The sequence below is a fragment of the Melanostigma gelatinosum genome (assembly GCF_949748355.1).
Source record: "Melanostigma gelatinosum genome assembly, chromosome: 16".
Taxonomy (NCBI): domain Eukaryota; kingdom Metazoa; phylum Chordata; class Actinopteri; order Perciformes; family Zoarcidae; genus Melanostigma; species Melanostigma gelatinosum.
The window spans coordinates 22,550,767-22,622,855 of NC_136649.1; the positions used below are offsets into that span (position 1 = coordinate 22,550,767).

General features: G+C 41.8%; 4 protein-coding genes across 15 annotated transcripts; all 4 read right to left on the reverse strand.

Annotated features, from left to right (window-relative positions):
* Window positions 1–246: 246 nt before the first annotated feature.
* Window positions 247–33,095, reverse strand: ppp2r5eb (protein phosphatase 2, regulatory subunit B', epsilon isoform b). Of its 9 annotated transcripts, none has more exons than XM_079286870.1 (14): window positions 32,901–33,095; window positions 25,673–25,833; window positions 8,433–8,629; window positions 6,562–6,663; window positions 5,436–5,528; window positions 5,137–5,267; window positions 4,501–4,560; window positions 3,407–3,515; window positions 3,061–3,114; window positions 2,765–2,815; window positions 2,544–2,663; window positions 2,280–2,407; window positions 1,775–1,876; window positions 247–733 (listed from the first exon to the last, which is right to left on the reverse strand). In XM_079286870.1, exons 2-14 carry the CDS (start codon window positions 25,827–25,829, stop codon window positions 634–636), a joined length of 1,404 nt encoding a protein of 467 aa, XP_079142996.1. In that variant the 5' UTR covers window positions 25,830–25,833; window positions 32,901–33,095; the 3' UTR covers window positions 247–633. The 9 variants fall into 9 exon arrangements, with proteins under 9 accessions (XP_079142996.1, XP_079142995.1, XP_079142993.1 ...); XM_079286869.1 differs by having other exon boundaries at window positions 25,673–25,836; XM_079286867.1 differs by having other exon boundaries at window positions 32,737–33,095.
* A 1,716-nt stretch (window positions 33,096–34,811) lies between these two features.
* On the reverse strand, window positions 34,812–37,291 carry wdr89 (WD repeat domain 89). 3 transcript variants are annotated; one of them, XM_079286874.1, is made up of 2 exons: window positions 37,194–37,291; window positions 34,812–36,828 (listed from the first exon to the last, which is right to left on the reverse strand). In XM_079286874.1, the coding sequence occupies exon 2, from the start codon at window positions 36,803–36,805 to the stop codon at window positions 35,651–35,653; it is 1,155 nt and encodes a 384-aa protein (XP_079143000.1). In that variant the 5' UTR covers window positions 36,806–36,828; window positions 37,194–37,291; the 3' UTR covers window positions 34,812–35,650. The 3 variants fall into 3 exon arrangements, with proteins under 3 accessions (XP_079143000.1, XP_079142999.1, XP_079143001.1); XM_079286873.1 differs by having other exon boundaries at window positions 34,812–36,831; window positions 37,194–37,275; XM_079286875.1 differs by having other exon boundaries at window positions 34,812–36,831; window positions 37,198–37,261.
* Window positions 37,292–39,033: 1,742 nt separating this feature from the next.
* Window positions 39,034–57,149, reverse strand: sgpp1b (sphingosine-1-phosphate phosphatase 1b). 2 transcript variants are annotated; one of them, XM_079286673.1, is made up of 4 exons: window positions 56,433–57,149; window positions 55,589–55,971; window positions 48,097–48,186; window positions 39,034–43,365 (listed from the first exon to the last, which is right to left on the reverse strand). In XM_079286673.1, exons 1-4 carry the CDS (start codon window positions 56,911–56,913, stop codon window positions 42,823–42,825), a joined length of 1,497 nt encoding a protein of 498 aa, XP_079142799.1. In that variant the 5' UTR covers window positions 56,914–57,149; the 3' UTR covers window positions 39,034–42,822. The 2 variants fall into 2 exon arrangements, with proteins under 2 accessions (XP_079142799.1, XP_079142800.1); XM_079286674.1 differs by having other exon boundaries at window positions 56,946–57,033.
* An 8,567-nt stretch (window positions 57,150–65,716) lies between these two features.
* Window positions 65,717–68,264, reverse strand: LOC306790510 (uncharacterized protein; the record flags this gene model as incomplete). Its single annotated transcript, XM_079286833.1, has 2 exons — window positions 65,717–67,091; window positions 68,261–68,264. 2 exons carry the CDS (start codon window positions 68,262–68,264, stop codon window positions 65,911–65,913), a joined length of 1,185 nt encoding a protein of 394 aa, XP_079142959.1. The 3' UTR covers window positions 65,717–65,910.
* Window positions 68,265–72,089: the final 3,825 nt, after the last annotated feature.

The following is a 72,089-nucleotide window of genomic DNA, read 5'->3' on the forward strand; positions in this document are numbered from 1 at the left end:
CACGGGGGGGGGGGGGCAGAAATGACAGATGCACCATTAGAGAGGAGGGAGGGGACAGAAAGATGGCGGCAACGAGGAGAACCAGGAAAATAAAAATGACACACATGACTGAAGAAGAGTGGGATGAAGAGTTAAAATCAATCTATATTCTCTCTTTTTTTTCTTTTCCAAGAGTTCGTCTCACGTCCTAGAGTCCAGAAGTGTTTTTTTTTTGTTTTTGTTTAATTCACCCTCCCACACAAGTCATTTTCTCATTTTCTATTTTTTTCTTCCTTTTTTTATTATTATTGTTTTTTGTTTATCAGTTTGCAATAATATCAGTTTAAAGGGAAAAAAACAAAAGAAAATAAAGAATTAATTATTTACAGTGCTGTTGAAATAATGAAAACAGACGTGATGAATCTACTGTAAAGTAAGTCGCACAAACAGGAGGAAAAAAAATAAACAGAAGAAAAAAAACAATTAAGAAACCAGCGGGCGCTCCGGGTCGATCCGAAGACGGTGGTCTGTATCGGGGATTTCTCGGAGCTCTGGGCAGACATGACATGGCTGATGTGGAGGGGGAGGTGGGGGGAGGGGTAAGGATGGAGGAGGAGGCGGGGGAGGGGCAGAGGGAGCGCGGCGCTGTCTTCGTTAAGTTGGGATGATGCCGTCGCTCCTAAGGCCCCGCTTCAGCTCCAAGTCCTCCAGCTTCTTCCACAGATCCTCCCGCTCCTTCTCCTTCTTCTTCTCACTGGAGTTAACAAAGAAAAACATGGAGGACGGGTTTCATTGTGTGATTGAGACGCTGCAGCCTGCCTTCAAACCTCTCTTTGTTTAAAGGTGCTCTATAAATAAAGTTATTATAACAGCAGCTATATGTTACATTCTCTTTTAGGTCCACACTAAACTGAACACTTTAATTCATTCAACACTTCAATAACAGACTTAAGTAAGCATAATTTATCATACTTCATTTTAAATCTTCTGATGTCTTTTATACTATTTCCTGTGTTTATTATCATGCACCAATCACCAAGTCAAGTCTCCTTGTATGTGCAAACATGTTTGGACATAAAGTGTTTCAAACATTTAATCGAGTTAGAAACCCAAACAGTGTCCATGTTTACGTCTTACAGGGTTCGTATGAAGGCAATGAAGTGGTCCATGAATATGAGCTACGAGTTACTCGTCGTCTCTTTGATTCGTCACAGTTCACTTCGTCTGCGCGCCCTCTGAGCAGCGTGCCGAGGAGGCCGCTTGAACACGCTCGGAGCTGCATAAACAAAGCTCGACATGGCGTGACGCTACGGTGACGTTAGCTTGTGTCAGAGGATCACCAAAGGCTGGAGGATTCTTCTTCTGAGCTCCATGAACATCTGTACATAAGTTCATCCTGCAGATGTGGAGATATTTCAGTCTCATCGTAACATCTCTCTGAACTCCGGCTGCTCTGTGACAATATTCCAGATTTATAGATTTCAAACTGGTGCCTTCTATCAGGGATAGGAGTTTTGGTATCAGAATGAATAAAGTGGGAATAATGCATCTCTACTAATAAACACTTTGAGTGAACTTTGAATCCCGATTGGCCAATAAACACCCAACCTTACTGTGACGGTCTCCCCATTAAACCAGTGAGAGCTTCACGAATAGACTAAGATATTAAAGCCGTTACTCTTATACCCTCAGCTCACGTTGATCCTGATATTTGTGGCGTGTGATGACAGTAACGCGGTCGTTATTCACATTATTGACGACTGTGATGAAGATGTGAACGTGAGCGGCTCCTCACCGCTGGCGGTCCGACTTGTAAGTGGCTGTGAGTTCGTCAAATAAGGTACTGTTCATCTCCATGAAGGCCTTCAGTACGTTGTACACCAGCGCCACGATGGCCCTGAGGAGGGAGGACAGAGGGGGGGGGGGGTCAAAGCTCACAAGTGATGACGTGAACAAAAAGTTTACAGCACCTATGAACTCTAAATCACTACTGAGAAGTTTAAAGAGCCATTTCAACTCATTTTCACTTGGATTTTATCTTGTTTACTGCAGCAAAGAGACGCTGCTCTCTGCTGTTTTCAGTAAACAAGAGTCCTCATGTGGCAAAGACAGCTTATTGAGAACTTCAGGTCAAAACACACACATGAGAAGAAGGAAAAAAACACGAGGAGAGCTGCTGACGAAGCTGCCGGTCAGCAAAAAAGCGATGACTGAGCGTGGGAACATGAACATCAGGGCGAAAAGCATCTTAAACAACAAGAAACCGGAATGTTTCTTGCTGAATATCTGCAGAGACTCACGGGTTCCAGTGCTCTTTGGAGATCCTGTAGAGGCTGGCGAACATGATGGGCAGGATGACGCTGGAGTTCTCCTCGATCAGACTCATGATGTACTCGTTGTTCCAGTAGTACAGAGTTCGCTCTGCAACCTGGGCCCGAGGACACAAACCCGTGAACCAGTGTTCCCTTTAAACCAAACGGCACCACAAAGAACCCGAATACATTCTGCGCATGCTTGTTCTCAACACCACGGGTAAACTCATGCTGGATCAGTCCTCCACCGACCTGGAAATGTGGGCTGGAGACGCATCTGGAGATCTGTTTGAAGAGCGGCTCCTGGATCTTGACGAACTGCGTGGGCTCGATGACGTCCAGGATCTCCTCCAGCTCCCCTAGAAACATCACCTGCCACCGCAGCACAGGAGGGAAACGTTTAAAACACACACACGCGCACACACGCACACACACACACGCACGCACACGCACACACACACGAACACACACACCTCTTTTTGACTGCAGGTTTTTGGCCAGAACTTCAGTAAGCCTCTGATGACCTGAGGGGGAGGAAGAGACTGTTTTATTGGTTTTCACTTGTATTTAACACTTCGTGAGTTGTTGTTTCTGATCCGACTGCACCCAAAGCATCCGCTGTAGCAGCAATATGATTGGCTGGTTGTACAGCAGCCTCTGTCAGCCAAAGTATCCATTGATTGTTTAACTCTAGCGGACAAAGAAACAGTCTGGAGTTGTTCCGTGTTGAGACTGGAGTCTCGTGCTGCTGGTTTGAGTGGATACTTACTGGTTCTGTTAATGTTGGGTCTTTCTCTAGGAACTGTACAATGCAATACGCCAACTGCAGGGAGAGGAGAGCACATGTTAGAACACGCTTAGCAACAGCAACTCAGAGGAACCAAAACCCGGTCTACGTGAACGGGTCATGTGACTTCTGAAACGTCGCTAAAATGAATACGTAGTGTGGATGTAACTGTAGACGGAGACTCTGAGCAGCAATAGGAATGAATAACAATACAATATATTTAAACATATTTCTTGAGCCATACAAGAGCCATCAGACAGACAGACAACAGACAGACAGACAACAGACAGACAAACCTGCATTAAGAAATGAAAGCAGCAAGTCGTACCTGTGCGTGGAAGAGGGACAGACTCCTGACGGTGTGGAGGGGGATCAACACTTTGACCAGAAACTGTTTATGCTCCGCTTTCAGTGGCAGAGCGAAACCATTGATTATACTGAGAGAGAGGGGGGGGGGGGAGAGAGAGAGGGAGAGAGAGGGAGAGAGAGAGAGGGGGGGGAGGGAGAGAGAGAGGGAGAGAGGGAGAGAGAGCATGTAAAGATAATTTAAACATGAACACATGGAAGAGTTTCATGGTGACGCTCTAAAGAGCAAGTGGAAGATCAATGAGCTGCAGACATAAAGAGACTGTTTATACGGAGGACAAATACAGAGATGTGACATTCAGGCTCACTGGGAACTTTTAATCTCCACAAACGCCGTCACTGGTGGGTTTTTAAACTGAGGCACCGACTCATCTGATCCGACATTGAGGGGGAGTCTGAGCTAAAACAGCAGAAGTGAGATCCTCTTTGGTTTTAAGCCTGAACTGTGAAACTTCGAACAGGATCTGATTTTATAAACGGGTTAAAACGTCGGGCTTTAAAAATAATCAACAGAATCCTAAATTGAATTCTGTAGCGGATTGCTCATCTTTAATTATATCTATTATCAATATATCCGTTGCTGCTGGAATTAGAAAACTGACATGAACACAAACAAAAATTATTTATTTTTATCTGTGAACCAACAGATGATCAGAGACCAATTGTTGCGGCTTCATTCTGAACATTTTCAGGTGTTAAAACTTATTTTTTAATGGATTAAAAAGAAGTTGAGCTGAGAGGATTAATTCATTTCTTATCTACAAGTCGATCTCTGCTCTCGACTCTTCCCCGAACTTCACATCTCTACTCAGATTTTGGCTCGATGACAGCATATTAACACTCCGCTTCACCATTTCTTATCAATCTCCTGCGTTCTGGGGCATCTCTTTGAAAAAGATCCGTGTCTCCATTAAGAGTGCGCGACTAAATGAAAAGATAAAAACCTCCCCGTGTGGTCAGGACTAAATAAAAACAGGGCCGAGCTCTTGGCTCTGCATAAAGGCATCGGCTAACAGAGTGTGAATGTGCGTCTGAGGGTCGGAGGCCTCCACATACCTCCCCAGGATCTCCAGCAACTCAGCCACCCCGTTGAAGTGCTCCGTCTCATAAACAAAGCTAGAGGAGACCAAAGAGAGGAGGCAGGAGTTAGACAACTAACACCAAGAGGATTAGTAAACTAACATGATGAATGAAGAGCAGCATGATATGTGTAGTTGTATAAATATATACTTATTGCACTTTCACATATAAATAAACAGAGGATTGCTTTCACTTTCATGTTGTGCAACATTTCTGTCCAAATCTTTGCATCAAAATCATACTAATAACCAAACAAGGTATTCTTTGACTGAATTCGATGCATTTCTTGTTATTTGCTGTTTTGAAGCCTCGATTTCAGAGTTCCGGTCGTCGCCATCTTGTCTTTTTTGCAGCCAGTGAACAGAAGTGACCATATTAGGACTGAGGAGTGACGTGGAGACGCCGTGTACGTCTCTGGTAGAGACCTGTCAATCACCGTGTAGCCCCGCCCTAAAGCATCCCCTGCTTTATGGTCTGTGTGACTCTAAATGGACCATAATGTACTAAATGAACATCATGCTGTATTGAAGAAGACTTGAAACTAGAGATTGAGACATAAACTCATGTTTACTAGATTGATCGAGATAAACAAACCGTTTTTCGTCTACTCACCGTAGAAAAATATTATTGATCTGTTTTCGTATAAAAGCCCTCAGACCCAGGAATTTGCCGTAGATTCTATGCAAGACTGTCTTCAGGTAGTCTCTCTCCCGAGGATCCTCGCTGTCAAACAACTCCAAGAGCTGGAGGAAGAGGAGGAAGAGGAGGAACACGGACGGACGAAAGGACAATCAGAACCCGATGATGACGGACAAACATCGAGGCAAAGAAAGACACGGAGGAACGAAGCGGCGAGACAGATATGTAGAAGATACGTGAAGCTTCACCATCAGACAGACTCACACACTCACCTGTAGGACAAACTTCTGGTCTATGTACTTTTTGGCAATGCTGGGCTGGAATTCCTGACTCTCCAAGAACCGGATGAAGAACTCGTATACCAACTGGAGAGAGACGAAGAAGAAGAGAAGGATGGAGGAAGGAGGGAGAGAGAGAGTTGTTGTTAGAGCTAAAATGATCTTTTAATTCACTTGGTGAACCTCTGATTAACTTTGGACACGAACTAGAGTCAAACCTCCTGCTGTACAACAACAAGTTGATTAAACAATTTGAAAACAAAATACTTAATCCGACATGTTGCTCTGATGAGAGCCCACGACCCAGACTGGACTGGATCAAAGGTCTAAAGGGAGGGCTTATCGAGCGTTTGGATTTCTGAGCATGTGGGTAATTAAAAGGATTTTGATCGGGGAGGAAATAGGTTTATAACTTTGGACAAATTGTGCAAATGAGACAAAAAAATATTATTAATTAATTCACTTTTTACCAGGAAGCTTCTCCTTGAGATGTACATCTCATCTCTAAAGGAGTCCTGGGCAGCAGGCACCCAGAGGAGGAGGAGGGGAGGTGACTGGCTCTAAGACCTGGACCCAAAAACTAGACCCGAAACAAAACCCACCAGACCACCAGGAGCCAAACAAAACCACCAGGAGGAATTACAGCATTCAACAAACAACAACAAGTTGGAAAACAAATGGAAGAATGAAATATGTAGATATATATTGACACAATTAAGTATAATAATAATAATAATAATTATTGTATGTTGAACACAACCACCAGGTCAGTGGCTCTAATGGTTCTGAAGTCTCTGAAATAATTCAACATCTTGTGACAGAAAAATCTCCCGATCTCGTGGCTAGCTTAGCATAAAGACGGGAAACAAGAGAACAGTTCTGTCAAAATGTAAAACTCGTCGCACCACTCGATGTTTTCGGTCGCAGTGAGGTTGCCAGGTTTGGTACCATCGTGCCCGTTCACTGACTGAAAGTATCTGGCAACACTACAGAGAAATGCTGGGCGGATGGATGATAGAAGAAACACATGACTTCACCTAAAAGTTCTCTGTTTTGTGCACCAGCTAAACAAAACAAGATGTGTGTTAATTAGGTAACACACACACACACACACACACACCTGTAAGTGTGGCCAGGAGGCCTCGAGCGTGGGCTCGTCTTCATCGGGGTCAAACTCGTTGCTGTCACTGGGCGGAAGGGTCCGGAATATGTTGTGAGACACCTGGAACCAAACACAAGGAGGGAAATGTGAGTCAGCTAGAATCCAACATTCAAATCAACTTTGTCTGTGTGGTCCAGAGGATGGACTACATCGTGTTTTCAGTAGTAATTCACACATTGACCTTTTCACTGCTCCCGAGTTCTCTTCAGTGAAGCAGAAATCTAACACAGAGCTGTGAAAACCTACAATACGGCCTCAAGATGAACGGGATGTTGATATATTTACAATAGAACTGAGAAACTGACTGAAAAGCATTACTATGAAGCTGCTGTGTGCAGTTTTTCCTTTTGCGGGAGGTTTCTTCTAGGACACTCTAGTGTGTGTGTGTGTGTGTGTGTGTGTGTGTGTGTGTGTGTGTGTGTGTGCGGTTGGAATATGGGTCGAGTACACGTTTGAGTGTGGTGAGTTTAGGGATGTGGAGTAAGTGAGTAAAGGACTTCTATATTCCGTCACTGAGCCGCCACAAACGAGTAAAGAAACAGCTGGTAATGCAATGAAACTCATTTTCTATCGTATGTTTCCAATCCGTTTGTTCTGTACTTGGTCATTAATGTCCGTCAGCTTTGGATTCTAAATAGTCGAGTCAATGCCATCGATTTAAAAACAGGATTCGTTTGGTGTTCGTGTTGAAGCTCTTTGTGGGTTCAGAAATGTAAAGATCAAAGAAAGTGGAGCATTGATTCAGCGACTGTTGTCCCGACAGGTTGATTCATGGAGTCGGTGAGAAGGAGAGAACAAGGTTCACTTCCCAGATTTGAAATTGTTGTCTTCAATTTTCTCTTTTGAATTGTGAAATAAAACGGATCGCTTCACCTCTGAACCCCAAAACTACACCGTTGATCTCAGCCAGACACTGTACTGTCAAACAACATTATGGTCCGATTTTCATCTTTCCGACGGTCTTTGAATACATCATGTGAGACGAACGGAAAAATGAACCAAAACGAAGCCAAAACTCTCATCGAAAACATTTCATTCTACATCCCTCATTTACAATCTTCTCCCAAATAAACCGTTTGAATTAAACATCATTTGAAAAGCTTTGAATTCTGAGCTTCTCTGCACAACTATGAAGTCATGATTGATTCATCCGAGACAGACAGTCATGTGACACTTGGACTGAACTGCTGCTGAACACAGAGCAGAGAGGAGAGGCTGCACATAGAGGCTGTAAATGTGAATAGCTTAACACACATAAGATGTAGAGCCTCCATTTGTTTTCCCAACATTGGTAACACTCATAGATACTTGTTGAAAAATGTTCCATATGTATATTCCAGTGTTCTCAAATTTTATGAAATAAATCATCAAATCAATTTAAGTTGTGTTTTTTTCCTCTATGATTTATGGCATTATAACTGTTATTCTGTATAAAGTCCCCTTCTAGTCATGATCGTTCTGTTTGCACAGAGGTGAAGGACTTTTAGATATTGCAGTGAAAAACAAGGCCACAGACGTGAGAGAAGTGAAAAATAAAACACCCCAAAACTGCTTTAGGGTTCAGAGGTTAAGGTGTAAAAATATGTGAGAACTGACACGACATTAGAGGTCCAAACTTTGGGGGTTGCAAATGTGTTTTTTAAGGAGTCGGTCTAAAAAGTTTGGGAAACACTGGATTCAGGATTCATTTTGGTTTCTGTACAACAACTTGGGTCTTGAGCTCGCATCTGAAACAAAACCTGACCTCTTTGAGACATTCCTGGGGTCCCCATCTAAAGACCTGTGTGAGCTGCGTGTGCATGTTGAATGCATGTGTTCCTCCTCCTCACCATTTTGACGACCTCTGGGTAGGCCTGCTCTGTCAGGTAGCCCCGGCTGACGGTCACGTAGTCCACCAGCTCGTTGAGCGTGGAGCGCTTGTACTCCTTCATCTTGAGGTCCGACAGCGTGTCCATGAAGTCAAAGACAGTACAGCACTGCTGCAGCTTCTTCAGGAACAGCTCCGGCTGCTCCGGCGCCGGCACGTCTGGACCCACGAAACAAACGCACCCACAGCGAGAGAGAGAGAGCGAGGGAGAGAGAGGGGAAGAGAGAGAGCGAGAGAGAAAAGTCTGTTAGAGTGGTGCAGAAATAAACGTGAGGTTTCTGACTCTCATAAGTTTGACGAGTATTTATTAATGCCGACATGCATTTGTTTATGTTGTCCTTTTCTTTGTGTTGTTGTCTCATAACTTAAGGTCCACTTACTAACGTTCTGTGGGGCTTTGGACCACGTCAGTGAGTCATTTGTTCAGTTGTCACCTGACCCAAGTATTTATGTTGGTTAAATATTCACATAATATTGCATTTATTTTAATGTCAGACTGACAAAACAAGCTATTTGAAAACACAACGCTAAGCTTTACTTTATGGCAATTTCATAAACTAAAATAAAAATGATATTGATCAATAATAAAACAAATAATCCAGCAACAACAATATCAATATTTAGGGAAAAATTTCCTCCATGATTATATATATATAGTCCTTGAAAATAATCGCCATTTTAATAAATTTAGAATTATCATCCATTCATTTGTCTGTCTGGTATCAACAGAAGATGATCTGCGTGGTTAGCATTCGCAGCGATAGAATAATTAAAAAATGAATACATCCATAAGAAAGAAAACTTCCTAAAATGTGAGTGAAGCAGAAGTATGTTCGTGTGTTTCAATTAAAATGTTTGTCAGAAAAAACAAAGGACGCTCCAGCACGCCTTCAGGCCAACAAGAGAGTTTCCTGCTCAGCCTTTTTTACTTATTCATCTTCTCTGTGCGCGGGTAGGACGAGCGCGACAGCCTCATTATGCAGCGCCGAGCGGTTTTTCGGGGGGCTGAGCTGTCACAAACCGTCTGCATGTACAGGCGGAACGAGGCAGGTGTCTTCATTCTGATCCCTCAGAGGGTCGCCCAGAGTTCAGACCTGCAGGGAGACGCTCTTAACTGATCCCAGACCCGATGTTCCCGTCCCAGCAGCACCGGGACGTTATTATGTAAGAGACAAGCTGCTCTGTGTGTGTGTCTGAAGTGCGTCGCTCCCAAATTACACTTCAAAGTGCTCGTTTGTCATTTTGAATTCCGCTTCATGTCGAACTGCATACAGATGAGTGAGAAACTTTTCAAGCAACAAAGAAATAACTTTTTAACCTCTTCACGATTAGCTCATTCATTCATTTATAGACGTTACCTCGAGCGCTAGGAAACCATTTCATAATGTTCTACAGATCAAACGATGAATTGATCAGTGAAGATAGTTGGTAGATCAATGGATGAATCGTAATAAACAGCTGTTTATCAATACTTTGGTTTGGTGCTTTAGATCCATTAAGAGACTTTTGTATGTCTGTTGACTTCCTAGAGCTTTCATTGTGTCTGCAGATATCAAAAGCTACGTTTTGTACTTTTGATATCACTTTTCAGGGATAAATTAAAACAAATTTGCTGCTGTTGTCGTTCTTTTGCAGTTTAAATAAACAGACATTATGCTAATAGTATTGCTGAATCGTGCCAAGAAAATCCACTTGTTCTGACAAATCACATTGGACTGTTTGTATATTTTAGGACCCAATAAACTCAATAAATAAAACAGTATATTAACATGCATCTGAGATCAAACCATGTCCAGCTTTATGCTCATTGGCACTCTTTGACATTAATTAATGTAGCATGTGATGAGGTTGAGCCTTATCACAGATACATTCTGCTTGTCCTGTCATTTTACCAGGATTATTTTACTTCAAAATGAATGGCAACGCAAACCGGGTCATTTGTGGCTCCAAGACGTTTCTTGTGGTTTGAGAAAGAAATATTTAAAATCAAAACTTCATGAAAAGCTTAATTTTGGATCTTGTCAGTTCTACTACACATCACAGAGACTTAGTGATGCATGTGTTTGTTTTTCCCCGTTAACCCTCTGAACCCTGAAGACATGCGAGATGTAAAAAGCACATTTTCTTTAAACGAGAGACAAAACTACATCGTTCATCACAGCCAGAAGCAATAAATAAATCCTCAGATTTCATATATCCGATCGTCCTTGAACACGCAAGCAACCCAATTATGATATTTCATCAAAAATACTTTATATTACATGTCCCTTTTAAAATGTTTGTTTACTCTCACTACATACTGTAAAAAAACATTCAATTCTGAGCTCGTCAGCGCAACTAGGAAGCCATGATTGATTCTCCTGAGACCAACAGTCATGTGACAACAAATATGTGAAACCTGGACTGAACAGAAGCTGCTGAACACAGAGGAGAGGAGAGGCTGAAGTAGAGGTTGTAGCAATGTAAATAGTTCATTACATAAAGTAAGAGGAGCCTCAGAGAGCTAATGCATCAACTTACAAAGATTGCCCCAGCCAGAAGCCAGAGGGGGAAATGAATCAGCCTTTTTTGTTCTAGATCAAATTAAATTCAGCGGGTCAGAAGGAATGAATGGTTAAACCCTTGAAACCCTCCTGAAGCGCTGACCATTCAAACACAAAGTGCAGTTTCCTGTTCATGGTGAAACAACCCTCATCAGATCTCATCCAGCACATTTAAAGTGATTATTGTGAACATCTTCTTGGTCCAAATGCCACCAGTTACTCACGACCTGCTGCCTTCAGCCTCCAGCTCGGCCACAAACAAACCCAGACCCCCGATAGACCGGCAGGGGTCCTGAGCTCTGCAGGGTTTAATCCTCACTGCACTAACTTAGTTGGGCGGAAAACAACCTCCCACAATACCTCGTCATGTATCAGAGCAAAAGCATCGACTTTGAGCAACATTTTTCATTTCCAACTGAGATATTAAATCATAAAGCAACCTGGATGGAACATAATCTTCAATCTGTGGTGGATAGCACCTCACGGTTCACCTGCCAACAACATCAAAGAAGCTCCTCTCTGCCCTGCATGTGATCACTCAGTGCTCCAACTACCTAAAAGAAGAGCACGGACCAGAATATTAAGGTGGCTGCAGAGTCTACCCGTCCTTGTGGAAGATATTCTGCCGTTTTAAGGTTGCCCTGGTTCGTCAGAAAGTCTGTAAATTACCAGAAACCCAAAGTTTTCAAGCTGCTGTAATCCACACAGACCCAATGAGTGCATGTGAGATAAAGTGACACATCTAGCAGGTGAAACCCCACTGTGAGTCAGTGGCGACTGTATCAGTCGGGCTCTTTCTGTAGCTCTCAAACACACCTAAGACCAGCAGAACTTCACCCTCAAAATGACTGTTTGTACATCAATACTGAGAGAATACTTGATGAAATAAAGTCAATGAAGGCTGCGTTTAAGGACCACAGAACTATATCAAACTCTCACACAACTCAAGTCCAAGTCTCATTTATCCAGACATATGCTTATTGCTTCACAAACGCATGCATTTCTGCCAAAATCTTAATATTTATACAAACTTCTGCCACTACAGTCTCATGCATCTGACGGTAGTGTCCAAAGTGTTTGAAATACGTACGTACAATGTAAAGCAAACCATTCTGCACACACTCCAGTGCAAGTATCTGCAGGACTAAACCAGGCTGAGCATGAACAGAGGTCAGTGGACGCTGGAATAGTATCCGAATTATCATAATCCATATAGTGTTTTCTTTGCAGTGCATTGAATATGTGCATGCTACTTCAGTGTGTGTGAATGAGTAGAGTAGTAAACAGTCTCGCTGTGGTTCATCACAGTAATCACTCTGCTGCTATAGGAGCATGTGAACAGGCCTTAAAGGAAGCTATTCATAGACAGATAATCACACAGGACACAGTAATCCCTCAGCAGAGACACTGACACAGCACAACCAACGGGCTCCGAGCGGGGCGAGAGTACCGGCGTCAATGTGGGAGAGAGAGAGAGAAAAGAGTGTGTGTGTGTAGACTAGAATAACCCAGAAACTACCCTTCACACTCAGCAAGGAAGAACCCTGGAGTGGAAGTGCTACCACACACACACACACACACACACACACACAACGCTGCACAGGATCCTGCAGAAGATCATGTGCCCGTCCGGGAATCGAACCCTGGCCTGTGCAGTATGTGTTATGTGCCCTAACAATTAAGCTGCCGCGTTGCCTATTTTCATGTCTTTTCAATCTATGTTTTATCTATAAAATCGCAGGAAAAAAAGAACCAGAAGTGACAACTACACATGTCTTGTTCTGTCTGACCAACTGTTTAAAATCCAAACATGACAAATCCAGTGATGAAAATGAGGATCCCACCTCTAAAAATCACACCGAGGATAACCGGACACATCAAGAAGGGACCTTGAAATGACTCAATATTACCGCGTCCCGGTGTTTCAGTGGTCTATTGGGAAAATATGATAATACTCTGGAATCCAAATGAATGATTTCAAGTCAATTTGAATTAAACACGAAATGAGCCGCTGAACTTTTCTCTGTCACACGTAGAGTTTTGTCTCCTGCAATTTATAACTGCGTTACATCATTTTGATTATGTCACATCAACTGCTGTGTCGTGGTACATTTAAGTCGCTCTGGTTTGTGGGCTGATGTTTGAAGCCTCGAATTCGGCGATTTGGCCGTCGCCATCTTTGCTTTTTGTAGCCAGTGAACAGGACGTGACCATATTAGGACCGAGGAGGAGTGACGTAGAGATGCCCTATACGCCTCTGGTAGAGACCTGTCAATCACTGTGGTGCCCCGCCCTAAAGCATCCCCTGCTTTATGGTCTGTGTGACTCTAAATGGACCATAATGTACTAAATGAACATCATGCTGTATTGAAGAAGACTTGAAACTAGAGATTGAGACATAAACTCATGTTTACAATGTTTACTGAGGGAATAAATCAAGAGAGAAGTAGAGTCATTTTCTCATAGACTTCTATACAACCAGAGGAGTCGCCCCCGAAATCGTCAGAACTGGAGGTTGCTGCCTGCGTAAAAGGCTAAATCTTAAATCACTTAAGTGAGCATGAGACACAACATGTCCATTTCTATGGAAGAACTTGTGATGGTGCCTTGTGTTGTGTGAAAATGTGGCACTGTTGACACCTGGTCAGAGAGCTATAAAAGCATCCTATTTCTTACGAAGCTATCTGGTCTCATATCAACAGGACTATTCTGAGACGCTGTTTGAGTGCAGCGTAGAAACACTGAAGCCTCACCCGGCTTCTCTCCTTCCTTCCTGCCTGTTCTGTCTCTCAGCTTTTGAAGACACTCATTTTGACTCCCTCGGCAGAGGAAGAGAGAAGTCGCTGCTGCTTAATTAATGGTGGAAAAAAGAGATTAACGACTCAGAGAGAGCGAGAGAGGTCTGATGGCTCACCACAGGAGCTTCTTTAAGTTAATTACATCACAGCATTTTATTTTAGTGGCCAAACATGATTTGGGTAAGTTTATAGACTATAAGGAGCTCACATGGTCGGTCATTAAAAGTGACTTCAGACCTGCTTCAAAACAACACTGAAAATAAACAAAATAATTTTCTGTACGGATTATAAAGTAATTATACGGATGAAGAAAAGAGTAAAGAGTCTGTGGATGTGCTCATGTTGCCGCTTTAAAAATGTATACTAGGGCATCGCTTCTTAAAGGTAAATAAAAGAAAATGCATCTGGAAGACGTTACAGTAGAAATATTAAAATCTGATCATTTTACAGTGGTGATGCATTCATTTGGCTTTCGTCCAAAGTAACCTACAGTAAGTGCATTTAAACCACGCGGGAGAAAGAGCTCGATAACATCCGACAGTGGGAGTGCGAATCCCTTTTAAACAAATAAAGCACTTTCAGTTAGAGTGTTTTTCCTTTGTGCTGATTTGGCCTTTTAGGCGTTGATCAGAAACATCTTAGAAGAATCTATAAACATACACAAACTTTTCAGATTTTTCACAAAAGCTTTCACAAGCAGACATACATTTAGAGTACATTTAGTTTCCATGTGATGACATTATCAATGTCTATTTTACAAACATCATCAGTGTCAAATAATCGGGGGTTAGTGATAAAACTTTACCCCAAATTCAAGGTATTTGCTCCACAATCAAGCGGGGCAAAAAAAATGGTTTTGTTTTGTATGTAAATGCTAAAATATATTTAAATTGTTTTTTTAAGTCCACCCCCCCCCCCCGACATTTATCTACGTTTGGCTGAATCACAGCTACAATGACAGAAGTTACTTTGGTATTTATCAAGAGGAAAATACTCCACTGCCGTGCGTCACTATTCTTAGGTTCTCCTGCTCTCACTCACACACACACACACACACACACACACACACACACACACACACACACACACACACACACACACACACACACACACACACACACACACACACACACACACACACACACACACACACACACACACACACACACACACTCTAGTCGAGGAAGGTGTAAGATGACCAGGAACACACTCTAAGAACAGTCCACACACACTCAGTGTAAAGGGGAAAACCCCTCGTCTATAAAAGCAGTGAGCGGGCGAGCAAGCTTGAGTTACAGCAGAGAGAGAGAGAGAGAGAAAGAGAGACAGATAGAGACAGAGAGAGACATTACAGTGTCATGTATGTACACACACACACACACACACACAACATAGAGAGGTATAAACAGTGGAGGTGGAGATTAGTGAAACAGGAAGACGTGTTATTGAGGAATGTCAAGGCTCTGTGGGTGAGACCTTTGCTCTAATATCTCCTGCTGGTGGCTTCTAATTAACCTTATTTCCCCGGAAACAACAGAGCAGTCTTTTTATCGTTGGTCACTGGAGTTGTCGGGGATTAAAAGCTCTGAGTCAATAGTTGTGTCTCTTTAAGTTTTGCCATTTTAACTTTAGATATAATTTGTCTGAGTCCCTCTAAACAGGACCAGCTGCTAAAGATATAAAGGTAAAGCCTAGATTAAAACATGATATTCTTTCATGGATACTCCCAACATATGTATGGATATACATGTATATATACATACATATATTGATTACATGTTGGTGTCTCAGACATTTTTTACGACTGCAAAAAGCTCCGGAGTTATTGGAAACAATCCTACGCAGAACATAATTATACAAATAGTATAGCACTAATAACATTAGCGTGGCCTGATCTTTATCTGCAACTGTGCAGCATTCAAATGTTGATTGAGAGAATTCTAAAGTCAATATTGTGAATGAAGCCCTATAAGAAAATAGTACAGAAGAGTCGCTAAGTCAGCAAACTGACTCAGTAAAAGCAGTTTCACACAAACATCAAGCTAATATTATTCACCATGAGCTAAAGGTCAGAGCTGCAACATCCCACCGTATATGATGCTCTTTATTGCTTTTCATAAAAGAACAACTCCCAGCCTCCAATAAAATCCCTGACATCATGTGATGTCAGGGATTTTATTGGAGGTATGTTTCGCAACACATCGGTGATATTTCCTCGTTAGAAACTGTACTGCGGTCGACTACAGACACCAGACGTGTTATTGAATTAAAGTGAGATTCTGATATTGTGAAAACACTGAAGGGAACATTCTTACAACTCAGCTCTGACAGCTGCACACTCGCATTCAGCCAAGAACGGCTGCGGCACAAACGGTACACATGAAAGTACTGTACACACGTGTGCAGGGTTTGTGTAACAGAAGGCCTGCAACATATAAATATATGTTGATGACCGAGATACCATCCGTGTTCTCAGGTCTCATATACGCGGCCCTGCGAGGCGCCAGGCTGCTGTCAATCATTAACACATGCAGGCATTCTGGGTAAACTTTTCTCCCGGAGACTCCAGCCAACAACGCGGCAGATGGCGGAGCTACGGAGCTCCAGAGTCACTTTCACTCCCGTGTTCAGGTAACAAGGTGTCGCAGGTACTAAACGTCTGAATATGTCTCTCACTGAGACTCCTGCAAGCTCCCAATGAGAGCAAACAGCCGAAAGCTCCATCAGAGCTTCATCAGTGATCAACCTTGGTCAACTAACTTTTTCATTTCTGCCTTAAAAGGGTACATTTCACAATGTTTAAACCGGTCTGGAAACAACAGCTAAGAGCACATAACAACATTGAAAGTGTGTTTTCTTTCTGTAGTTGTTCCTCATGTTCATACTGGCCTTTCCTACAATCCACAGTTCTTGTTCTGTGCAAAAAAAATGTATTCAAAAGTTTATCTGAAGTTAATTAAATGAATTAGGAAGGAGTCTCTTCATGACAATATAAACAGCATAACTGTGAAGCCATCCTTTAAGTGTGCCCTGGAGCACATTTAACACCAGTAACCGTAAAGAACACCTTCAAAGAAATGTCCTCCAGCACTTAAACCCAACCCCTTCCTCTTCTTCTTCGTCTGAATTTGCCCTTTTTGTTGCTGGAGTCTGGTGTTAACACTCAGCGGGGTCAGAGGTTACGTTCCCTGAACCGTTCCATGAGCGAATAACTTGAAGGTTTCTACTCAGACTTCAGCTGTAAATGCCAGTGATGCTTGTTGTGTTGGTGGATAGACGGCTCCATGACAAGACACATCATAAAATACTTAATAATTATGCATGCGTCTGATTAAAAAACAATGTATATTTACAGGATTTTTATTTATTTTACACTACCTCTGCCCAAAGCAGAGAACAGAGGCTAAAGTGCTACTTTAAATGCTATTTGATAATAAAAACGATATTTATAGTAGAGTTAACAAAGTGCTTTGACAGACAAAGCAGCAAAAACAAGGCAATAAAACAGCAGCAAACTAAGTTAAAACCTGGTAAAACAGTACGATGAAGAATAAAACCAATCGATACAATCACAACAAACTAATAAATAAAATAAATTATGATTTATATATTATAAATAAATAAGAAATTTGTAAAATAAAACATGAATAAAATAACAAAATAAAGCACGAAAGCGACGTCATCATATAAAAGCCAGCCTGCAAAAAAGGGTTTTATAAAGTGATTTAAAAGAGATTCTCCTCAGGCAGGTCGTACCAAAACCACCTGAGATATCTTTTCTGAGCTCGATGACAATCACCTGAGCCGAGGTTATTCTATGGAAAAAGACCAGCGCGCCCTCGGCCTGAGACTCACGTCTGAAACTCAAAAGCTGCAGCAGCAGCAGGACCGATCACCTGGGACGGTTTCACACAAAGACCGCGTTCACGAGTCCAGGTGAGGGAGGAACCGGGTCGCTCTCAAGGACTCGCATAGCAGGAAGTCCACCAGACAAACTCAACAAGAACAACACAGGAGGTACCCGTCCTTCACCTGGGCTCAAACACTGCCTGTCTTAACACAAAGAAGACATGTGGACACGTTAGTGTCTCCATCGGTACACGCTGATCCACAACGCTGGGTTGGATTCGAGCTGGTTTTGTTTGGATTTTACGATTATGGCATTTCTAGGAAAGATTTGTTCTCTCTTTACTTATTCTAGGATTCGTTCCTCAGTAGTTACTCATTTAAAACCAGAATTTTGCCAATTTTAGATTGTTCATAAGAAAGTTTCTTTTGTTTAATGAAAAGAAGGATTTTTTAGAAAAAAAAGGTATTGAATGTGTAGTTTTAAGTGTTAAATCTTACGTATCTTTTAAACAAAATGTTCTATCTCAACGGATACATATTTCATTATCCTATAATCAGTTTCCGTTCTCCTTTTTCCATGATTTTCCATCGATTCCATTCCCTGTTTAATCCTGATAAAGTCTCGTTATGTCATTTGACAAAGCAAAGAAACCAAAATATTAACTGTAATGAAGTTATGAGCATTAGTTGATGAATTGATTAGTTTATTGACGTAAACAGCTTTGATGAAAGGACTCTTCGTTTCAGTAAATTATCAAGCAGAACTGTCAAACGTTGTCTGGTTGCAGCTCCTCAGACGTGCGAGTCTGTTTTATATCAAAGTAAATTAAATGTCTTTGTGTTTCAGACTGTTGGAACAAAACAAGAAGTCCAACTCTGCACTGTGGCCAATATGATTTCCAGACGTGTTACAGACTTCAATTCATCAAAAAAAAAGCATAATTGAGAATGAAAATAATCAGTCGTTGCAACCCAGATGGAAGCTCAGCGGGCCCAAACCTATTCCTTAATGAACTCCTGGTTCCCATTCAGAACCGGTTAGGAAGCCATTCAAAGAACCAATCAAAACAAAAACACCTTCCTCCACATGGACCGCAAAACGTTCTCAGTCCACCTGTGAACTTTCTATTCTCCTCTCAGCCAGTAGAAAAACACTCGTCTTCTGTTACCATTCCCGGTCCATTTTAAGTCTACCTTTCCATCTGCCTCACACAAACACACACAGTCCTTGAGAGCGGAGGCTAACTTTAACATACAGCCCCCCCCCCCCCCGACACACACACACACACACACTCACTTAATCAGGTTTCCTCTCCCTGTTCGGCACCAACAACGGTAGAAAACCAGAGTCATGGACGTTGCGGTTTGACCCGATCTGAGCCAAACATGTGGACCACTGAAGCTCCTTCTTGCGGGCTTGTTTGTAGCGAGTGGGGCTGGGAAAATGTAAAGAGACACCTCGTGGATCAGGTTTCTCCTGAGGGGAGGGAGGACGAGGCTGCATGGTGGTGGGCTTCATCTCAGGTCTCTGGCTTTCCTTCTATTTTCTGCACTTCTCTTCTTCTTCTTTTTTTTGCCCAGAGGTCAGAGACAGATCAGTCCTCCTCCACGAGGTGGACGTGAGCCGGCGACGTGAGGAGAACCTAATTCGGGCTGGAAACGCCGACAACACGCTCCGACGCATTAGAGTTTTGTCCACGTTGCTGCTGAAATCAGATGTGTGCTCCTAAGGGCTGTTGGTCATGTTTTTTCCCTGTTTGTGCCACAGCGGGATGTCACAGCAGCTAACGTCAGTGTGGAGGGAGAGGAGAGAAACCTCCAGGAGAGCTGGGAGGAAAACACTCCAGTCACAGGAGGAGGAGGACAACAGGAAACCTGATTTCTACTCACAAATCTTTCTCCTCTACTCACTCGGACTACAAAGTCACCCTTTAAGTTTATCAGCATGACAGGCAACTTGAATTAAACAAGTAGAAAATGTTGGATAACCGAGTTAAATGCATTCTTTCAAGTCTTTCGTAGGAGTTCGGGTATAAGATAATCCTTTACGCTTTGGTTCGTTGGGTTTAGTTTTACGGATGCTTATAAAATCTATTCATCATTAGCATTGTACATAATGAATATAGCCATATAATACTGTTACGTTGGGGGGGTTGCAAGAAACATTTAGAAAATAGAAGCTGGGACCAATGTGATGCTAACTTCCTGTTGAACTACAGTAACACGTCATCCCTGCAGTGCGCTATGAGATGCTAGCAAGCTAATCTGCTACCACTATTGGCTGCTTCAATGTTATGTGAACAGACAAACCGGCTAACATGTCATTTAAAATTAAAGGAATCCATAAATTGTGTTTTTTCTGAATTTAATTAACTACAAGTTGTTTGCATTAATCTTTATGAAGGTAAAAGGGAGTTTGGCTGCGACTTTTTATTGACTTTGTTTCCATTGAAACCATCGATTTTACATTTCAAAATGTCAGCAATGATTGTTCAAAATCAAATCAATAGGGTAGTGTTTTATCAAAAAATAAATATCTATATATATCTATATCTATATCTATATCTATATATATATATATATATATATGGAGATGAGTGTCTGACAGGAACCTCTCTCTCTCTCTCTCTCTCGATAGAGACAGCGATACTGGACAAAGACCGATGAATCAAACAAATAAAACTTTTAAATAAACTGAATGAGTCCATTTTATCCTGACTGTGGTCCTAACTCCATTAAACTAAAATACTTACTGCTGCACTCCAACACCACCAACACACACTCCTGCCAACCCTCCGGGGGTTTCTTGTTAATTATACACTTGTTGGATGTTGTGAACAGGATATTTGTTTCAGACAACACCAAACCAGTGGTAACACCACTTAGCTTGTTCAACGTGACGTCAAGAGTCTATCGGATTGACTGGACTTTAAAGGTCACGGCTTTATCGATAGGCTTTCACACTAAACCTCTAGCGAGAGCTGAAGAAAAAAGCCTCATAGCCAAAGTAAAGCACACCTCTGCGGCTCAATCTGACCCGTTATACAGTCTCAACGTCCCAGAGCCTCAAGTCACTAAACACCTTGAAACCAGGCACAAAAGCTCTGGGATTTAGTCAATCTGAGACCTGGATTTTAGTACAGTTCGAGGTACATCCTGGTCCTGTAAATACTTCATTCACAGAGGTAAGAAAACTCTCTGCTGAACCAGGGGCGTTGATTTTTGGTATGAATTGAAAATCTACTGGGTCAATTGTGAAAATTCCTCCAGCGTGTGTCATCCTTTTGCCCGAGGATCTCCCCCCCGAGGAAGCTGTGCCCTCCTGGTCTTCCTCTAAAAACGTCTACGAATGAGCTGCACTGCTAACGACAGGATTTATGTAATCCACCGAGCTTCACAGAGACCCTGCTCGTCATTTTCTGGCTGAAGTCTGAACTGTGACGGTGACTAACCCCACAAGGAGGAGGAGGAAGAGGAGGGGGAAAAGATGTGATTTGTGCATCTTGATGATGTGCTTTCCCAGCACAGCTGTCCAGATGTACGCCCACCTCTCCTGCTGATGTGTACATGCGTACCTCAAGGCGGGAGGCGAACACAGAGAGATTATGGAAATGAACAGGGAGAGACACAGCGAAGCAGCTTCCTCCATGAGAACGATAATAAATGAATTTGCATCCCAACAGGAAAATGTTAAGTGAAGAACAAGCAGGAGAGAAGGCTTGTTTTTGTTGAGTTGTGGCCGGAAAATACAGAAAAACAAGAATCACATCCCGCTGCCACACTGAGTGATAACATCCTCTACGCGTACTGAAAAATAAATAGAAAGCAAGAAAACAGGAAATCCTTTTTTGTAGAAACAGCGGACGTCGTGCTTTTTTGTTGTTTAAAGTGGCGCAGAAATAAAAGATGCATCTTCCTTATGAATCAAAACAGTCCTGAAAAATCCTGCAGCTCTGTATTCACAGCAGGAGAACGTCGACTTCAAAAGGAATAGCAGACGTGTCTGGAGAGTATTTACAGAAAAAAAACTACAAAAGAATCTTTGATGCGAAATAACGAATGTGCAGCACGGAGGTAACAAATAAAAATAGAGTTAATTGTAAAAAGAACAATCTTAAAAACAATAAAATCTTAAAAAATAGAAACACATTTGTCCCTGACCTCTTTCCCCAGACGCTGGTGTAATATAAAAAATAGTCACATGTCCCTCAGTCACACAACGCTGAGCGATTAGAGGCAGATGAGCTCTAGACGTAAGAGGGCCTGAAGGCCACACGTGTGTTATGGTCGTCTGAGGTTGGCCTCTCACAATGGTTCCTCTCATTTACCAATGTATTTACTGGTTGGCGTTTCAACAGAGACTCTACTGTTTATCTGTGACTTCAAAAGTTCACAACAGACGAGTGGAAGAGGAGAACTCAATCCTCGCTCTTCCACTTGGTTTACACAAACGTATATATGGGGTCAGAGGTCAGCGTGGTGGTCTTGTGACCAGGCGGAAGGTATCCTGAGACGGTGCTGCTGTACGTAGACCCTAAGGTAACGAATCTTATTCAGGTAATAAAAAGCTGCTCTTCTCATGCAGCGTGTCTACGTTGCTCATAGCTCTGAATAGCATTCATGGCTAACTGGCTTGGCCAGTTGCTGCTAGCACAACAGCTATTCAGAGCTATGAGCAACAACAGTTATTGCCTCATTGCTTTTCATTTGGTAGCCGTGAGAGACCTTAGTCTGTAATGCAAGTATGTCTGCATGAAAAGATGTACAAATATTATATATTCGCTAATCGCGGTTAGCATTTCCCCATTGGCCGTAATGTTAAAATTAGCTTAGAAGCTAGCGACATGTTATGATGTTCAGAGAAGAAGACAACTTTAGTACTGTTAAAAGCATCTTGCTGTTCAACGGGGACACCTGCGGCTTATAGACCAGTGCGGCTTATTCATGTACGAGTTCTTTTTTTTCTTTTAAGAATCAGCTGGTGCGGCCTATATACCGGTGCGCTCTATAGTCCGGAAAGTACGGTATCTCCTGTTGGTGGTTGAGGTTTTTAAATCACGTACGTATTCCACATAACTGTCAGTTGCACCTAAACCGAGAGAGATGATCGCTTGTTGAGCGGACAGCCACTCCACCAGACTCCACCACTCTCAGCTCATTGTGCAGATTAATATGAGCTACAGGAATAAAGGACATAAACTTTCATATCAGACTCCACATCCAGCAGCAGCCACACAGCCTCAAACAGAGCAACATATCACTGACTTTAAGAACGTGATTATGAGCACTGTGTTCATAAGGTACAGTACGTCTGCAGGAACAGAGTACAGTACAGCAGCAGCAGACGGGGAATAACTGAAATCTGTTGTCGGTGACGCGTCCCGACCGCGTTTCTAATTCAGGACTCTGTTGTAAGGAAGCGGCCTCCTGCGGTGTACTGCGGTGTAGAAGCTGCAGACTGGGACTTTAAGAGGAGGTGAGAGATGAATGTGAAGTGAACGTGTGAAACTGAAAAAGAAAAACGGACCGTGTGCCGGATCAGTCACTGAGCCACGGATAAATACAGTGAGACTGTAAAATAAACTATGACAAGAGCTGAAAGTACCTTCTGTCTGTTTCAAACGAGTGGCACTTGTTGATACACACGGAGCGGCACAAATACACCGACGCTAACTGCCGATCATTGATGATCCATATTATCAGATAGTGATCCGTACAGTTGGTCTACAAGACTCCAGACTTTATTTAACGCTCTGAAGTCAGTAAACCTTTATAACTTTTTATAGGAATTTATGGTCACTTTTTTCTATAAAACAGTTATTTGCAAATACATTTTGTTGCTTTAAAGTTGCAACCACAGCATTTACCAAAACCAGTTTCTGTAATGAAGCAGTCGTAGCTGTGATATTCCTGCTGTGATGTTTAGAAAAGGGAAATGAGACGTTGATGCTCTCGAGGAACCGTGGATCTTTCCAACAATTTATGACAGAGCTGATTTTATTTGGGTATTTGATTCTTCATCAAACAGTGTGTACTACTACTCTACTGATATTAACAGTACCTGTGTGTCTATGAGGGTGGAGGTCAGGTGTGCTCCTACAAATGTAGATGTTTGCAGAAGGACAGCGAGTGTAGGTGGAGCATGAAGACTCTCTCTCTCACTCTCACTCTCTCACACACACACACACACACACACACACACACACACACACACACACACACACACACACACACACACACACACACACACACACACACACACACACACACACACACACACACACACACACACACACACACACACACACACACACACACACACACACACACACACACACACACGGTTATAAGCCCCGCCCTGAGAAAGGAACCAGGAAGTGGTTTTCGATTCAAACTCTTTACAAAGATGACGGATCCGTCTGGTTTCAGTGTGGCAGCATTCCTGCTGTCAACGCCAGTGTGAAGCATGAAGGTATCTCTTTGTGTATTACTACGCCCAAGTGCATACCAAGCATCGCCCAATTATGTACAACACACTGCTGCTTAATACACCGGCATTCCTTAACTAACAAGTCAGAGACAATAGAGTATCATGCCATTGCTTGAATAAAGATAGCACCACTCATAGACTAGTCAATGGCACGGCTTGCTAACCCGCTAGCACCACTCATAGACTAGTCAATGGCACGGCTTGCTAACCCGCTAGCATCGCTCACACTGTTTGGATGTTTAGGAAAGAGGACGTTGACGGTGAAACAGACGTGCCGAGGGAAACAGAAAATAAAGGCGTATCTTAAAGATGATGAAACGTATCAATGTTTGATCAGTGAATCTATACAACGAGCTTCCAAGGCTACATGTAGTGTGTCTGATATGAACATATAAAGATGAATTAACATCTTTTCTCTACATCAGTGGCACAGACAGCAGCACTGCCCTGTGTGATCCTGATGATGATCTACTGTCTAGGCACGTAGCTGACAGGCATGGAAACAACAACAGCAGCACTCAGACAGCGCTAGATTCTAAAAAAACCAGCAAGGCTGGAAAATAACTGGCTCAGGTTCAGCAGCTCTGGTCACCGCTGCACCAGTTTCACAAGAACCTCTGGGTTCAAAACTTTACGATGGCGTCTCTGTGCAGAGCTCCACAGACACAACACACTCTCTGAACGTGGTTCACGTGTTAAAAGACAAGCTGTGGGTAAAGGTGATAATTCACTGCAGAATAAAAACATATGTATTGGCCCTCACAGACGTACAACGTCACGTCGAGCAGCTTGTTTGAACCCAAAGAATGAGTCATGATCCTCAAGTCTCGAAAGAAATATTTCCCTGAATTTCAGGGAAATGTGTGTGAAATTATGCAAAAGATACGCAGAATATTTGACATGCAACAAAAGGTGATTTGAGGGGATTTCATATTTGGGATTCTTGGGACTTTATTCTTCATGTGGTTGTCCAAGGACGAAGCTCACCTCAGTTCACACCTGCTTACAGGTGTGAACTGAAAAAGGCTTGTCGACTAACAACAGTGATTCAACACTGAGCTGTCAGTCATCCATCATTTGAATTCCTCTGCTCAGCTTTCTCACAACGTACTGGAGCAACCCGGTCAGTCAACAGGCGGGTCGGTCACCTTTTATATCTGAACTGCTCTCTGATCCGTTGTACTGCCTTGTTGACCTAAATCGGTGAAACTGGGTTGTTGATGCTCTACATCTACTCACTGAAGAATAAACGCAGAGTCCTGTGTGCTGAAAAAAAAATGCGTGCGCTTTACGGTGACTTTGTGAGGCAGTGAAGGCACCACGGATGAACAGAACCATCGATATCTGTTCTACGAGGTAGTTTAAGATCAACTTTAATTTGTATGTGTGCCATAATCAACAGAATGTGATTACTTTTACAGCTACTCAATGTTAGTGTTTGGATGCGTTGTTTCCTCTTCCGCCTCTCTCTCTCTCTCTCTCTCACACACACACACACACACTCTCTCTCTCTCTCTCTCACCCTTGAGCAGTGGTAAGGGCGTGAGCTCGATGGCTTTGCCCTGAGAGCGGAACTGGGACGAGCTCTGCGACCGCTTCTGCTTGGCCTTCCTGACAGACTTCCGTGAAAATCCGTCCACTTTGTCCACAGATGGAGACGTGGTGGCTGCCGAGGACATAGCCCTGCTGGGAGAAACACACAATGACATTAGACGTGTTGAGAGAGCGCTCGGTTCACTGAGGGCAGAGAGGTTAACCACAGAGTACTGACAACTGGACTTCAACCCATTTTATGAAGTCAGATACATATAAAACAGGTATTCATGTAAAGAAACAGATGAAAGCTTGCATGCAACACTTGAGCTTGAAAGAAAAGGAACTCAATTTTCAAAGAGCCCCAAAGTGTTCGATATTCAGCAAATTATGACTAAAAAGAATCGATGAATTAACCAATAAAATGTGAAATTATTGAATTCATTATTAAAAAAGGTATTTCAGCATTTTTATTTTCATAACAAGAGGGTTTTATTTGGAGTTCTTTCTTATTATAGACATTTTATTTCAATAATTTTAAGTATTATTCAATTCATACAAATGTTCAGTCAATCGCATAAGCTTGATTTTCTATAATTGGACATCATTTTACAACATTACTGTATTCATTAATATGATGATTCCACATTGTTTTATGGGTATGCAGATAAAAAAACATTGTTATTGTTGATCAAATCCCACATGTTGATCCATTATCATCCAGCTCCACAGCCACAAGCTTATTTTTGGTCGTGAGTTCATGGAAGCAAAAAGAAAACAAACATCCCACTGACTCCATCAGTCCACCAGCTCTTTATTAGTCTCACAACAAACCAGCGCAGCCACAGCAGACTGCCCCATCTCCCCAGCATGGGGCTCCGTTTAGTTACAGTACACAAAACACTCCACCTTCCTACCGTCGAACAGACCATCGCGCACGCACACGCGCGCACACACACACACACACACACTACGAACGTCAGTCTACCCACAACAACGGCGCGTCGGCTGCGAGGCGTCGACAGCGGGAGGAAGCCGAGGAAACGTCCGCTGGCTGAGTGTTTCGCTGCTGATTACGTCTAAAAAATAAATAAAACTTCGAACAAAACACAAAACTTTAGCAGACGTCACACTAATCAACACCAATCTACATTTTATGAACCGCACCCTGAAGGCTTATCTGTCAGAAGAACTATTCTCTCACTCTTTGTGTCTTTAACTTCCACATAACTGGAGACACTCAGCCGGATGAAACAAATGAGAAACTCCAGCAGGAATCGTTACGTAATAATAAGACGTGAATGGGACGCACCGCAGGCAGTACTCTGCATCTCTAAAGCTCTCTCTCAAAGTCACACAGGCAGCATTACAGTATGTCCAACAGAGTGGACACATACACACACACACAGGAAGTCTTTTACAAGCCGTCTGCACAGCTGATCCGTCATCATGTAGAAGACTCTGCAGTATTAGATGAATGTGATTAATGTTTGCAGAGTAGCATCGTGTCCATCTGCGTGGTTACAGACTGAACCAGGGTGTTGATGCTGTGAGAGGAGGATGATCACAATCAAAGCTGACAACTGTGACTCAGGAGAGTTAGGGTAGCTAGTGAATATTTACTTACGACAGCTTGCCTTAACCGACCAGTGACAAACGTGCTGCTGATTTAACTTCTTTGACTCAAACATCCTGACGCATCTCGTTGAATAAAGTGGTCACTACATGATGGTTTTAAACAATCGCCTCACTCAAACACACCACAGTTGCTGTGTGATGCAGTCTCAGAGCTTAACATGCCTGCTATTACACTTGTACTAAATGAGAAGCTCTATTTTAAGGCGATGCAGGGCGCCTCTACTAGAAAACAGGAAGTCTTATATTATAGCTGAGACTTATAATGCGCCTGTACTTTTTAATAATAAAATAAGATGGAGGCTCTGTAATCTCTGTAATTCACGACTACAACCTACAGACACATTCACAGATGACAAAACCAATTACATGTAGACGACAAGAGTCATCTGCCACACGCGCTCATTGTCTCGTCTCTCATGAACAAACAGCTGCTAACGATCTCTGTGAATGAATGCCTTCTGTTGAGCATCATCACGGTGGGAAAACACCTCCAGCTGAACACTGATCTGTCTCATCGTGGCTGCAAATTCACCATTCGTCTGTCAGTCCTGCTGCGTTGTAAAATTGAATTTGTTGTACATTTGCTTCCCCAGTTGACAGTTTTGCCTTTCAAACTTTGGCACAGGGATATTCAAACGCCATACAAAGCATCTCAAGCCTGAGTGAAAACACCAACAAACTGTGACTGAGACCTTCGAGAAGTGTTCTCACAAAGACCAGACGAAGCAGGACAAGATCCTCTGAGAACCGCCTTCAGTCTGAGATTATCTCCGGCAAACGGCTGAAAGTGAAACACCTCTGACGTACACACTGTTTGACACAAGCAGGTTTTTATTCATCTAAATAGTTAAATCCACTATTTCAGCAGCTGCAATCGAATATCCACAAAAAATAAAGTTCACAGGCTACATGGGAGATTTCCAATTCCAAACCGAGGGCGTAATAAAGAGATAGTGTGACACGGAGCTGGAACTACTAGTTGGTGAATTAATTAGTGGATGGCCAGAAAATTTAACAAATTAGTCTCGTTGCAGATTCTCCAATGTGGAGATTGGTTGCTTTTCTGTAATATATACTTATCTTAGGGTTTTGGACAGTTGGTCAGATATAAAAACACATTTAAACATTTTTCAGCATGTTATTTTAGACAAAGCAGTTTGTTGATTTGAAAGAAAATCGCTACAAGAACCAGTTGGCTTTATTCAGATCAAACGCTCTCCGTCTGCTTGGATGCATCGGTGAAGTTGTATGTTTCCATCAGCAAGAGACTACTCTCAGTACACTCGTCACCAACAATGGATACTCGAAGAGCTGTCAATGATTTGTAATGCTTCCGCCACCTGTAGAAAAACTACAATCATTCTCCCTCAGAAAAATCTTTAAAATCGGTAAAAACTGGAGCTGGGCTTACCTGTGCAAAGGGGCACTGGAATCCCCATTAATAACCATCAGTCCCTCTCTCTCTCTCTGACTAGACGCCAATGGCGAAAAACACTCCAGTGCAACCACAACACACGAGGGGGAGCAAGACGACAGCGGCCGGTCAGGCGTACGGCAGCCAGAGCCGTTCCTCTCTTACATAAGAGACCAGATGACATCCAAACAGGCTTTAGGGAGGGTGGGATTAAAGAACAAGGAGGAAGGAGAGAGGAGGGGGCAACAGAAAAGGGAGGAAGAGGAGGGGAGGGAGCTGCTGTTTCGAAAGGAAGTCAACAAATAGGCAGAGGTGAGGCAGAGCGAAAGGAGCTGGAGTGTGAGGAATAAATGTGTACCAGAACACACACACATCAAAGATAAAGAAATATATAAAAAGCTCAGGGATCTCTAGTCTGTGGGCCAAAGCTAACAGACAAACTGTAACTCTGAATACTTCATGTACGGTACACTAAACTCGTGTGAGTTCTAGGGACACAAATGGAAAGCGGAACAAGCAGGAAGAGGAATTTAATCTGATTTCACACCTTTCACTTCTACCTTTAACTCCATGGAGACAAGATTCAAGCTACAGCACGACATGTATGCTTCTATAGAGTCTAATATAAATTAGAATATTATCATCTACTGAGACACACTTTGATGACTTTCCTCCAACTAACAACCATCAGTTCCCAGTCTTTGGTGACGCTTTTAAACACGTAACATAACAGCATTTATAAGACTAGACACTGAAAGAAATGTTCTTAAAATATATGAAGTTTAAGACTTGTGCATAATAAGGATGACAGGTTTGATTTGACCACTGATATTATTCAGGACAAATAAAAGATTATTGTTATTATCAATTACTCTGCAGACTAATTTCTAGAGCTATAAAACTGTGCACACGTAACAGATTAATATTCAATGTTGGTAATTACAAAGGAGAAGCTACAAAGCAGCATCCCGCATGACAAACACAGGAAACGTCCCGAGAGGAATGTATTCAGTTAAAAACTAAATCTTTGCAGCCAGAACAAACTCCAGCAGCCAGCTTCAAGCCCATCATAGCAACACATTGTTTATGCACAACAAAGAGCTTATTTTACATATCAGTTTCCTAGAGTAGCCGATAAATGGATGAGTGGTCCCAGCACTAATTATATCAGTACGAATCGCCAATGTGTTATTTAAAGATTCTTCTTCTACTCACTTCTTCTTCAGAAAGTCTCCTGATGCCATTACGGACTGAATGCTGCAATCTGAAAGCAACTTCTAGATCGATATGATTCATTCATGGGATAATTACACTGTTCACACAGTCAAGAAGAAATGAACTCAGTAACTTCCTCACACACACACACACACGGCGCTGATAAGAGTGAGGGAGTAACTACACCAGCAAACACCATAAACACAGGAGACTTTGGATTCAAGAACCTTGTAGACGAACAACCAGCGTGACAGTACCAAACCTAGGAGTACACACACCCACACACACACACACACTGCAAATACCATCACATGTAATGCATCAAGCCACACCTGGACTCTGGCATGCTGACAGGGCAGACGACAGGTAGAAATAAAAATAAAAGTCAGTGTTGGAAAGTTACTCTACTCAAGTACTGCACTTAAGTATAATTCATGGTACTTGTATTTCACCTGAGTATTTACCTTTTTTTGCTCCGAAATACTTCAGAGGTAAATATTGTACTTTTTACTCCTCTACATGTATTGCGTTACTTTAATTACTTTGCAGATTCAACAAAATATAAGCAACAAATATGTGATATTAATTATGTGTTAAAATTAAATTAGGAGGGAAATCCACAAGGTAGTAAAGCATTATATATAAAAAAAAAAGTATATATTATCTCCACCGTTACCGGCTGCAACATTAAAGTGATGTAAACATGAACGCATGAATAATTATAATCCAATGACACATTGTTCTGTAAGACATTCTGCATGATGTGAACTTTTTGTATTTTGATGCTAATACTTTTGGACGAAAGTGACATTTTGAATGCAGAACTTTCACCTGTAACAGAGTATTTCTACACTGAGGTTTTTCTCGTGCTCACTGGATTAAGAGGGTCGTCTGGGAACCGGAACGTCAACGGTTCGATCCCCGACTGGGACGTGTCATGTGTCGAAGTGTACCTGAGCAATACACTGAACCCCCGGCTCCCCTGGCACCGATCAATGGCAGCCCACTGCTCCCTATATCCAGGGGATGGGTCAAATGCAGTCGTCAAATTTCGTGTATGTGTATATGTATATGATAATAAAAATGCTTTCTTCTTCTTCTTCCTTCTTCTACCTAAACTCTGAGTACTTCTTCCTCATCTTCATCTCTTCATATCTCTCACTCATCACCACGTTTCTACGTCTCATCATCATGTCACTAAAATATGCCTGTCTCTTCATCACCATGTTTCTAACTCTCATCATCATCATGTCACGTGTCATTAGTGGTGATGATCTCTTGCTCTCTCTCCCCGACTGGTTTTACATCCCAGTAGACAAGATGTTGACAATGCGTTGGTTTTCTAGTACAAACCACAAAACGTGACATATTTAGAGTTTGTCAAGACATCGTTATCTTGGTGCAAAGCCAGTCAAAGTTCATATCGGATTATCACCACACATTTGACCTTTGGCTTCACTTGACAGGAAAAAGGCGAAACCTGTCTCAGGACACATTCACATGAACCCAGGAGGATTATAAACATCCGCATTGTTTTTACTTTAAAGAAACAACAAAAAAACCTGAACAGCTCAACCCTGGGAAAAAAACAGACAAACTAACTCTGAATAACTCTGACTTCATGTACACTAAACTCGTGTGATTTCTAGGGACACAAATGTAAAGATGAACAAGCAGGTAGAGGAATTTAATCTGACTTCACACTGCAACCTATAACTCCATGGAGACAATATTCAAGCTACAGCACGACATGTATGCTTCTATAGAGTCTAATAAATGAAGAATATTATCATCTACTGAGACACACTCTGAGGACTTGTGAAAACATGTCCTGAAACTAACAATTATCAGTTCCAACATTCTTTTGTGACGCTTTTAAACTTCTTGTTTTGTCCAACCAACAGTCCATAACCAGAGATATTACTTAACATAACAGCATTCATGACTAAACACAAGAAACTGAAAGAAATGTTCTTCAAATAATATATGAAGTTCAAGACTTGTGCATAATAATTTGGACAGGTTTGATTTAAACATAATAAAGATTATATATCAATTCACAGAGTGATTTGATGTTAGTTATTTTAGCATAATAAAGATTATATACATTCAAAGAGTGATTTGATGTTACTTATTCACTGTTACCAGCTGTAGAAACGTCATGCCATCAGCGACATGTCAAAAATGAAGCCGTTTAGGATGAGCCATGTTGGGGCCTGGCAGCAGCAGAATATTCAAAACTTGACAGTTAGCTAGCTAGCTAGCAGGCTAACGTTAGCTGCTCGATTAACCGCTACAAAGAGTCTGAATTTAACGCTTAAATCGTTTAGCTAGTTGTCTCTTCACAGTACACAAAGCATTTTAATACAACTAACTTTACAACAATGCAGCTTTTGTTATGAAAGCTGTCCAGGTTTATATTTCAGAAAACGGCTTTTTTTAACATTAATGCTAACGGCTATCGCGGGTTAGCTCAAGTTGAACATGTAGCTAGCCTTTAGCTCGTTAGCTAGCCTTAGCTTGTTAGCTTTCAGTGCATTCTTGCCAACACAATATATTAAAAACATTGTTTACATTGTGTTGCTAATAAAGTAACATTACCTGGGCGGACTTGGGCGATCACCCATCATCTCCCAGATGTAAATACAGAGAAGAGTCGGTTCAGTGCTAATGCTAACTGACAGACAGACTTTTTGGGTTGTCCCGAGTCCCGACCCCCGTGAGCACCGACAAGCTGCAGCCGACCGAGAGAGTGGCTGTTGGCTTCTCCAATCGAAGTACTTTACCTTGATCCTTATGTGGTTTCGCAACGGTAGATAGACGGCTTGCAGAGGAGTTATCCTATGTTTTTCTACCTAATAAACCTCCAGCTCGGTGTGCAAAACAAGCCTTTTTTACCCCCAAAACAGCAGGAAAATCTGGCCCTGAAACAGCCAAAACCCACGAGTACCTTTTTTTCTCTCTCCTTCCAACGGAATAATCCTCAAACTCCCATTAATAACAAAACACGGATATATATATATAAAACGATTAAGTTAACGCAATTACATTCCTGTTCCTGATTCAATTACTTGTCTTCCCCCAAAACCTCAGGATTATTTTTGGTGTTTCTCCTTTAGCTCGTTTATGATTCGGGGCTGTTTCTTTTTCACCCTATTGTCAACACACATAACAGAAAACGTGCTAGACGCGTTAAAACTCGACGTACGACGGCGATTGGATGTAAGGAAGCGGCGTCGCAGCGCTGTGATTGGACGAGAGGAGGTGTCAATCAAAGAATCTTTTGAATCCCGTCGGTTAGGTTGAGGAGGAGAAGGGGACAAGGAAAAAGATATATCGGAGGCTCAAAAATAAGTGTGTCTCCTCCAGGAATGCAGGAATGAGGCTAAACCAGTCCGAGGCCCAGCCCTTCTGCACTTTTTTATTATTTACGGCGCATTTGACCCACCTTTTACTGCACATTTTTATTGTATTTTATTTACAGCCCGCTGCAGCCCGGAAGCAGCGTTAAGGAAGAGTGGATCTCTGTGCAAGCTTCCGAGATTAGAGAGAGAGAGCGATGTGTTAGCAGGAAGAAGAGTTGCATAACTATAATATATAGGTCTACTATGAATATTAGCCGAGCACGTCTATGGGCGTGCGTGTTGGGGTGGCTCAGTGTCTGCAAATTCATTAATTTTCCATATTTTCTGTTTGAAGAAAAGTTAAGAAAAAATTCTGCAGCCTTTCTAGAAAAGAAAAATAGAAATATAGCCTACTATAATCAACTATACTATACTCAACTGCTGTGAAAAACATGAAAATAATACTGCAAAACTGTAAAAATGCATTATTTTGTCTGCTAGTAAGGGTTTAATATAATATTGGATACTTGCTTTAAAAAATCATAACAATGCATCTTTTCCAGAAGAATCTCCTATAAAATGAGCTCTTCTGTTCATGTAATATCATTTAGTAATGTAATGACTCTCACCACCATGTAAATGTGTTTTGTTTCATAGTTTTTAAACTTTGATATATAAAAAAGAAATCCCTAAATCACCCTAAATAATCACAAAACATCTTTAATGTCTCTAGTGTGAGTAAAGATTTGTGCTTCGACCACTGACACAGAAACACAGACGCACACTCGCACTGCCAATCATGTTATTCCACTCTTTGGTATTTGAGAGCGAAAGCTGCTCCCTCAGCGGGATCCTGCTGACTTCCAGGATGTGATGCAGTGACGACAGCTTTAAAGTGGAAATATTACAACCAGGAAAATGTCACAATAATGGACATTCTGACAAATTAAATATGTTAATTAAAAAAATTAAAATGTGAGAGAAACCTGAGCTGTGTCCCAATTTCATAGTAAGATTCACAGTATATATATAAAAATATATACTTTCGTTTTAGAAGTCACAAGATGTGTAACAACGGTCGTCTCTCCACACTAAATCACACTTCACTCAAAAATCAGAGGAATTTAGAGTCATGTAACTTTTCCAGTGTGAACATAACTTCACAGACTTCAACAGCGATAATTAATAACAAACTAAGAAACAAACCAAGAGGATCAGAACTTGGAGAACATCTTTTTAAACTTTTATTGTTGTATATCTAAGGAAAGTTAAAGTCTTTAAAATGATTTGAAGTTCAAGAGTTAAGGCATCGCAACTGAAATTTAAATCAATGGAATATATTTTGTTGCTTGAGTGAACATACTTTATGTACTTAAAACTGGTATTCAGTGTGGAAAGAAGACACATGGCTGCTTCACTGAGTGGAAGACCTGATTTACTCCCTTTATTAATATACAATCTGTATCTGGATATACTTTTTGTATCAGGAAAATGGTTCTTTAATCCAAGGTGTCACATTGTGTTTCTGTTTAATACAATTTGAAAGGACATCATGTCTTGTTTCTGATGCAGATAATGAATAAATATTGATCAGCGAAATCACAGACTGTAAACTTAACATACAAAATATAGATTTAAAACACACTTATACAATAATGAGTGTTTCTATTGGCCGATTGGGAACATCCGTCTGGGAGTCTACAGGCCACACCGAAACAGGAAACACACTCATGAATTCGTCCGCCGGAGTCAGGCGGCAACCTCCGGTTCTGAAGACTGAAGCCAAAGCTTCACGTGTTAAAGCTGCATTCTCTCTAGTGTCCACCAGGGGGCGACTCCTCTGGTTGTATAGAAGTCTATGAGAAAATGACTCTACTTCTCTCTTGATTTATTCCCTCAGTAAACATGAGGTTATGTCTCAATCTCCAGTTTCAAGTCTTCTTCAATACAGCATGATGTTCATTTAGTACATTATGGTCCATTTAGAGTCACACAGACCATAAAGCAGGGGATGCTTTAGGGCGGAGCTACACAGTGATTGACAGGTCTCTATCAGAGACGTACGCAGCGTCTCTACGTCACTCCTCCTCAGTCCAAATATGGTCACTTCCTGTTCACTGGTTGCACAAAGCCAAGATGGCGATAGCCAAAATGCTGACTCAAGGGTTCCAAACATGAGTGACGTCACGATGACTACGTCCACTTCTTCTAAACAGTCTGTGGTAACGAATGAGGAGGGAAATGTAACGTGACCAAACCTTTAGTTACTGTAAGAACACAATATTTGTTTCCGTGTAAAACTGAGAACAGAAGTGTGAATGCTGTCTCTCAGAAACAGAAAGTGAGCAGCCATCAGTTAGTGCGATTCAGTATTTTGAGTTTCCTTCTTTCCTCTCCGGTAGCTGTGTTTTTTATGCGGTCTGGATTTGAGCCTCAAAGCGGTCTTGCTCTTCATCGACTCCCTTTTCCCTGTCGTGAGCTCCCCCCCTCCTGGTGTCCACAGCAGCAGCTGAGCGTCCTCCCCCCCGGTGACGAGAGCCTCCCCCGCTGCGTCCCACAGGAAGCAGCGCACCGTGGAGGCGTGGCCTCCCTCGAGCGTCCTCAGCAGACGAAGCCCCCCGCCGTCGCACTCCATCAGGTGGAGATCCCCGCCGTTCATCCCGCCGACCACCAGCAGCTTCTGGGCCTCCTCCAGCCACTGGCCCCCCACCATGTAATCCACGGCCCCGCCGTCGGCCATCAGCGGCAGGCCGCGAGCGTCCGAGGTGCTGAAGACGGTGAGCGGCTCGTCCGTGTCCAGCTTGCCCAGATCCCACAGGTGCAGCCCCTCGTCAAGGCTCAGGCACAGCAGCTGGGTGTAGTCGGCTCCGGACCAGCAGACCGAACCGGCGGACGAGTCGCTGTTGCAGGTGAGCAGCAGCGCCTCCTCCTCCGCCCCCCGGCTCAGGTCGAAGACATTCACCAGGCCGTCCGTGGAGCCGGACGCCAGGCGGTCGTTCTCCCGAGGGTGGAAGCGCACCTGTGTGATGTCATCGCTGTGCGACTCGGAGTACACCCCGAGGAGCCCGCCGCCGGGTTTCCTGACGTCCCAGAAAACCAGGAAGCTGTCTTCTTTGTTGACCTGCTCGGTGCCGCCGCACAGCAGCGTGTCGCCGCAGCTCAGGTCGAAGCTGCAGTAGCTGTGCGACGGGTCGCTTTTAAACACCTGGGCTGCCTGTGTACCGGGACGGCGGACGTCCCACCCGCGGACCGTCCCGTCAGCGGAACCAGAGTAGAGGAGGTCAGGGGAGGCGTGGGAGAAGACAACCCCACAAAGAGGCCCGCTGTGGCCCCGATACTCCCCCACCAGGTTCAGGGTGTCCTTGTTGTGGAGGTGGATGGTGAAGTTGGAGCAGGACAAGGCCAGCAGGCCGGCTGGCTGCAGGGCGACGTCCAGCAGGTAGGTGGGCTCCTCTGGGCGACACCGCCGAGCGATGGACAGACCTTTGAGCTTCTCCTCCAAACCCTCCATGGCAGCGCAGCGAAGAGTCAACGCTGCTGAACAGGAAGAAGAAAATCACAAATTTAATGTTGCCTTTTAGAAGTTTACATTTGGTCCATTCAATCTCTCTGAAAAACAACGACATGCAATAACGTGTCGTTTTCTGGTTGTGACATATGCCGAATTAGGCACAGCAGTATACTCATTTGTAGGGTTTTAATCATATTCAATTTGATTTTCTTTTTTGCCTTAAAACAACAGAAACAAAAAACAGACATTATTTTAAATGAAGTCTGGCGTTGGTTTCTTCACCTTTGAGCGATTCGAGCAGACACGGGTCACAATCACCGTTTTAATCCCTTATTACGTGTATTATGTTCTGTTATTAATGTGTTATGTGTTTATAAGTTCAACCTACCTACTTGCCAGAAATGTCCACAACCGTCAAAACAAAAACAACCGTTAACTTGTTAATGTCATCACGCTACTTTAGCCGAAAACAAGCATGGTGGAAATACTCTGTGTCACAATATTTCAGCCCGGTCGGAACCGTTCCTCAATCAAAGGTTCCGCTTGGTGTTAAAAAAACAAGTATTCAGAAAACATAAATATTTTTTCGTGAATATTCGTCAAATTAAAGACACGTTAAAAAAAAATAAGAAACTGACCTATTAGAAAACATTGTGGCTCGCTGTCTTACCAAATATTGTTTAAGTTATTATTATTATTCAAGATTATTCACTTTATCACATTTCAGCATCCATACACCATATGAATGAATACATAATATATAATACACATGAATTTATGGCCATTGCTTATTTTATTTGTTTAAATATATATAAAATGTGGGTTATAAACTTTGTTTCAAAGCAAATACAGAACAGAACAGAACAACGTTTCTTTGGTGTAAAAATTATGTTCTAATAAACTATCGACTGTTTTCATCTTTTCACACTTATTATTTCCATTATGATTTAATGACATGATGAAGTAAAATGTAATCCCACTGTTAAGGGATATTAAAAAGGAAATACGCATTCATTATTTTTTATATTTAGCATTCACCGACAGATTTTCTTTTCTTTTGTTGTATCTTGTTGTGGAATATTTCCTTCAAAAGTTCAGGAGTGAAATTGGTTTTATCCAAAGTGTTTAACATAAAAACAAAGTCTTGATGAATGATCAAAGTTTCAAAAAGTCAATTTAATGTTTGCAAACAGAGAACACAAACACAACCACGTATTGCAGTGAAATGTGAAATGCTCTGGAGACGCAGAATCAAAACAAGGTATTTATACCGGCCGGTATACATTTTTATCATTACAATCTTTATATGGATTTATTTAAACCCCTCTTAAATATATCTTAAAATAGTTGAGTTAGCATAACTCAGTTATTTATTTTTGTTGTTGTCGTGATATGAGAATCCAGTTTAACAGCATTTGCACCATTGTGGATAAAACTCTCCGCATGAATTGGATGAATCCATCAATAAATCCAAACTCTATTTCGTTTTATTAAAGAAATCCCATCAGTGTATTTAAACATCGTCATGACATCGTCAGTCGTCCAGCAGGGGGCAGCAGCCGCGTGTGTTCAGTTTTCTGGGTAAATGAGGCCTCAAAGCTTTCCAGCTGATCCAAATCTAAACTAACGTAACGAAGAAGAAGAAGAAGAAGAAGAAGAAGAAGAAGAAGAAGGAGATGAAGGTGAAGAAGAGGAAGTAGATGACGAACAAGTAGACAAAAGACAAAGAAGAAGGTGAAGAAAAGGAAGTAGACGAGGAGGAAAGAAGAAGGTGGTTTTTTTGATGATGCAGCAGCAGTTTGGACACAGAGGTCTGCAATGTAGAAGTATTCAGAGATCTATTACTCAAGTAAAAGTACGAATACCACAGTGTAGAAATACTGCATTCAAATCTGACTGAAGTAAAAGTACAAAAGTATATTCACCGACATATTTAAAGTAAAAGTAAAAGTACGCTTATGTTTACCATCAGTTAAAACATGTTAGTGTTTAATATTTAATGACCAAATATCTGCAGAACTAAAGACAATATAATCAATACTTTGTTTAATGAGATTAATGCTCCATGATCTACCATGAACATTTAGACATTGTATATATTCAGTGATACGATATCAGCTCTACATGTACGGATAGTTCAGAAAACCAACGAGCAGCAAGTACTTTATTATATTTCGAGTTTGGTTTTTTTTTATTATTTCAGTGAATTTCACACAATCAGACAGAAATTGTTTAATTGATCAACTTGTTTTGATTTATTCAGCCAAACAGACAAAACTCAGCAACTCATTCAGACAGTCAGTGAATGTAAACGTGACCAAACAAATATATTTAAATTTATTTAACGTTGACATCAAATATTAAACGACAGTGACTCACTTTTTTAATTTGAATGAAGGAAGAAATGTGAGGAACTAAAACATTTTGTTTCTTCCATATTAATTTAAAAAAAACATGACAGGAAAGAAAGAAAAGTCGAGACCAGAGTTTTAACACAAAAATATTCCAGAACAATAACAATAATAATAATTATAATAATAATAAAGGCACTAAAGGGAAGAGAGGAGCAGCTACAGTTCAACCACTTTTTATATTTGGTCTCTGAGATCCACGTTTTAAAGAAATGAAGAAACAAACATGTTTATGTTTTTTGGAGTTTTTTAAAATAATAATAATTCATGTATTTACGAGTAAACATCCTGGTTTTGTTCGAGAAGACGTCCGGGTGTAACCACAAAAAATGGGAAACAATATATAACAACGTTTCAAGGTGCTTTTGTGATTATACCAAATAATAATTAAAATAAAATAATTTGAATCCTTGGTTTGCAATCATTTTCAGCATTATAACAAATAAATACATTTGTTACTTCAACAAATAAAGTTCAAGATCAAACCAAATCACACGCAATAAAAAGCGGAGTTTACCAAATTTGGTAAATAACTACATTTTAGAATTATCAAATATTCTGGGATTCTACAAAAACAATGTAAAAAGAATGTGGTACTTCACCGAAACACGTTTCAAAGTTTGCAAAACAAAACCTCTGGATGACATTTTGGCAAATTATTGTCACATTGTTGCCTTTTTAGTTTTCTCTTTGTGTGTCAGATTTGGTTAATTTGGATTATTATAATAAATTCAGATAAATTGTTACTCTGATCTTCGCTCCTCTGAAGCAGCTTTGACTCGATGAAACAAACGTCAAATAAAGAAAAAACAAACAGATGTGACGGAACTCTGACACAGGATTCAGTTTGTGCGTTTGTTGATGAATCAAAAACAAAAACAAACTTCCTGTTTCACTTTGTTCAGAGAGGAAACCACGAGGAAGAGGCAACAGGAAGTGAAATGACTAACCGACCAATCACAGCTCAACAAACGCTCAGGTGAAGCTGGTCCATCACTAAATATGAGTTCAGGAAATAATTTTAATTAATTTTAATTAATAACATTTTTACTTAAATACAGTAAAAACAACCGTCACATAAATACTTCGTTACTTTCCACCAAAGAATATTGTGATATTGATTATTTATGAAGGAAAAATAATGAAATATTTACTGGTTCAAGCTTCTGAAATGTGAGAGTTTCCTGCTTTTCTCTTTTCTATCGTTGTACGTGAAATATTTTGAGGTTTTGAAATGTCGGACGAAAACGTGACCAACGTGACCTTCAGTTCTACCAACAATGAATGAAGTTCTGCTGACGATCGGCTGATCAAACAGAAAATAACTCAAATATGTTTATAGTTTAAATAATCAACAGATTAACCACAAATAATAGTTAGTTGCAGCAGTCATTTAAACATGAAAAACTAAATGTGTGCCTTGAATAGTTTCCTCTTTTTACCAAAAGCTACTGGAATACTTTAGTATTTTACAAACTAAATAACGCGACTTTACCGACATATTAATAATATTTGACAAATTAAACAGAATGAACCAAATATAAACAAACATTTATCTTGTCTCCTGATCGCTGCTTTAACTTTCTAATCAGTTCCTCGCGATCTTTAACGGTTCTTCAGGAAGTTAACGACCTCCGACCTCAGATCAGCGTTTAGGACCAACTTCACCCTCAGGGGGAACACAGTGCATTCTGGGAGCAGTGCATTTATATTAGGACAGTACCGTACAAACAACAACAACATACAAGTCAACATACTGCTAAATTAAGACTCAAGAGGAGCTCGTTTTTATCTGTTCAGAGGTGAAAGGTCACCAGCAGAGAACAGCTGATCTCTAAAAAAACAAAAAGCCCTTGAGCAAGGCACTTCAGACACAGCTGCTGCAGGTGAGAAACACGAGGAGGAACGAAGGACATATCGGATATAGAACAGGAACGCCCATGTTATAATACATTATACTGTTAACGCAATGTGAAGAATAAAGTTGTAATATTTATCATAAATATATGAGAAAAAAGATTGTATGGCAATTATTTTGAGAAAAAAGTATTACGACTAAGCAAGTCAAGACATTTTATGAGAACATGACGCATAAAAACACCATATTCATTGTTTTAATTCTTTAACTTGATGTTTATTCCCAAATTAATTAACTTTTTCCTCAAAACATTACAAACTTTTTCTAAATATTTCTACTTCATTCAGGTTCTGCTTCTCCGTCTGGTTCTCTCCCCGATGAGGAAGCTACAAAACTATATTGTGTGAAATATTATATTTTATTTGCCTGAGCTGTTATGAAGTGGATGCCACAAAGAGCATCTCGAACAGGAAGTGGATGCCACAAAGAGCATCTCCAACAGGAAGTGGATGCCACAAAGAGCATCTCGAACAGGAAGTGGATGCCACAAAGAGCATCTCCAACAGGAAGTGGATGCCACAAAGAGCATCTCCAACAGGAAGTGGATGCCATGAAGAGGATCTCGAACAGGAAGTGGATGCTATGAAGAGCATCTTGAACAGGAAGTCAGTTTACAGTCTTATAAAAAGAGACAAAAGCTGAGCCTAGTGGATAGATTCCTGTCTTCCCATTTTAAAAAAACTTCTAAAAAAAAGTCTGTGTACGACTTCCTTTAATTGTGGATCATACAGTATGTGCCCGGTCATCGCTTCAGTCTCAGGAAAAAACAATCAATCAGACCATTCGTCTGAATACAGACGGAAACAACAGGACACAAAGTGGGGAGAGCCCTTCAGGAGAAAATACACGAGAGTTCAAACACCTCCGAAAGTCATCGGATTCAGTCCAAAAACCTTTTTAACCACAGGTGTGTCCAGGTGACCATCAGGAGAAGCTCTGACACTGGAATGAGGAAGTATAAAATCATATTGCAGACGAGAGGAAGATTAAATATGAATTATTAAGAAGCCTCCCGACACAGAACCACACAGAGTTCAAACACGGAATTTCAAAAATGTATCTGCAACTATTTTTGATCAAGTAATCATCATTTTTCACTCAGAAAAACTCCCAAAATATTTCTGTGTCTTTGGACATTTTTAAAAATTATTTTCTGACATTTCAGATTAATTAATGATGACAATCACCGTTAGTTGCAGCCCTAAATACTTTTAATTGACTTACGAAACACTTTTCAGACATCTAAAAACTTTGTGTGGTTCTTTGTTCTTTGAAAGCACTCATAGAAATGTAAATATTAAGGTTATTGATCTGTAGCGATCAGTGGCGTTGTTTTTTAGTCTCTCAGAGGCCAGTGTTTGATCTGAATGAAGCTGGAGCTGGAGGATGAGGAGGAGGATGAGGAGGAGTGGATGTTTGGCTCTGATCCAGCGTGTCCTGGGTTCAGGAGGAGCCGTCTGATTTGAAATAAATCAAAATATCAAAGAGATATTTGCCACAGGTAAAAACCTATAAGTCACCGGATTCCCCGGCTGCTCCTGGTTTAACTGAAAACACCGACAACATGTCAGCATCCAGATCAGCTTTGAGGCTCTAATTCACCTCGGGTCCCAACCCAGGTTCTGGATGTGAAACCTGATCTGAAACCAGCACTGTAGGTGCACTGACCGAACAACCGATCAGGAGAGCTAAGTGTAGCTTAAGAGCAGCGGGACCAGGAAGAGCACGTTGAAGCCCACCGCCCCGTAGACGATGTATCGGTAGGGCAGCTCCACCTCCATGTGCTGCCGGGCCTTCCTCACGTCGCCGCTGGGCACGCCGAACACCCGGCACACCAGCGGCATGGTGACGGCCTTCATCAGCGCCCGCGTGGCCATCAGCACCAGCACGCCCAGGACCAGCCGCAGCAGGGCCGCGGCCACCAGGCCGGTGCCGAACGCGGGCGTGGCGAAGGGCAGCTGGTCCGGCGTCGGGTCGGGCATCAGGCCCAGGCGGCGGTTGACGTGGGAGGCCAAGGCCACGCCGGCGCCCGTGCCGAGGATCTGGGCGGTGTCGCCCCGCGAGGTGCTCCAGGTGTCCAAGGTGAAGGAGAAGAGACCCAGGCCAAGGTGGAGGGACACGATGATGAGCGGGGCGAAGCGGCACGTCAGGTTGAAGCCGTCGATCAGGTCCATCGCCGGCAGGAAGAGGAGCAGGATGAGGACGCTGTAGAGGACGCCGGCTATGACGTCCTGGAGGAGACAAAACAGAAGCAGACGGTCACGGTTTTTATCTGACGGACTCATCGGACAGAAGATGATAAACAGTCCTCATACAAACAGAGGTTATGACTTCAGAACTTATATTTATTAAATTACACTTAGGAACAATCTTAAGAGCCAGATCAAAGTAAAAAAGACATTTATTTGTTATTCATAGAGAATGCAGCAATGTCCTTTAAGATAAACACTCGTGATTAATAACAGCAGAATCGGCCAATCAGACACGAGCATTAATCCTCCTAATTTTCTAGACATTTGATTTGCACAATAATAAACGTGGACTTTTGTTTTGGGGCCTTTTCTCTGTGTGTTTCCTGCTGATGGATAAAGAGGAAGTTGAGGACAGGAAGCTGAGATCAGCAGCTCAACGCAGTGAACTCTGAAATCAAACACAAAGGTCGTCACGCTTCATTTATTGGCCGACAGTCGGCTTCCTGCTCCAACGACGATGTGTGTGTGCACGAAGAGCTGAACTACCCAGAAGTATGATGATTCACAGAACATTCTTCTTGCACCAAAAGTGTGACTCCCTATCGTAAAGACACGTTCTGCATTTTCTTGCTTGGCAGGACCTAGTTTTGAAATAGTCAGTATCGTAGTAACGGTTACTTATCGCTGATTCGTCCTGATCCCCCAAACACTGTGCAGGTGAGGGTTCATTGGGAGTGGGCACAGTGAGCGGAGGGTGTAAATAAACTCACTGAGGTGTGTTCAGTCTTTACTCTGCTGTGTCTGAACACAGTCTACTCTACCCGGGAGAGAAATCAATGATCCAGAAACCAAAGGTCCTGTTAACAGTTTAAATATCTATTTGGCTGCTTAAACACACATTGTGGTGCTCACAGTCGGTCATTAACCCACGCTGAACCACACGCTCCACGTCCCAGCAGACTGGTACAAGGTTTACTGGTTTTTACTGTCCCAACCTCTTAAAAGGTGAGTCATCCGGGAGATAAGCTGCAGGAACCCACTGCGATGCATCACCTCCCTGCTGACGCTGCAAACTTCTATTCTCTCTCGCTAAAACAAAATGACTGCTGTAAAAACGTTGTGTTATTAGGTAGAAGCTTTCATCTTCAGAGCTTTACAGTGGAAATGAATGAGTGTGTTTATTGTCAGCGTGTCTTGAGTCTGATGTTCATCTGGAAGAAGTAAAGACCGACTGGATGCATCAGTTCAGTGACTGTACAGGTTTGAGCTCCAGAAAGTGAACGAGATCAGTTCTTCATCAAGACGTAAACATGAAGTCAAATCAAATGCGTTTATTTATTTGTTCCTTTATTGATTTATGTGTCTCTGTGGCCTAGAGCCCGAAACTCAAACATATTCAGTTATTTATCAGAAGAAAACAAAGAAAAACACAAAATTGTCGCCAATAATCTTTTCTGCCAATCACAGGGTTTCTAAAGCAAGTTAGATTGAAGACTTTTGTAATGCGACTGAGTGAAATTGAACACCAACTTCTTAACCAAAATTGAAAAAGCATGTTTCAGTCCTTCATGATTCTGCTTCATAAAACACAGAGAGACGAGAGGGAGAACATCTGGAGAGAAACAACCAGAATAACTGCAGTTTCTGATGAGTTCTGACATCACAAACATCTGCTTTCTATCCAAACAACTTTAAACCCTCGAGTTCCACAGCGAGGAACTCAACAACAAAACCTTCAACAGGAAATGTGCAACACGTTGATGCAGCGCTTACATCACAAACACAGAGGGGTTGTTCCATATATTCCTAGTTTAGACTTTAAATTGAGCCTTTAAATGAAAGAAAGAACACCAACAGTGTGAGCAGTCTGCTGAAAGGTCAGCAGATGTCAACACCTCCGTCAGTAGCGAGAGCAGCTTTTTGTCTCGGAGCTCTTCCTGCAGAACAAAGCAGGAGGAAGTCCTTTCATTGGGCGTGGTGACTTCCTCAACACATTAAGAGCCCGGCAGGCTTTGTTATCCCTGAAACACAACAGGAGCCTCCAGAACACACACACAAAGCTTTAATACCTCAGCTGCAGACTTCATTGTTTAAAGACAACAAGCTGCTGTCCTGCTCTGAACCCTTTGTTTGTGTAAAAGGAAGAGACTCTTCTTCGAATCATAACTCAGTCAAATCTGACATGAAACACATACGGTCACATTCATCGTGAATTAAACTTTGGCAAGGTATATATATATATATATATATATATATATATATATATATATATATATATATATATATATATATAGTAAAATTATCTCCTGCATCGGGAGGAAACATAAAAACACAAACAATCAACTGGAGTGAGTCGTATTTCTAGTGAAGAACGTCACTAAAGTACCCAAATATTTGACCTTGAGTTAAAGTCCCAATGCCACATTGTAGAAAATACTGCATTCCAAACTAGAGAAGTATCAAAAGTAAAAGTACTCATCGTGGCTCCTGTTGGTGTTGTACTCCTATATTATGGTCTCATTGGCTGCATTAATAAGTAACCTGTACTTTAAGGTTGTTGTTTTATATACTTTTAGTTAAAATCTTAATGGTTTGATGTGTTATTAACTGACTAATCGATATTTTATTCAGACTGTATTTGATGGTTGGAGCCATCTTGGTTGTGTTTTTACTTTTCTATGAATATCAGTAAAATACTCTGAAGAAGCAGAAGTAATATTACTCTTAGAGATTATGAGGACAGTCTCAGTGTAAACCCCATAATCACAGTAATGTTGTTAGTGGTGGGATGTTTGAAGACTGGTAATATTATTTCTGTTGAGGCGGTCACAGATCTGGTGAGTACATAGAGCAGCAGGAGGAGACAGATGTGCATGTGGTTCCTGAGGGGGAGGTCTTAGCCCGCGACACCACCTGCCACAAAAGAAGCCCTTAAAGAAGACTTCTCTGATGTGGACTTAACTTCTCCAGTTTGTCTGGGAGGACGGCCAGCGCTCTGTAGCGTCCGACGTCCGTCCATCAATCCCTCCGACACAGCTGGGACCACAGAGACGAGCCCAACCCCCCAAACAGTGCACGGGGGGAGCTGACGTCATTTCCCAGTGAATGAAAAGAACCCCCAAAACGAGGTAGACGACACACACATCGGTGGTGATGGTCCCACTACACTTTGACACTGGAATACAAGGAGCACTTGACTTTGAGGGAAGTGGGAAGATGTCGTCTTCATTCAAGTACTCGTTTCTTGGATTAGTTTCTGGTTTAAATGAAGCATGACGTCAAGCTGTGGTTGTGTTTTGAAGACACTGTCCAGGGTCCAAGATGTTTACTTATTACTTTTAGTTGTTGGTGACCTCGTCCCTCACAACCTCATGCAGACCCTGAGAGATATTCTACTGCTGTAGGAGTAAACACGCCCAGTCGGTGGTGTATCATCATGTTTTTCATGACTCTACCTGTGGTGCACATCAGTGATCTCATCCTGCCGTCGGCAAAAAAACAATCCGCTAACGTGAGAGCGGCGGATAAAACATGCAGGAGCAAGTTTTTGCAGGCATGAAGAATATCCCTCAATGGTTTATTCCCAGTAAGAGATTAGAAACGCAGTTTATTGTCTTAAGAGAGATGGAAACAGGCCCGAGCATGTCGAGGACACGATGCAGTTTCCTCCTCGGTTGACACACAGTCTACCACAACGGACGCACTGCTCTCAAACTAAACTATTTAAAATGTCTTTGAATGAGTTGTGTTTCCACTAAAACAACATCAACGCTGGTGTGTTAACTGAATGGTAAATGAATCAAAGCGCAGAAGGCAAAACTGCCTCCTAAGTATCATGTGACTGGTTGCTGACAAGCAATGAAGCATTTAAAAAGGTTATTTATCTTGAACAATGTCTGGCGCAGCGCTCACTCTTCATAAGAAGCACCTGAGTTACGTTACATCACATCCAGCAGACTTCACAGAAACAATGAGGACCTGTTTTAACCCGGTGCCCTCTGGTCCGGCTCAGAGAACGACACTAAACACACTGAACCCGTCTACACATCGTTCACGACCGAGTCCTTTTTCACCAGTGCTGATAACGTTCATAAAGGTAGTGCAGGTGGAAGATGGAGAGATTTGGCTTAAAACGCAAAAGAATTAAAGATAGAGATCCAAAAACGCTGAAGAAATAAATTCAAACTAAATGCTAAACACTGGACCGGGAAACGTCACGCAAACAGTTCATTTCATTTGAATTCATCTACAAATTGGTTCCTTCATCATCAACAATTCAGCCAAATTAAGCTCCAAATGTGCAGATAGAAACTACACAACAGAATCCTCTCAGCCTCCGAAAATAACAACCGCTGCTGGTTGAGAACGAGGAGCAGAGACATCTGCACGATGGTGGTCATCTTCAGAGCTCTCTTTACAATTCTAAAGCAGGTAAAAAACTATTGTTTGGAGGCTTAAGTTCAGATTCCACCTCCTGCTCTGAATCAATGGGTGGAAAGGTGACCCGACACCAAATAACACAACAATTTATTTCACACATTTACAGTTTATTTTGTCCATACTCGTGTTGTTGTGTGTGTTTCTACGGTTACACGGGTGATCGTGTCGCTGACATCAGAGCCTGAAAACGGCTCAGGTCGGATTCTGTTTCAAACATGTCGGCTCTCGTGTGCACACGGACAGACGGACGGAAAAACTGGCACTGCAGCGGCGACACCATCTGTGTCTGTGTGTGTGTGTGTGTGTGTGTGTGTGCGTGTGTGGACGTACCAGGACCGAGTGCATCCCCATGTAGATCCGGCTGACACAGACCAGCAGACACCAGCAGAGAGCCAAGCTGAGGCCCAGTGAGAACGGGTACTGTGGAGGTGGAAGGAGACACTTTTATTAACACAACACACATCTTAGAGACTAAACTAACGAGGCAAACGACATAAAGAACAACCTAATACATCTTTAACATGACAGCTGTTCAAACATGGAAAACACACAGTGTTAGAGACCTTAGTGGTGTTTAAAATAGCATTTGTTTGACCATCAGCCCAAATAAATTCCAAAGATGTGGAATTAAATTACAATTATACAAATAAATTACAACAATAAGTCAGCAAGATGTTTGACGTTTTAACTTTATGACAATAATGCAATGATGAACAAAGGCAGTTTCTAACTTTTAATAAAAATGTGTTTTGTAAAATGTTTTATCCATTTCAAACATCGTGCAAAATGTTTTAAACAAATTAAAGCTGTGCATATTTAGAATGCACATGAAGTCTGCTTCGCCTTTGTTCTGCACTCAGTGACTCCATGCTTCACACGATACATCGATCCGTCAATGAGTCTCTCAAACTGCTGCGTGCTTATTGTTCTGACAGTAAACAGATTGTGTGTGCTGGAGTCTCGATCACAAGTAGCAGTGATGTAGTGGAGATGATGAGCAGCGGCCCTCGTAATGGTGCCTCATCACATGATGCACTCTGCTCTGTAGCAGTGGAGAAAGGGTTCACACTGCGGATTAAAGTGAACCACAGTCACACGGTTTCTCACTCATGTGACTCAGATTTCACCGGGTTTTTCTCTTTATAATTAGTTTAAACTGCAAAAAAAAGAAACTGCACTGAGTGACAGTTCTTCAGTTTGGATCTGGGTCACATGACTATCTTAAAATATGGAGCCAGTCAGTTGACTCCCGGCAGCTTGTCTGGGTGACGTCAGCGTAACGCAATAGTTCACTGATAGAAACACTATTTAAATGTCCAGATATTACATAAAGACGGACAATTCATTTTTGAGATGCTTTAGAAACAGGAAGTCTTAAAAAATCTTCCTGTGAGTAAATGTTATGCAGCCAAATCAAATAGTTTGCAGCATATTAAACCTTTGTTTTTTTATAATGCATGCAACTTGTTTCTTTACAGGGTTTATATACAGACAGTAGCCCATGAATATGAGATATGAGTTTATAGATAACTATAATCGCTCCTCGTCATTGTGGAGGTTAGTTTTATGGTGTTTTACCGGTTACATCTACAGTCTGTGTTCATATCTATGAGTTACACTCGCTGATTCTTCACAGTTCATTTTGTTTGCTCGCCCTCTGGAGCTTAAGGCTGTGACTAGTGATCAGTTTCATCGTGGGTCAATAGGACGTTTCTTTTCTCAGTTTATCGATTCATAATTTTGTGAATAAAAAGTCAGAGAACACGCCCACCACAGCTGAGGGTGACCTTTTTTTGTTTTCATCAAACATAGAGAGGCTTAAAACAAGAACGCACATGACCAAATGAGCCGCCTACTAATGTTCGACCAATCGACGAATTGCTTTATTAACTGATTGTTTTGCTGTAGAATAAAGCCGGACATGATGGCGCGATGTGTGAACACAGCCGGAGAAAAAAAAGAGGATGAAAAGAAAATGAGCCGAGGCGTGAGAAAGAGACGACGGATGAAAAGCTGCTGAGGTTTTTGCACACTTGCTAAAAAAGCTCTTTTGTTCTCTTCATTGTTGTTGAGACAGCTCAGATTTCCTCTCACAGACCAGAACTACAAAATCCTAAACATCACTGGGACGGACGGACGCACGCACACGCACACACACACACACACACCAGCCTTCAGGGGGAACCGCTGTGTGAAGCTGGTTAAAACAGGGATCATTGAAGGCACCGCTTCAACGCGACTGACAGCTGTTAGCTGCTAATAAGGTTACGTTTTTGAATGTTCAACTGTTTACTAAATATAATAAGTTAACATTCACAATCACTGTCAAAGGGAGTTTTAGATGTGATTAAATCTAAATTATCAGATAAACTTTTTCTTCTTTTGTCCCAAAATGTTGTAACAATAATAACTCGTGAATAATCGCCTGTGGCACCATCTCCACATTTTAACAATAATTTAGCTTTTCAGAAACTAATGTCACTGGTTTAAAGACATATTAATAATAATACATTGTATTTGTATAGCGCTTTAAAAGAGGTACTCAAAGACACTTTACATGATAAAAACATAAACAATAGAAGTAATTACAATGTAAACAGGATAGATGACATCACAGAGAGGAACAGCAGATTAACTTCACAGGTTAAAAGCACATTTAAATAGAAGACAGATTCTACTTTCAACCTCTCTCCATTTGCACTCAGTTAACCCTGCTGTCCTCTAACGTGAACTTTCACACGTTATTAAAACGCTGCTGAAACAATGTTCGACGTCCTCCTGCTGCAGTGTTTCAAGGTGACTGAATAAAAACATGAAAGAGTTTTACAGCCTGCATTAGCCTGATGGATGGAGAGATAGAGAGATAGAGATATAGAGATAGCGAGATAGCGATAGAGAGATAAAGAGAGGGTTTACTGGTCAAATGCATTTCTGTAACACTGAGACAACCTTTGTTCCAAATAGCGGCTGCTTATCTGTCAGATTAGTCGTCGGTGAAGTACACAAACTAACCACAGCTCAGATTTAGCTGCTATCCAAAAAACATGTGCTGGTTTTAAACAAGTAAGTTTATTTCTTATTTCTGGCAGCATATGAGAGTTACAGATGTTATTTCTCATATTCTCCTCAGTAATTCAGAAACATTTTAGCTGTTTGGACCCAGAGTCTGCAGACAGAAAGGTCTCACTCAAGGACAGAAACCAGCTGATCACGAGCTGTGTGTGGTTACAGTCTCCTGCAGGTGGCTCTCTAACCACCGAGCTTCACTTCAAAGTGTCAATTATAAACCGAGGCCTCTTCTGCGAGTCTTTGTGTGTGTGGATTAGCTGTGAAGCCGGCTCAGACCAACGCTGGTGTACTAGCATTGAGAGTGAGGGGAGAGAGAAGGAGGGGAGGAACCAAGGAAATCATCTGAGGAGGCGTTGTGCAAACCAGCGTCCTCTGTGACCACGGCGGCTTTGCCTCGTGCAAAGTTTTATGGACATGGTGTAGTTTTTGTGTGGCTTGTGGTTCTCGGCACACACACACACACACACACACACAACTTCACACATTTGCAGCTTTAAATCTCATAAACGGTCATAAAAATCTTAACAACTGGAACTTCTTTTGAGTGCAGAACAGAATTGATGTGTAAACACAACGTAAGAACTCCGGTGGGGAGTTACCCGTTCTGTTAAACTCATTCATGCTCGCAGGAAAAAGCTGGACGGTTCCCACCTAACGTTCCTGCTCGAGGGAGAGGAAGTCTCACACAAAGACTGTTCGCCGTGATGTTTTCTGTTCTGGCTCTACTGGACCGGACGTTATGGGGAGTTAAATATGACCCGATGAGAGATAAACCACGTAGCGATGCCTTCATCTTTCAGCTCACATTTAGTCTCATCTGCTCTCCATCAACTCCAACTCTCATCCTCTCCAGCCTAAAATAATTATCCTCATATCTTTCTTCCTCCCACTCACTTTTCTGTATTAATCCCGTCTTCTGTCCATCTATTGCCCGCTTGTCTCCTCTCCTCTGCCGTCTAATCCTTCCTCCCTTTTGGCTTCTCTCGCCTACTTTCCTCTCCTTGAGTCTTATTACACTTATTACCAGTATCTTCCATAGAGAGAGAGAGACATCTGGCTCTGGTTAATGTCTCACTGCTGCCCATACGAACCCAAACATTCCTGCTTTTGCTTAGACAAGCCAGCTGACAGCAGGAAACATTCACAGAGCGACTACGGCAAGCAGAAGGGGACATGTAGGACATCCTGAGATGAAGAGTTATCTCTCAATCTGGGCGAGCTGTAATCGCTGGTAATTTGGTAAAAATCCAGAGTTTGTTTGGTAATATTAGGGCTGTACTCTGCTCATGAAATTCCACTAGCACTCATAAGATTTACGACTCATACGACAATACAAAGATCCATCCAAAAAGCACCACTTTTAAATCTTGTGTGTACCGGAAATGAGCTCATTCAGCATGAAAAAAAAAGCTGAGCGACTAAAACAAAGAGCCGAGACCAAAACAACCTGATCAACTTGTTGAAATGTGCTATACAAATAAACTTGCCTTGCCTTGCCTTGCCTCCTATCTCCCCCTCTGTGGCCGACAGACGGGGAGGCACAGAGTCATAAATCAATCTCACCCCGGCTCTCGCCCGCTGTGATTCAGGCGACACAATACAGGGATCCCACGCGTTATTCTCTGGAAAACTCTGGGCTGTTTTCCCAACCACCCACACTAGGGGTGTACCGGATCACAAACCTCACGGTTCGGTTCGGATCACGGTTCAGGAGTCACGGTTCGGATCATTTTTCGGATCAACAAAGAAAAGGGGAGGAGACAAATATAACTTTGCTTTCATTTGTTAATTAAAGAACTTCAAGAACACTTAAAGCAAAGAACTTTGGGTGATAGTCTTACATGAAAACAAAAATATTGAAGATGTCCAATTTGAAACAAAATGAAATAAATAAATAGAAATAATACATTCAAGAATTCTGTTAAGTTTAAGTGCAACATGAGGTATGTTGATACCCTCGTCCTTTGATCAATACTGAAAGAAAGAAACAGCCAGTGAGCTAGCTTCCACTGAACTGAACTGCTCAGCAACAACTTGGTCTGTGTTTACTTCCTGTCAGGTTATGCCATTCAAATACACAATAATGTTACATTACTGTGACATTATTTTCAAAAAGATGAGAATGTCTCTATTGTCTGGGGAGAGGGTCGACCTTTCTGTGGTGACTGGAATATTATTGGGCCTGTCGAGCTTCACTCTGATGCTTCTGTCAGCACCTGCCCCAGGTGTGCGTGTGTGTGACTCTCACAGAGGGGGCGTGTCTACAGCACCTGCCCCAGGTGTGTGTCCGTGTGACTCTCACAGAGGGGGCGTGTCTACAGCACCTGCCCCAGGTGTGTGTGTGTGACTCTCACAGAGGGGGCGTGTCTGCAGCACCTGCCCCAGGTGTGTGTCCGTGTGACTCTCACAGAGGGGGCGTGTCTACAGCACCTGCCCCAGGTGTGTGTCTGTGTGACTCTCACAGAGGGGGCGTGTCTACAGCACCTGCCCCAGGTGTGTGTCTGTGTGACTCTCACAGAGGGGGCGTGTCTACAGCACCGGACTAAGAATCACTCCGCCGTGGTGAAAGCAGTCTCTGCAGTCTTTTCCTTCTCATAGAGGTCTGGAACAGCTTCACACTGAAGTGGGTGCGTGAGTGGATTTCGTAGCGTGGCTCAAGCATTTTAACCAGATTTAGAAATCCTTTGTTTTCTACACCGGAGTGTCCCCGTCGCTGACAGACGGGATGGTGGCTCTCCATATGTGTGGACATACCGATGTTTTGCCGTTGTCGTGTGTCTTTCTCTTTAAATAACGACTACATACCGTAACGGTTTCGTCCACCACCCTCATCCGTCATTATACGTTACACGGAAGACAAAATGTTCCCAAACTTGCGACTTAAATGACGCCGTGGCTTCTGACGTTCCTCCGCTCGCCATGACTTCACCGTTAAATGCTTCTAAGCTGCTCCGTTCACGTGAACACACTACTGCTTTATATCTGTTCACTGACGCTCTGCATTGATATTCGGGGTCTTGTTACTTGAAAAGGAACAGCAGCAGTATAACTTTATTACACACTATGATGATTACGCTGTAAAAATAAATACTCTATTGATCCGCGGTTCACGAGTGATCCGAACCGTGACACCAATGACTGTTGAACATTAAGCAACGATTGGGACACCATGATATGGCATTATGGGAATTGCACCAAACAAGAATTGGTATTCAGTGCAGTCTCTGGCCAAAAACACATGAATTAGTATTTTGTACGCCGGTAGGACAAAATGAATTGTTTTGTCTTTAAAATGTCAGAAATTGGTGAAAAGTGCTGATCACAATTTCCCAGAGCTCAAGATGGCGTCTTCAATCAAATGGACTTCCTGCGGTGTGGGTGCTCCGTGAGACAATGGTGAGTTTCTGTTGGACATAATGGAGTGTTGTTCCTCCCGAGTGAAGAAAATAACAGAGAAACATTAAAAAACCCTCCCAGTGTGTTTTTCCAGTGTATCAAAAGTTGAGGAAGTGGTAAAAGTTTGTTTGAATTTGTAGCCACACATGTTAGCATGCTAATTACTTACTGGGGTGCTAACGTGCTAATTTGCTTTATTGTTCCCGTCTTAATGTCAACATGGTCACACACAACAGGTGTAAGAATTTAGCTCAATGTACGTCCGAGTCAAAGACAAAATATTGAATTATCTGTTGAGTATTTTGCCAGTTAATCAATGATCTTTTGGCCTGTAAAAAGTCAGAAAATAAAGGAAAAATTACCACAACAGTCACAGAAATTGACATTAAAACAACTTGTTTTGTTGCTGAATTTTCTGTTGACATTTTTTAACCATCTAAAAACTTTCTTTTTCTGCTGTGTCATGAGAATTAGAGATTTGTTTTGAGCGTTGTTTGGCTGCAGGACTGCAGACTTTTAGCCGTGTTGCACCCACAATGAGCTCCATTTCACTGTAATACAAGCGGTAAAAGAGTCAACAAACGTGCTCATGCAGCTTCTTGTCACTGAATCCGCATAAAACATTAATAGTTGATGACGCCGCTCCAGAGGGCAAAGTCTCAGTGATCCTGTATCAAGAGTTGCCACTTGGCAGATGGTATCTTGTGTCGTTGTAGCATTGCAAATGATTAATGCTTATATCACTGTATATAAAATCAATATGGAACAAGAAACTACAGGATTTAAATGACTTAGTTTGCATTTTGTTTGTATTAATTTTAATATCCAGTAACATGTAGTAAATTCATTTTTTACCAGTTTATTTCTTATACTTTATTATCTATACCTTTAGAGGCGTTGATTCAGCTTCATGTACTTTTGGAGACTGCATGCCAGTTTACTAAAATCCTGTTACACCAATCCAGATTCTGCATCTTTAAACCAACTTATTAATCACAGGACTCCTTTTTCAGAAGGTTTGCCTTTTGTGTATTTCTATATAAGTGGCAAAGGGCCAAAATATATTATGTTTTTACTCAAATATTAATAAAACGTACTATCCCTTCCCTGCTGCTCTATAATCCACCTGCACTTACTGGCCCACTAAAGTGTAACTGCGTGATTATGACAGTATTTATAATAAGTGTTTCTAGATATGCACAAAAAGGGGGGATGTTGTGAAACATCAAAATAGGAACTTTCTCAGTGTCCTTCATGGAAATAAGGAGGAAGTAGCTCCTGCAAAACTTCCCACTTCTCTCCTGCTGCTGCATTTTATATTTCATGTATTTTGTAATAAAACATGTATTTACTGTACCTCCCAGCGGCCATAGGTCATGAAGAACAGGGCGAAGGGGATGGCCGTGCTGGACATGGCGTGTGTGGACGGCATGCTGTACTCAGAGTTGTAGAACATCTCCACTTTGACCACCGGCGGCGAGGCGGGCCGGGACCACCTGATGATGTCCTTGGTGCACTGGCCCAGGTACATGACCCAGACCCAGACCATGATCAGCCTCCTGCCCACGAAGGCGTCCACGTTCCACATGACGAACGGGAAGAAGGTGATGTAGAACAGCTCGTTGCCCAGCTCGGTTCCGAAGGTGAACATGTAGTACAGGAACCGGTTCTGGATGAGGAACTCCTGCCCGACATCGCCCGTTAGAGAGTTTTTGCGGCGGGGTTTCACCGTGCTGCTCCCTGGGGGACAGATAAAATAAGACAATCCTTTATTAGTGGAGACATTTACAGGATTACAGCAGCATAGTGGATAGAGCAAAAAAGAGACAGTAAAAAAACAAGATCAAAACAAGTATTATGAATAAGTAATAAAACAGTAAAGAATATTAAATAAGTAAAAAATCCACAATAACAAAAAATATTTATATAGATACAGACAGAATAATTGTTGTTTTGCAATATTATATATACAGACAGAATACTTTTTTATTTTGCAATATTATATGCAATATTATATGTGCAATAATAACACATATTCTGTCCGTATACATATACACATATATATACACACATATATATATATATATACACACATATATATACACACATATAGACATATATATATATACACACATATACACATATATATAGCTACACACACGCACACACATGGACAGAATATGTGTTATTGTTGCACAGACCCGGAGCTTCTTCGTGGCCCCTCTCTTCTGACTCGGTGCCCCCTTTAAAGTCATCCGCCTGACCCACGAGGCTACGACCGTTACTTCCCACATCACCAAACGCTTCCCCTGCGGCGTTCTCCGCGAAAACAAGCGCTCCGTTCTGGGGCGTGTTTTCACTTTCCTCCCCTCTTTTTGTCACAACGTTTGAATTAACAACCCTCTTCCGAACACCCACTGCCGTTTGTATATGCTCCCCATCACCAGATCCGATAACGGGCATGTTTTCACTCTCATTTCCCCCGGTGATGCCATGATGACAAGCCCCGTTGTAGTGCGAGTGAGTCCGTTCTGCTTCCTTGCTGCTGCCGGTCTTAGTGGTGGTGGTACCACCGGTTCTCGAAAACGTTCCGCTTACTCCACAAAAGTGCTGAAAGCGAGCTACAAGGTGCGGGTCTTGGAGATAGTGGTACAGTTCTACAAAACGGTTACTTTTCTCCATGTTTACGCCGGGTTACTGGCCCCCCCACTCACGGCTGAAAGACGACACACTAGACTCCGCTACTCCTGGTTCACAGTAGACGATGAACGTTAGCTCCACGGCTAACGTTAGCTGGCTAACCCGTGCATCATGGCAGAGGGAACCGCGTTACAACGGCGGTTATTATTATTTACAACGGTAAGACGATAACGGACAAACACGAGCGAGTCCGGTTCTTGTTCGACGGAGTGCGGGTGCGTTCAACGACCCGCTATCTGAACAGTATCCTGTATGTGACAGATCTACGGAGCACTCAGGGGAGCGCGCCTTCTGTGGTGCGTTCAAGTACGGCCGGACATTATTTACAAGTCTTTGGTGACGTTCAAAAAAAGACGCAGAATATTTTATTTTTTTATTCCTATATTTTATTTTTGCATTGCCAGCGGCTGCTTCTGTGTAATAATGGTGCATATGACAGTAAATAACGTAACTGGCTTTCATGTGATGTCGCTTTTCTGTTTTATTTCTGTTTTATTTGTATTTGTTGATTACTAAATATATATATATTATTTATTTCTTAGTTTATTTTTAAAGGTGCTGTATAATTATAGTTATTATTATTATTATTATTACAGCATAACATACACAGTAACGTTAATTCTTTTTTAAGCGGATTCCAGTAAATTTAGTTTATATCTTAACATTTACACCTTTTAGGGGAACAAAATATATATATAATAAATATCGTACGATGAAGAAGAAGGAAAGTTTTGTGACAAAACGACAATATTATGTAATTCCCAGAGGGGACTGTGTGTTTTTTACAATCTGGATAATTACTAGTGCCTCTAAAGTTTGAGCTTGCTAGGAGCCCTTGAAGGCAACAGTAGTTCCGGGCGCGCGCGTTTATCATACGTATGAAGACGTCACGACGTAACGTGACCGCGCTTAGTGCTTGGCGATGATCTTTCCTTCTGCAGTTGTGTTCATAAACAAAGACCCACTCTGACTCCTACATCCAGGACAAGTTCATACACTCTTGCACATCATTTTCTGTTTCAATATTTAAATACACTTGCCACTTTCATAATGCACTTGTTTTAAAGTACTGCATTCTGTTTGTTTACCTATCTTATTAATATTTGTATTAATGTCTAGATTTTTGCACTGTGTTCATTGTTATGTACCAGCCACCAAGTCAAATTCCTTGTGTGTGTCTTATACTTTTATTTATACTTTTTAAAAAAGACTTGTATATTTTTACATGGTGGTGTATTTACTTTTCTCTACACATCTTGCATCTACTATCACTATTAGCTACTTTAACAATAAGATTATAGGACACGATAACACTTCAAAATCAGTGGCGGGCCGTGCATTTTATACCTGGGCCTTCACTGCTGTCCTGCAGCTGAAACACAGCTACGGTTATTATTTTTTTCGTGTAAAAATGAAGCAAACACCTATCGATACACTATCTGCCGAGTCCGTCTCCTCTCTGCTCTGACAGCAGCGCGAGGCTTCTGTGGGCGGCGGGGCTCACGGCTCGTTCACGACAGTGCAGAACGTACGTTATATTTGTACAGTTCTGACCTGTCGCCTCCGCAAATTGCGCAACTCTAACGACGAGCGAGCCCCATTTGGTTCGAGCGAGACAGTTTAGCGTGGTAGCGTAAACGTACACGGAACCCCTGTAAATTAGCCCAGTAGTTTGCTATCAGTTGCTTTCTCCTGCAACCCAGCGGCGCGTTTCCCATTTCTACCTGCGGGGCAGGTTCTGCAGCAACTTTGTGGGTAACCTACAAAATAAAAGCCCTCAAATTTAAAAGAATTATTGAAGTAATTCCTGCAGTCTAAAATATTATTCACATCTTAAGTTACCTTTCATCTTTTCCATATGTAATGGGTGTGGGTTGGACATGGAAAAAGACAACTCAATGGATTGTTTTCCAATATTTATTTACTTCTGCAGAAGACAAAACTCAACCCATGAACTGCATTCTGATCTTTTTCGGCACCTCTGCTCCCTCAGCAATAAGTAAAATGACAATGTGTGATTTCAGGATGCACATTAGTAGACAAGGGATATAAAAATTACCAGGAAAACATCTAACCTAAATCATAACACATTTCCTCAAAACCATGAAAAACAATATATACAAGAGGAAAAACAGCGACACCTGGTGGGTCAAGTTAAAAGGTGCGTAGGACTGGGTGACTAAACAGGGAAAACAGAAACTATAACATTACACAAATGAAAACGCATACTTGCAGAAGTCAATGCGTGAACACAATTACCTTCTGGTATTTGTCTGCAATTCTGTATCTAAACATGCAGAATAACTTTACACAAGAAGATATTTACATCAGCAAAACCTTTATTTTAACGGTTAAAAACAACACTACAAAGCTGAGTAACGTTATAATATTAACAGTAAGCAAGGAGTCTTAAATGTTACACCCTTCCAATAAATCACCTTCACGTGGTTTATGGCCGTGTGCGTGACCCTGGGAGCTGTGTTCTCAGACCAAGAATTCACTGACCATCTGCCAGAAAAGAGTTGTGGCAGCTGGCCCAAAAAAAGGCAAACCGGGGCCCCTTTCTGGAGCCAGACCTGGGAGTGGAGCTTGCTGGTGAGGGTCTGGTTTCTGGGACATGAGACATATACCGTACTTTCCGGACTATAGAGTGCACCCGTATATAGGACGCACCCGCTAATTTTTAAAAGAAAAAACAATTTTTCCACAGATAAGCCGCACCGGCCTATAAGCCGCAGAGTCCCCATTGAACAACAAGATGCTTTTAACAGTACTAAAGTAGTCTTCTTCTCTGAACATCATAACATGTCCGACTCGCTAGCTTCTAAGTTAATTTTAACATTACCGCCAATGGGGAAATGCTAACCGCGATTAGCATTAGCGAATATAATATATCTTTTTATGCTTCATACAGACATTCCGGTACTTACCAGACTAAGGTCTCTCAAGGCTACCGGTTCATGATGTGGTGTGTTCAAGGACCCAAAAGCAGATTCAGGGCAGCAGAGTTCTATTTCAAACAAAGATGATTTATTTCTCTCAAAAACACAAACAAAAAAACTCCCAAACAAGGGAAAAAACAGGAAAACCGGTAATAAAAGTCAACTAGGAGGCTCCTGGTTGACTCCGCACAGGTCCAAGCCGGGAAGTGGCTTACGGTAATCCTCCGATCCGAGCCGGAAAGTGGCCGACAGTGGCTGGATCGACTATGTGATACCCGGGGCTCGACACAGGATTGCCATGTCTGAAAAGTCGGCCGGATCGCTTTTAACTTAAAAGCAGCATCATAAGCATTTCTTCGTGTACCGGTATTCTCCATGGCGAGGCGCGTGCAATGAATGAAACTCAAACTGGCTGGAGACACGCTGTTATCCGCCCGGGTCGAATCACGAGCATGTATTCATCCGCCGTGTGCGATCCGCCATGTGCGAATACAGGTGCGTCATGTATTCATCCGCCATATGCTCCGTGGTGAGAGCGCCATACAGCGATCATAGTTCGTAGATGTTTGGCAGGTATGCATATAGTTCGACCAGGAACAACCCGAAAAATCTGCATTGAGCAGCCGCCCTATGGGCCCACCGCTCGAAGGGATATGCGGAGGGCTGATTGGGTAAGAGGGCTAACGGGGATTCTTTCTTGTATGAGTTTTCATATGTAACTTCAAGTTTTGATTTCCAGCGAAACTTGTCTCACAAACTGAGCAGCTGAAAGGTTTCTCTCCCGTGTGGCTTCTCATGTGTGTCTTCAAATTTGTACCGTCTGCAAAAGACTTATTACAGACTGAGCAGCTGAACGGTTTATCTCCTGTGTGGATTCTCTTGTGTCTCTTCAGAGTTCCACTTTCAGCAAATGTTTTCTCACACTCTGAGCATCTAAATAGTTTCTTACCAGCACTACATCTTGAATCACTGACAAGGACATCATCAGGTTTCAAAGAGTTTAAACCTGACTGAGGTTCTCTGGTCTCCTTCCAATCATCACTGTTATCAGTGTCAGAAGACTCTCCAGTCTTGTCACCAGTATCTGGTCCTTGATGTCTCTCTGGATCCAAGTTCCTGTCTGGTTCTGGTCCTCCACAGTCCTCTCCATCAGCTTCTGTTTCCATCTCTTCAGTTTGTCTTTGATGAAGCTGTGAGGACTGAGCTTCCTCTTCATCATCCTCACTCTTCACAGGAGTGAATGAGAACTTGACATCAGCCTCCTCCAGCCCTTGAAGGGAGAAAATACGTTTTTAGTCAAACGTAATTGAGAATGCATTTTAGTTTTGGGGGAACGTCATTTTTAGGAGACAGGACTGCACCATTAGACCACCATTACATTTTTCCTCTCGCGCACCCCCTAGAGGCAGCTCGCGCACCCCACTTTGGGAATCCCTGCTCTACAACATGGGATCATCCATTTCTATCGACAGTAAAAGCTGTTCACATGTAAAGGGCTCATCTTAATTCTGTGCTCAATAGTTTCATTTTATTACTATTTTACACATCATCCAATAAAATTTTCCAGGACAACTGTTTCAATTTCCATGTAAGTGTTAACTTTTGCTCAGTTTCCATGACTTTTCCAAACCTGGAAAATAAAAAAATGAATTCCATGGTTTCCAGGTACCGTGGGAATCCTGTTGGTGTATGAAATCATTTTGGTCATGCTTCACTTTGTAACAGTGAAGTTATTGAATATTTATCACATTAAAAATGAGCCAAAACGATGCAGAATAATTTTTTCCTAAAATAAGCATGGCAGTGTAACCAAGAAGAGCGTGTTGATGTATGAAGTGTATTTGGTTACAGTTCACTGCACGACAATGAAGCGATTGAATATTTAGCAGCATGTCTTTTCAGCATTGCTCTTTATAGACTCGTCTCATGAGGATGTAGCTCGTTGTCCACCTTACTACGGTTACAGAGGGGCATTGTTTGTGTTTTAACAATGTTTCACGACAGAGTTATTGATACAGAAACCCTGAATCTGTGAATACCTTTCCAGCTTTCCAGAACTTTTAAAGAGAATCAATCATTGCGTTGAATTACCAGCCGGCCCTAACACAACCTGTTGGTGCATTTGGGTATCGTTGCGGCTGATTAGGATCAGCAGACGGGAGGTTAACGTCATGTTGCCTGAGTGGTATCAGAGTAGTACACAAGTACATCACAAGTGCATCAGCACAGCATCAGACCCGATACACGAATACTAGTATTGGTGCATCCCTGCATTAGAACACAAGTAAATCTGAGCTATCAATGTGGTCTGATGTGATGAAATGTTTATACACAATATATAGAACTAAAGACATTACTGTGTATTATATTATCTGGTTCCAGAGTATTGTCCAGCAGTTAAACGTGCACGGACCTATCCAGTATCAATGGAACCAGATAATATAATAATTGAATCAACTCGTATGTGACCATGAACATATGAACCACTTTAGAATTCAACAAACTGCAAAATCCACATGGTGTTATCAAAGAGAACAAACTTGTACTTTATGTTAAAATATTTTTCTGACATCTAGAAGCTGCGAGAACAGATCAGAAGAAGAAGAAAAAGATTCATTGAATCAACACAGTCTCACTCCAAAATACATTAAAAGTTATCAGCCGGAGCATGAACAGTGTTTGAGAACTGAGAAGAAATAAAGTGAACCCACGTGCTCTTTGTATCCGGACTTCAGGGTTGAAAACAGCGTCCAGTAGTTTCTGTTGTCGCTCGTTCTGCTCTTTTAAACGATTGAGTTCCTCCTCGTACTCTGCTATCGTTCTTTCAAACAGACCAAATATCTCTTCAGCAGCCGCAGTTCGTCGCTGGTTGAATAAACATCTCAGCATTTGGACTTTAGACATTTTCACTGAACCACAGAAACGTTTCCTCCAGACAAACTCTGTTAAACACTGTTTGCTCACTCTGACCTGCCCTGTGTTGCTGGTTAGGTTCGGGTCCGTCTACTTCCTGCTAGCATGCTAACTTCATTAGCTCCGCAGGACACCAGGAAACAATCCACCAGCGACAGAAACGTTTCCTCCAGACAAACTCCGTTAAAAACACCGTTTACTCTCATTGAACTCTGACTAGCGCTGTGTTGATAACTTCCGTCCCCGTTGGTCTGTTTCCAGCACGCTAAGCTAACTGAAATAGCTTTGTAGGCTACCGGGAGATGAGTCTTCTTTCAGGTCATTGGCGGACTACAAACCAATGTTTAAGGTGCATGCCGCCACCTACTGGACAGGAGTGTGTAACATCATGACTTTATGACAGCTATCATTTAAACACAATAATAGTGTTATTTATAAATTAAATAAAACAATTAATGTAATAAAAACTTCATAATTTATATTCTGGATATTAAACCCGTTCCATTCAAAACATTAAATAGATAGATAGATAGATAGATAGATAGATAGATAGATAGATAGATAGATAGATAGATAGATAGATAGATAGATAGATAGATAGATAGATACTTTATTAATCCCCCAAGGGGAAATTTGTTCGCTGCAGCAGCATTATGATACAGGTAAGCAATCATAGTAACAGAGTAAAAAAAAAAAAAATATTGAGTATAAAAATGCACAATATATACAATAAAAATAAAGTATAAAATATAAAAAAATACAATTACATAGAATAATATTAAATTAACTAACTAAACAATTGTGCAAAGATTTAACCAAAAAACAGATTAATGGTGTTATAGTCGTGTGATTGATTTGGCCAGAGGTGATTTATTATAAAGTCTTATTGCAGTGAGCAGGAATGTTCTCCTGGATCTGTATCTGTGTTTTACTCGCCTGTGCTGGAAAAAATACTGTTAAAAGTAAAAGTCCTGCATTTAAAATCTTACTCAAGTATAAACGTCAAAATATACTTCATGTACCAAAAGCAAAAGTCTTGCACAATTTCTGATTTGTTTGTATCATATTACTAGATTATAATTATGAATGTATTTGTGTGTTCATCATATTAATGTTGCAACTGCTGAAGATGGAACACATTTTATTACTTTATATACTGCTGGGTAGTGTAATGGCAAAATTTATTTGAACTCTGTGTGTCCGTGTTGTGAACCCGAAACTTACGTGTGGTTAAAACTATGCAGTAATGAGGAACTTGCAGGTGAAAGTGTCATCTTACCTTGAAACCCTAACTGGTTCCCAGTTGAACGCATCTGGCAGAAACTAGATCATGAGCAGATCAAGACAGCCTGTGTCAAAAGACCTCGACTCCCCTATGTATGATTTATCTAGAGGAGGGGGCCTCTATGTATAAAATGATGTTGAATCTTGTACTTAGTCGAAGCTTATGCAACATGCTGCTGAATACGTATTGTGTTGTGCAATCTTCCCTTGCAAGCAAATAAACGGAGAAAAAGACAACTTTGAATCTTTGAATCCACTGACGCTGAGAGATCTGTGAATGTAGATTCTATATATTGTAACTGATGTGGGAAACTCTGAAATCTATCATGAGTTTGATTGAATGTTGTCAGAGTGACTTTCTAACATCAAAGCCATACGATTGGAGCAGTGAGGAGCTCTAGAAGGTTAATGTGGTCATGTTAAAATGAATTGGGTGCAAGACCAGCAGCTCTCTTCTTGATGTTGTCTTCTTGTCAGTATTATATTTCAGTACACTGGCCTATACACGGGTACATGTATAGTGATACATATGTATCTATACTAGATAGTTGTTTCATCTGCTAACTGGCTAATGATTACCGGTTTCTAAATACGGTTGCTAGCTGTGTAAATGATAGACTGTATATTGTTAGCAGAAGAAAATATCAATGAATCGTGCAAATACGTCTCTCTACCATTCCGCTCTCAAAGCATATTCAATTGTTCAGTTTACTGCGACTTCAAATCTAACACAGCAACAAAGCCGGACTCTTGAATCCAGTCTGCAGAGGTCCATACGCTTTCATATTTTATATTCCAACTTGTTATTTCATGTGCCCTATCTAATTGTGATTTTTTAAACTTATTTGGCTAATAACTCCTGTTTCACCTCCTCATGATTACTAACTGAAAAGACATGTTTTTGAGCCCAGACTCGGAAAACAATAATCACGATGGAAATCAAGTGATCTACTTTATTTAACTGCCTGGATTAATTAAGCCACAAGATGGCGGTATCGGTCTTTAAGACAAGCTCATTCTCCTTCAGCAACTACCAAAATATGTTTTATTGGTCAAACACTCTCTGGCTGGTTTGATCTATGTAAAGAAAAACATCACTTAAAGCCTTTCTGTTCAGATAACTGTCAAATTTCATCACAGATCTCACATAATCCTCCCATAATCCTCAGCTCTTGGGGCGTCAAAAAGAGGGTTTATCTGGTTTGTTACAAAGAGCAGGAAATGAATGCACTTGAAATGCTATCTCTGCCCTTTTCTACACACACTGTTTCACAAGTTAAATGTGATAAATTATATCTGCATCTCATCTGATTCAGGCAGGAGACAGACGGAGACTGAACGTGTCTCTCTGCAAACCAAAACCCAGACATAACTATCGTCTATCAATATGAAAGCTATCTGAAGTGTGAAATGAAGTGATGTTCCTGCTTCTATTACAGCTTTGGGAGGAACATAAACTGATTCAGAAAGGGAAGTTGTAAGTACATTGGTTTGTCAGGATTATTTCAGCAAGCAAACTGCACATTCGTCAGATGGTTTATAGATTATTATGTGAACAATATTGTGTTTCAGTTTTATTTACACGTGTAGCTGAGACATGATGGTGTAGTTTGCTGTCTTATTTTGATGGAGTCTATTTCCTGTAGAGTCCAACAGTGCTCAATGCAAGTGTCAAGTGAGACATCTGTAGACACACACACACACCAAATGTCACTTCAATAAAAGTACATAACTGTGATTAAGAGTTCGACCAGGAACAACCCGAAAAATCTACATTGAGCAGCCGCCCTATGGGCCCACCGCTCGAAGTGATATGCAGAGGGCTGATTGGGTAAAAGGGCTAAAGCGGATTCTTTCTTGTGTGAGTTTTCATGTGTACCTTTACATCTGTGTTGCGCATAAATCTTTTATCACAAACTGAGCAGCTGAAATGTTTCTCTCCCGTGTGGATTCTCATGTGTATCTGTAAAACCTGTTTTTGTGCAAAATATTTCTTACAAACTGAGCAGCTGTAGGGTTTCTCTCCTGTGTGGATTCTCATGTGTCTCTTCAGATCTCCACTTCTAGCAAAACTGTCCTCACATACTGTGCAGCTGTAGGGTTTCTCTCCTGTGTGGATTCTCATGTGTATCTGTAAAACATGTTTCTCTCCAAAAGATTTCTTACATACTGAGCAGCTGTGAGGTTTCTCTCCTGTGTGGGTTTTCATGTGTCTCTTCACATCTCCAGTTCTAGCAAAACTTTCCTCACATACTGAGCAGCTGAATGGTTTCTCTCCTGTGTGGATTATCATGTGTGTCTGTAAAACGTGTTTGCGTGCAAAAGATTTCTTACAAACTGAGCAGCTGAAAGGTTTCTCTCCTGTGTGGATTCTCACGTGTTTCTTCAGATTTCCACTCTTGACAAATATTCTCTCACACTCTGAGCATCTAAATAGTTTCTTACCAGCACTACATCTTGAATCACTTACAAGGACTTTATCAGGTTTCAAAGAGTTTAAACCTGACTGACGTTCTCTGGTCTCCTTCCAACCATCACTGTTATCAGTGTCAGAAGACTCTCCAGTCTTGTCATCAGTATCTGGTCCTTGATGTCTATCTGGATGTAAGTTCCTGCCTGGTTCTGGTCCTCCAGAGTCCTCTCCATTTGCATCTGTTTCCATCTGTTCAGTTTGTCTTTGATGAAGTTGTGAGGACTGAGCTTCCTCTTCAGTCTTCACAGGAGTGAATAAGAACTTGACATCAGCCTCTTCCAGCCCTTGGAGCTGCTCTCCCTCCTGACTGATCCAGAGTTCCTCCTGTTCCTCTTTAATGTGTGGGGGCTCTGGGTCCTCCCGTTCCTCTTTAATGTGTGGGGGCTCTGGGTCCTCTTCAATGTGTGGGGGCTCTGGGTCCTCTTCAATGTGTGGGGGCTCTGGGTCCTCCTGTTCCTCTTTAATGTGTGGGGGCTCTGGGTCCTCCTGTTCCTCTTTAATGTGTGGGGGCTCTGGGTCCTCTTCAATGTGTGGGGGCTCTGGGTCCTCTTCAATGTGTGGGGGCTCTGGGTCCTCCTGTTCCTCTTTAATGTGTGGGGGCTCTGGGTCCTCCCGTTCCTCTTTAATGTGTGGGGGCTCTGGGTCCTCCTGTTCCTCTTTAATGTGTGGGGGCTCTGGGTCCTCCTGGTCCAGACTGGAGCTCCACTCCTGCTGCTCAGGGGGAACCTCTTCTTTAACCACCAACAGCTGCTGGACGTCTGCAGGAAAACAGTAAACACACACCGAGATGTTACAAAGAAATATTAGTATTGAGCAAATAGTCTCCTGTACATACACTTTTATTTCCTGCCATCATTCCCTCTCACACTCCCTTTAGGTATAAAATGCACGGCCCACCACTGCATTTCTTACATGGACTTCATCAATAACAAACACAGAACATACTGATGCACATCTACAAGACTCACTCAGAGTTGCAGTGTGAAATTATACACCAGGTTACAGTACATTGGTGAACAGTATGTAATGCCAGGCTTCCCACTAAGACATTTACAGACAGACGTTATGATTTGTTAAAAATGCTACAGATTTGGTGATTAGTACTAACGGAATAGGATTAAATAACAAAATGTGAAAGAGTTGATACATAACTGATCATTTGTATAAACATGGGACAGAGTTCATGATTTGTTCAAAGATGTTACAAAGGTAGTGGTTAGTACAAACGAGACATGATATGAAGATATGACTAGGGTTGGGTACCGAAACCCGGTGCCGGTATGGCACCGGTACCTATACGACCGGTATCTACCGGACCGAAACGCAACGCAGATTTCGGTGCTTCCTTTCGGTGCCTGAGCCGATTGAAATACCTTTTTTACACCATTCTGATGACTCCGTCCTGGCAGCAAGTAACGATAGCCTCGGTCCTCCGCTATTATTATTACAACCGGACGAGCCGTACAGGCTTAGAAACAAACCTGAAGTTTGAAGCTGTCGTGTGTGTACAGAGTGTGTGTTTTGTATTTATTTTAGTATACTGCAAACTGTTCATATATTGTTCATAGTTTGAAGTTAAAAAGTTTGAAGCCAAGTGTTTTGTATTTATTTATATTTATTTAAGTATACTGTAAACTGTTAACAGTTAATATATTGTTCAATTTGACGAAAAAAGTATCGGTTCAGGCACCGGTATCGGAAGAAACCCAAACGATACCCATCCCTAGATATGATAGTTAATGATTTGTGATCTTTTGTACAAAAATATAACAGGTGTGATTTTGAAGAAATTGCTACAAATGTGCTTATTCATACAAAACTGTCAAGAAAGCTATTTACAAAAATATCAGAGATGGAATACCTCTGACCTTCAAATGTTGAAACAGAAATAAATGTTGCCTTTGAAGTAGCTCTCAGTTTCAAACAGGTTGGTGACCCCTGCTCTAGAGACTGCTGTCATGAACCTATGGAGTGGTCTCACCGACGTCACGATCTCCTTAGTTACGAGGTCGGTCGGCCATGTTGGAGTACATACAGAACCTACATGGCGGCGCGTAAACAAGGAAGTGCGGCGAAAATACAATACTTTGAATCACTGGATAGTGCATCAAAGGTTCGCTACCTGGCCAAGTTGAAGGTTATTGGTAACTTGGATCCCTATACGATGAGTGCAGATCGTTTCAGTGCCGATCCTACTTATCTTCCATCGGTAAACTACGCCAACATCTACGCGTATCTCGTGAACACCCCCAGTCCTTACACAAAAGACGAGTTGGAGTGCTACAAAGGGCTCGACGCTTATAATCAGTGTGTCAGTGGATGGGTCCGAGACGTCAAAGCAACGGTCGTCGGGAATTCTCATCTCGTCATTGGGAGGGTAAATATATACAGATCTGGTCAAATATTTAGCAATATTCAATGTTTACTCAGCGCAAACAGACACGTGTGTTTGTTTACATTGTACATGCACGTCATTGTGTGCGTGTGTGTAGGAATTCACTTTCAACTAACTCCTAACTTCATCCCCCCCCACACATATATATATATATACATACATATATATATGATCTGACGTTAAACTCATATCAAGCAATGCTGAGGCTGCATCTCTGTGTTTCGCCTGTTGTACGCGCTCGACACGTCTCTGGCACCGACTGCTGTCACGGGCCGATGAAGCTTCGGTAACCTTCTCATGTAAAAGTTTAATTTATATTTCCTTTATTAAATACTGTTCACAAACGAATTTGTAAATAAAATCACTGAGCACTTATAAAGTGATCCGCACATACTCGAGTGTACGCCAAATTCCATTCCTTTATATCTCGAGAGATGCGTGACAGCCATTTCTCGCGACGTCGCTTGGATAGCTCCTTCGTGTCATTTCCTTGATGTGTAATGACCGCTGGCAAACGAAAGAATGATTTCTTGTCTCTATCAGCTCTGCTGCCACAACCAAAGACAGCACAAAAGTTCACCATCGATAGGTTATGCGACTCAGCCGTGCATGCCAGTGGCTTTGTGTGTACTCCAACATGGCCGACAGCTAAACTGTGACGTCACACGAGACCACTCCATAGGTCAAGGGTTGGTCACGCTACACTTTCTAACAGGGAAGTTATTGAATAACTTTATATAATAACTGTTGAAGTATAACCAGGAGGAGGCCATTGATGTATGAACTCATTATGTGACCATGAACATATCAACCATTTTAGAATTCAACAAGCTGCAAAATCCACGTGGTGTCATCAAAGAGAACAAACTTGTACTTTAAGTTTAAATATTTTCTGTCATCTAGAAGCTGAGAGAACAGATCAGAGGAAGAAGAACAAGATTCATTGAATCAACAGAGTTTCACTCCAAACTACGTTAAAAGTTATCAGCCGGAGCATGAACAGTGTTTGAGAACTGAGAAGAAATAAAGTGAACCCACGTGCTCGTTGTATCCGGACTTCCGGGTTGAAAACAGCATCCAGTAGTTTCTGTTGTCGTTCGTTCTGCTCTTTACTCTCCATTAAACTCTGACTAGCGCTGTCGGTCTGTTTCCAGCTAGTATGCTAAGCTAACTTCAATAGCTTTGTAGGCTACCGGGAGATGAGTCTTCGTCGTCGTTTTCTTCTTCTTCTTCTTCGTCTTCTTCTACTTCTTCTTCTTTCAGTCTAATGGCGGACTACAACCAACGTTTAAGGTGCATGCCGCCACCTAGTGGACCGGAGAGTGTAACATCACATACTTCATAAACTTTATCATTTACACACAATAATAATGTTATTGATAAATTAAATAACAATAAAGAAAATAAATTATATTCTTGATGTTAAACCCGTTCCATTCAAAAAAATGAAATAGATAGATAGACAGATACAATATTTAGTATAAAAATGCACAGTACAATGAAAATAAATAAATAAAATTACTACCATTACCACCATCTCTCTGGTCTTGGCCACGATCAGAAGCAGGTGATTTCTACAAAGCGCCGCTGCCTGGCGGTTAGGTGCTATCCCGGTATCGGGTTTCATCGGTTGTCGAAACAGAGGATAAGCTGAATCACCGATGATGTGCATTCCCTCTGGGACCAGGGCCTGAGGATCCTCTTCCAACAGCCGTGGAACATCGGTGTTGCTCGATGCTCTGGCATCATGCCAACTACCAGGGTGACCTACATTTACGTGACACTGTCTCAGAATCCGGTGAGGATGGAATGGAACTGTTTCCTGTTGTAACAGGCTATGGGATTGTTGGAATGTGGTTTAACAATGGGAACGTGACACCCATCGACAGCACAGACTGTATTTGGAAATCCAGCTGTTTGAAAGTGTAACTGGGACGTGTGGCGTGCTTCCCCTGTAGGCCGCAAAATGCGATGAGACAGATGTGTGGCGACCAGGGAACAGAAGTGATGGAGATGTGTTGAAAGTGTAGATTTTGAAATGTTGAATCCGTCTGCCACACTCTTATACGCCTCCTGGTTAGTCAGAGTCCACAGACAGGTCGTTTGGTTTGCTGTCTGTTCGTGTAGTGTGGTCCCAGCGTGGTCATAAGGTCCTAGTTAGCAAAGAAGAGACTCAAACTGACATGCGAATATCAGTGATTATATTTAGCCTTGAAATGCTGTCGATAAGCCTCCCTCCACTTGTCCTCTGCAGAGCCTGAAATGACTTCTGAAGTCAGTGGCTCTGTACGGAGGGACGACCTCCTCAACAACATGCGGTAGTTTTGGAACCAACCAGGAGAAGAATAATGAAGCTGATTCTAAAGAACTCTTTAACCATATAGGGAGCATGTTTCACCGCATTGCCATCCTTTTTATGAAATAATAAAAATATGAATTGTTTCAATTACATTCCTTGATAATTGAAAAATGAGGACACGATACTAAATTGACTGTAACCGTGGCCATATGTTCTTGTTCATTTAAAATATTTACATAAAACAAATCACCTTCTCCATCCAAGTCCAACTTGGTGGAAAAGAGGAATCTCTTCTGCCTCGTCTTCACCGGCGATCAAGAACGCAAACGCAATTTCTTCAGCCATAGATACCCGAATGGTCTGAAGACGACAGGATGTAAACAATCCAATGACTTCCTGTGTATTCAGTGTTTGAGTCACTGGTGTAGGAAATTACCAGAATGTTAATAGTGTTTCCAGATAAATATGTAAATGGTAATGAATTTGTCCCCTTTAAAGTTTAAACAGATGAATTATCAGTTATTTTTAAACTGATTACTGGACTTTGTATTTCTTGTTCTGTTGGAGACTAAGATGGCGTTGCTGTTTCAACAGCCAATCAAAGTGTGCATTGCTACGTGTTGCACAGAGAAAATTAAGAGTTGATTGATTTAATAGTTTTTTTCCATATTCTGGTGTCAATGTGACCTAAAGCAGGCACACACACACACACACACACACACACACACACACACACACACACACACACACACACACACACACACACACACACACACAGTGATTTCAAATCTAACACAGCCACTTCAAAGCAGGATTCTTGAATCCAGTCTGTAGAGGCCCATACGCTTTTGT

What these genes read in the sequence shown, in the direction of transcription:
- ppp2r5eb (XM_079286865.1), bottom strand. Translation starts at nt 32,580, where the DNA reads ATGATGGGTGATCGCCCAAGTCCGCCCAG. An exon ending in TCTCCAGCCCACATTTCCAG is followed by an intron (nt 2,408 to 2,543) that starts GTCGGTGGAGGA and finishes CCTCGGGCCCAG; the next exon opens with GTTGCAGAGCGAACTCTGTA. An exon ending in TACAAGTCGGACCGCCAGCG is followed by an intron (nt 734 to 1,774) that starts GTGAGGAGCCGC and finishes TGTTAACTCCAG; the next exon opens with TGAGAAGAAGAAGGAGAAGG.
- sgpp1b (XM_079286673.1), bottom strand. Translation starts at nt 56,913, where the DNA reads ATGGAGAAAAGTAACCGTTTTGTAGAACTGTACCACTATCTCCAAGAC. An exon ending in TGACCTATGGCCGCTGGGAG is followed by an intron (nt 48,187 to 55,588) that starts GTACAGTAAATA and finishes CCACCTCCACAG; the next exon opens with TACCCGTTCTCACTGGGCCT. An exon ending in TGGGGATGCACTCGGTCCTG is followed by an intron (nt 43,366 to 48,096) that starts GTACGTCCACAC and finishes TGTCTCCTCCAG; the next exon opens with GACGTCATAGCCGGCGTCCT.
- wdr89 (XM_079286874.1), bottom strand. Translation starts at nt 36,805, where the DNA reads ATGGAGGGTTTGGAGGAGAAGCTCAAAGGTCTGTCCATCGCTCGGCGG.